This window comes from Hibiscus syriacus, unplaced genomic scaffold (genome assembly GCF_006381635.1).
Source record: "Hibiscus syriacus cultivar Baekdansim isolate YM2019G1 unplaced genomic scaffold, ASM638163v2 tig00112230_pilon, whole genome shotgun sequence".
NCBI classification, from domain to species: domain Eukaryota; kingdom Viridiplantae; phylum Streptophyta; class Magnoliopsida; order Malvales; family Malvaceae; genus Hibiscus; species Hibiscus syriacus.
Window position 1 is genome coordinate 1,808,725 of NW_024063275.1, and position 72,089 is coordinate 1,880,813.

General features: G+C 33.9%; 1 protein-coding gene and 1 pseudogene across 1 annotated transcript; one reads left to right on the forward strand and one right to left on the reverse strand.

The window, feature by feature from the left end:
• Positions 1 to 26,040: 26,040 nt before the first annotated feature.
• LOC120176176 lies at positions 26,041 to 28,665 on the forward strand (annotated as a pseudogene).
• Positions 28,666 to 28,725: 60 nt separating this feature from the next.
• Positions 28,726 to 33,518, reverse strand: LOC120176148 (probable serine/threonine-protein kinase PIX7). Its single transcript, XM_039182641.1, has 6 exons — positions 32,778 to 33,518; positions 30,799 to 31,166; positions 30,568 to 30,703; positions 29,823 to 29,959; positions 29,611 to 29,734; positions 28,726 to 29,438 (listed from the first exon to the last, which is right to left on the reverse strand). The coding sequence occupies exons 1-6, from the start codon at positions 32,959 to 32,961 to the stop codon at positions 28,912 to 28,914; spliced, it is 1,476 nt and encodes a 491-aa protein (XP_039038572.1). The 5' UTR covers positions 32,962 to 33,518; the 3' UTR covers positions 28,726 to 28,911.
• Between the last annotated feature and the right edge of the window lie 38,571 nt (positions 33,519 to 72,089).

Sequence of the window (72,089 nt, forward strand, 5' to 3'; positions counted from 1 at the left end):
AGATCAAGTACTTAAATTAAATAAATTGAAAAAATTGATACATCAAAAGAAGCATATTTTTCTAAAGTTTCATCCCTCATGATCTTAAAAAAAAGTAATATAAATATTTGACGAATTTATTCAACTGGTAATTTGAAAAGATCTATTCATTGATGTATTGTTTACTTGAACATTTGAAGATTGCATTCAAGGTTAAGTTGTAATACTCAAAGATCTTACGTGATATTTTTAATACCCCGAATAATTTTTAGTGACCAAAATATAAATTTTGAAAATTTGGTGGCCAGAGTATAAAGTTTGGAAATATTTAGGGATATAAGAGGTAATTTTCCCAAAAAGAAATTTTATGCCATAAATGGATAGTTTAACCCAAAGAATGTCGGTTTAGTGGTAATAAATATTTTTTATCCAGAATTGGTGTTAAAAGCTATAAAGTGTTAAGGTTTGGTAAAAATCTGGTAAATCAGATCGAATAGAAATTTTGAGAAAATTTGAAGGGAATTAATTTAAGCTTAAAAATATTATTTCCACATTTTAAAATGATGGAAAATAATATGGATCGTTGAATTTGAGGATTTATTTCCATGTTCAGTTTGGACCATTAGATTTTGATGCCAAGAATGAAATTTTGAAAAGTAGCATGGGTAAAAGTGTAAAGGGTGAGTTAATTTGTTCATCTTTGACTTTATAAAGATGATAAGGGTTATGTGGCTTGGTATGGATGTAAATATAAGAATTCATTGATGGCAAAGTCATTTCTCAATTAAATGAATTTTAAATTTATTAAGCTTAAATAAAGGATAAATTAACATGAAATTACTTAGAAATTTCATGAAATTTGGTCTCCTTTATATATTGTGGCCGTGATCTTCCTCCATAGGTAAGATAAATTTTATTTTCATTTTTGAGCAAATTCCTTTAATTTTGGATCGAACCGTGGAATAGAAAATTGTTCTATTCAAAAAGCGTTATCTTTTGTTACCATTATTGCATGCTAATCTTGCTTGAGTTCAAAGATCCCAAATTCTAGGGTTTATGTTCATATTAGGGTTTTATGAATTGATGATGGATTTTGAGGTTAATAAGGTTGTGGAATAATTTCTAAGCTTGTTTGATGATTAAATCATGATCAAACCTCCTAGATATGCTTTCAATCAATTCGGCCTAAACCCTAGGTTGGGAAAACTTTGTGATTTGATGAAATTAAGTTACAGGTTTGATTGTAGAGGTCTTGAAACGATGAACAAAGGTTTATTTCATGCTTGAATTGAGTGAAAACCATGAACTTTCAAACCCTATAAAGTTCAACCTCGAAGAAAATATTGGATTATGAAAAGTTTCCCATGGCTTAGAAATGATGTTTGGAAGGTTCTGAAATCCTTAGAAAAATTTTGGGACCATTTTGTAAATTTTCAAAAGTTAAGGGACTTATTTTACAATTTTGGAAAGTTATGGAGTAAATGTGTAATTACTTAATAGTTGTTTTACCATGCTGGAAATTAATGTTAGAATTTTGAAATTGATGTTAGAGTGTTAAATTAGGCCACTTTGGAAAGTTGGTAAAAATAGAGGATTTAAATCATAAATATGGAAAAGTTAGGAACTTAAGTGAAAATGTTATGTGAAGTTTAGATAAATTGGATACAAATGAATTAGAGTGATTAACTTGAAGTGATAAAGTTAACATTTTTATTGTGACATGTAAATTATATCAAATGAGCATCGAAATGTTTTTAGGAATTTATTTTCTATTGTGTGCCTATGTTAGTGAGATTTAACATGTAGTTTGAAATGTATATGTCTTATAATGATGTTCATTTAAATTATGATTGAAGTCAATATCAAGCAAAATTAGAGTTAAGGATGAATATGAATTTCTAAGGAAGGTTTGCAAGCTAAGGAAACCAGGTTAGTGCATTTATTATGTACCCAAATGATATAAGGAAGACTTGCGATGAGTCAACCTTGAGTGTTTTTATTAAACATGTTTTAACTCATTTTGAAATATTTTCATAAACTTTTATGAAAATAATTTTTAGTGAATGATTTTAGGGTATGAACTGCCCTAAAACAAATGGATGTGTTTCACACTATTTAACGTTATGTAAATACAATATCAGTAGCATTCATCCAGTATCGATACGCAAACCGAGAAAAAATCTATTTCCTATGAAAATACAACCTCAACCCAACCATGAGTCCCTCTAAGGTCATTAAACGTTATGTAAAGCTTATTAAAGTTGTAGGGGGTCATAATAGGCCATTTCGTAAAATTTGTTCCCCTTGAAAACATCTAAAACCATAATAAATGGAAATGAAAATGTATGCTTCATGAACATATAGACGCAAGTAAAACACAAGTAGAGAACTACACATGGTATAAGAGAGTCATAGGTGTGTTACCTTTCACTAAAGCTAAAGAAACAACCATAAAATCACACAAGGATAAGCTTCTCGTTGCCTTTACCTTTGGAACTCTCCCTAACTTCTTTCACTCGTCACAAGCAATGAAATGAGTTAATGATAACTCCCTAAAAATGATACGTTTAAGACCTTTTTTAAACTTAAATTATTGTTTGTTTAAAATCCCATTTAGGTCATTTTAGATGCATATAGTTGCATTAGTGGTGGTTGTGCTATTTTATCTTATAAAGGTGTTGTATGAGGGAAAGGTCTAGATGTTTATGTTATGCATAAAATAGAAAGCAAAAGGCTGAACTGGGAAGGAATGTCGTGACATAACACGTTGCTAAAGTAGATTGAAATACCTTGGCATTTCTGACGCAGAAAAAGACAAACATATATTTTTATAAAATGACAGTTGGCAATGCACGTGTCTAATGGTTATAACCGCCTACTGAGGACCACTACCACCTGGGAGGATAAGACTAACGCCCAAGGAGAGACTCTAGGGGAATGATGGGTAATTGGAGTGTTAAAGCCCATTAATACCCTAATATATTTTTTATTATTTAATACACCTCATATGAAAGAGAAGAGGAGGAGGCATTGACCATCTTCAGCTATATTTTCTTCACCTTCTCCACCGTTTCCTTCCCTCCATTCTCTTAGTCGTGTTCATCTATTAACGATATCCAAGGAGTGGCGAGCTAGTGTCCGAGACGAGCTAGCAAGCTAAGGCGAGTTGTGGTGGTTTATGAGAGGTCCGGCTGTGCGCGTCGAAGGCTTCTTCTCCCTTCCCCTTTGCTGTTATTTTTTATTTAATATTTGGCTGTTGGAATGAATGTTTTTCATGTTTTATTTCATGGATGATTTGAACCCCACCATGAACTAACCTTATTTGGTGGGGTTGATTTTATAGATGTTTGATATTATTTTAATGGTAGATTTAAATTTAACTTTTTGTATTTACTTGTTTTTCTTATGAATTCTTCATCTCCTAAGTTTCTAGGAGGTATGAAAGTATCCATTACTTATATGAAGGCTAGGTGTTCGAGAGAAACTTAGTCATTAATGCTTGTATTATTCAAAAGAAATATAAGTAAGATCCACATAAGAAATAGGGTGTAGTATTTACTTAAGATTAGAACCGATATAGTAGTACTATATCCTAATCCCTTAGTTCTTGAGAGAGACTAAGATAGGATTTCAACGACTAAGAGGGGTAGTTTTTATCAATAGCATAGGCTGCCATAGTTGAGACTGAGAGAAGATGTTGTGGCAATCTATTTTATTAGGTTCCTTTGACTAGAGATAGCGGGAGCACTTTCAGCAAACTCTATCGAGCAAGTGAAGCTTACATAAATCAAATCTGCTTAAGAGATAAGTTTTAGCATCCTTAAATCAATCCCTACCTGTAACACCCATAACCTGTATAATTATACCTATACAGATTATAGATGTTATCCAAATTTATAAAACCATTATGAGATTCAAAAGCGATTTAAAATTTATATTCTTAAAATGGTAAATGATATTATAAATAAAATTTCATATTATATAAATCATGTTTCGTTGTAACCAATTTAATTTTTTCAAATTCGTGGTTATTGTTCATTGCTACAGTAAGCTACAGTAACTGCTACAGTACTTTCGAAAATACATATAAATTCATAAAATTCCATTTTGTTTCCAATTTTGTTTAACAAAACAAATAAAACATAATAATTACATGCCACTTATTAAGTTTACATTACATCTTAAGATGTCTTACTGATATAGAAATATACTTCTTGACGCTTGACATCTCTTTAAACTCCTTATTCCACTACTGGCTTTTTACCTACGCGTGAAAACCATCACACGCTAAGTATATACTTAGTGAGACAATTATAACAATAACAGTGCAATACAACTCATGCATGAATTTCATTGTCAAAAACAAATGCCATTAAATCATGTTACATGCATGTCCAATATTTTACCATGATCAAAATAATATAAATTTTCTTACCATATATCACATAAGCTAATAAGATTAATTTTTTATCAATATATTTGTCATTATTCCATAAGTTCATAAGCTTATTTTCATGCTTACCATTTTTTAATCAATAAACCATAAAACCATAAAACCATAAATAATAGCCCAATATACAACCCCGAGGACCCTGGGTATTCAAGTAATATTTGCACCGTAGTGCTACACATAAGGTCGTGCCCACCATATACACTGAAGTGTATTACACATAAGGTGTTGCCCACCATGTACACTTAGTGTCCTACACACTATAGTGGATTATTAAACCTGCAGCTGCTATACTCTATGGCATGCCAACTATACCCTGTCCCTCAATGACTTACTTGGGCATATAGTCTATTTTATTTGATCCAACCATGGAAAAGTATATAATCAAATTTAACATTGGACAGTTCATACCCGAAAACATTCATGGTAAAATATTATATTTTTTATGATCAATGCATTTTAATTTCATACTCTGACATATCAATGTCAATTTATAAAAATGATATAAAATCATGCTGATATAAACAAGGTCGACTTATCGCAAGTCTTCCTAATGATGTATACAACATCCATGTATAATTTCATGCATGTATTGCACTCACCTAGACACTTTATATAATCCACAATATGATCCTCACTAATTGTCCATAATATCTCTTCTATACTTGATTTGCTTCAATCACACTTAAATCAAAATCTATATAAAATCACAAATTCATAACAATACTTATGTTAGTATTATACTAATATAAACACATCCCATAACAATTCCATAATATACTTGGAACGCATTTTCTACCAAGTATTTAACACTTAATAATTCCTTTTAACATTTCCCCTAACTTTTCCAATTACATAAAATGGTCCTTCACCATTTTATCATATACAATAATTTAAATTCCCAATCAAAAATTTCCATCATAGTACATCAATTATACAATATTTATACAACAACCCCTCAATTTTCAAGAATTTACGAATTAATCTCCAACTCTTCAAAAATTATGAAATAGTCACCAAATTTTTGTAAAGCTTGTAGAATACTTGAATATAAATCTACAACATATAAATCATCAAGATTTATCATCAATTTCATGAATCCTATCATGAAAATAAACCCTTAGATTTGGGATCTTTGAAATTCAACAATATTAGAAAGCAATATTGATACCAAATGATAGCGTTTTTCACTTAGATCACTTTCCTATCTCACAACATAACTCCAATTCCAAAGGAATTAGCTCAAAAACAACAACAACAACAACAACAACAAAACCCTTCTCACGTCCATGGAGAAGAGAAGAACACTTTGGCATGATATGTTTGATTGATATCATGCTTATCATCCTTTAAGAAAAAAATTATTTAATTATTAATTTGGAAAATACCAATTTACCCTTAAAAACTTTATAATCACCATTAAACCAAGATACATATCCTTATCATCTTCAAAATCACATAAATATCAGCCTTGTCATCTTTCAATATTCAAAGATGAACAAATTAGTTTTCCACTTTACCGTTTTGCCCTTGAAATTTCCAAAATTTATAATTCAGTCACTTTAATCAAACAATTCAACTTAAACATGAAATTAAACCATAAAATATTATTTTCCAACATTTTAAAAATGTGAAAATAATATTTTTATTTCTTATTTTCGTGACCCATTTGTAATTTTTCCAAAATTACATTTTGGTCCCTAAACTTTTCAAAGTTTAGTCACGAACTTTACCAAATGTATAATTTGATCACTAAATAAACCCATTTATGGAATAACATTCTTTTTTTAGAAAATTAGCACTTAATTCCTTATATTTTTCCCAAATTTTCTACTTTGACCATCAAACTTTCAAAATTTTCATTTTGGTCATTATCTAAATTTTTGGGGTATTACACTACCATTTATTTCCATTGAAGCTTATTATGTAAGGATTATCAAACTATCATTTATTTATTGTTTTTATTGTTTTTCATTGTCTTGATATTTCTATCATTTTCAACACTATAATCTTCTTTTTGCCACTAGATTTCCTTCTGCTACCCCATCATACTAGCAATCCATATCCATCAACATACACTTTTCATTACCGTGACATTCTCTATTAGTACATATCATCACTAACTATACTTAGAAAGAGTGGGGTTTTACTTTGGTTAAACTTTATAATTTCCACCAATCCCTATGGAGGCGATACTCACTCATCATTTTATTACTTGAGCGATTGTGTATACTTGCACATTATTTGTGTATAATTTTATACTACTCACAACACGCAACAAGTTTTTGATGTCGTTGTAAGGGTTTAGCAACGTGAACTTAATTAGTTTTGCCAACATATTTTATTTTTGCTTCTTTATTCTTGTATATTTAACTTTATATTTAATTTTTTTCTTTTTCAGACTTATTTGGTATATGCCTAGAAGGCATCTGACGAGCCATTGGAACCCATAGAACTTGAGATTTAAATTAGACAAATGAGACGTCCTCAAGAAAATATGTATCAAATTGGAAATCAGGGCATGGGTAAAGATGACAGAAATCAGAATGTCGAGGCATTACAAAATGTTGGACCTGGTGATAGGCCTCGTGTTATTCATGATCATTTAAATAATATGCTAGATGATCTAAATCCTAGAATTGTGGCACCTGAAATTCAAGCTGCACATTTTGAGCTTAAACCAACAATGTTTAATATGTTAAATTCCATAGGGAAGTTTGGGGACATGCCAACTGAAGATGCCAGGCAACATTTTCGTAATTTTTTGAAGGTTTTTGATTCTTTCCGCCAAGAAGGAGTGTATGAGGATATGCCAAAATTAAAGTTGTTTCCATATTCTTTGCGTGACCGAGCAAGGGCTTGGTTGAGTGGTGTTCCATCCGGTTTGATGGAATCATGGGCTGAGCTTTGCAAAAGTTTCTTATTGCGATATAAACCACCGAGCATGAACACTCAGCTAAGGTATGACATAGCATCCTTTCGCTAGGACGGCGATGAATCTATGTATGCATGTTTGGATTGTTAAAAGAGTTTGCTTCAAAAGTGTTCAAATTATGGTTTTCACGATTGGACTCAAGTAGTTATGTTTTATAATGGAATCAATGTACCCACAAGGATGATGCTTGATGCCTCGACAAATGGGACATTACTGGATAAATCACCTACTGAGGCATTTGCTATTTTGGATAGAATTGCCAATAATGATTATCAATTTCCTTACTCAAAGCTTGGGAGTGGGAGGAAAACACCTAGAACATTCGAGTTAGATACCAAGGACTAGGTGTCCGATCAACTCTTAGCTATTACTAATATGTTGAAAATTTTACAACGCCTCACTTAGGTAAAGAAAGTGAAAGCAGCTAGCTAAACATGTCTGTTATGCAAAAGCAATCACCACCGGAGTGAATATCCAACCAACCATGAGTCCATAAACTTTTTAGGTAATTTCAATCGAGGCAATAATAATTCTTATTTTAACACTTATAATGCAGGATGGCGTCAGCATCCCAATTTTTCATGGGGAAATTAAGGAGCCCATAATGCTACTCAATCTACTCGGTAGTAGAATCACACTGAATCTCAAGGCTACCAAAATATTATCCCATGGCATAATACCAAAAATGAAGCTTCATATTCAACGAGCATTAGCTCATTGGAAGCTATAATTTAAGAGTTCATATCTACCACGAAGACAATGCTGCAAGATCATTCTACTTCAACTAAGAATCAAGGTGATTTACTTCATAGTCAAGGCACCTTACTTCAAAGCCATAGTTCTTTTTTAAGAGCTTTGGAAGGACACGTTGGTCAGATTGCTGGGGACATTTTCCAAGTGACACTAAAGTCACTAAAAACATAGAAATGAGCATTGTAACGTGTTAACTCTTAGGAGTGTAATGCAAATTAATCAACATGTCAAGGTTGGTGGGACACAATATGATGATTCTACACTCACTACTGAAGAGGTTGAAGCTGAATTACATGATGATATCATTGTCGAGAAGGACAGGGAGGACGTTCTACTAATGAACCTGTAGAGGAACAAAATTCTGATGCCAAGACGAAAACAATTCCTACTCCTACAGTTAAGGAAGCTAGACCCCACACCCTTTCCGCAAAGATTGAAAAAGCATAATGATGAAGTTCATTTCAAGAAGTTTGTGGACATTCTTGATCATGTTCATATTAATGTATCTATATTGGAAGCTATTGAACAAATGCTGACGTATGCCAAAATTCTTAAGGAATTTTGCACTAAGAAAAAGAAAGTGGAGAAGTATAAGACAGTTGCCATGGTAAAAAATTTTGTTCTTCATTGAGTAAGTTTCCACTAAAGCAAAATGATCTGGGAAGCTTCAGTATTCCCTATTCTATAGGAGCTAATTTTGTTGAAAAAGCACTATATGATATTGGTTCAAGTGTGAACTTAATGTCGAAATTTATATTCTTGAAGCTTGGCATAGGAGATGCGAGACCCACCTCAGTTATTTTAAAACTTGTCGATCGATCCCATGTTAAACCTGAAGGGAGAGTCGAGGATGTCATAGTAAGGGTGGATAAATTTATGTTTATGTTCGACTTCCTAATTCTAGATTATGAAGTTGATGTCAAAGAACTCATCATTCTGGGTAGAAACTTCCTAGCCACTAGTCATATTTTGATAGATTGCAAAAAAGGTGAACTCACAATGAGAGTGGTTGATCAGTGTGTGACTGTTAATGTGTTTTGTACTCTCAAGTATGCTGATGACACTGAAGAATGCTAAGGCATTTCTAAACTGAGCTCATTGATTGAAGAATAAAATGAACAACTTTGCCAAAATAATTTTATTCAGCTAGCAGACAAGGAATATTTGATGGATGATGAAAGCTTAGAGGAGCATGACAACTTCCCAATTTTGGAGTAGCAATCTAGCTTACTACTAGCTAGATCAGGTATGAACTTTGAACCCCTGAATTTTGATGAATTTATTCCTCCTAAGCATCATTATTGCATGCACCTACCCTAGAGCTTAAGCATTTGCCAGGGCATCTTAAATATGTCTACTTAGGTAATGACAACATGCTACCTGTGATTATTTCCTCTAACCTTACTACTAACCAAGTAGATTTTTTAAGTGTTTTAATGCAGCACAAGAAAATACTTGGTTGGACTATGGCTAATTTGAAAGGAATTAGTCCCACAATTTACATGCACAAGATCTTGCTAGAGGAATGCCACGACAACTTGATCGAACCATAAAGAAATTCTGAAATGGCTTGATGCTTGAGTGATTTACCTTATATCGAATAGCTCATGGGTGAGCCCTATCCAATGTGCACCAAAGAAAGGAGGCACGATTGTGATAACAAACAAGGATAATGAGCTATTACCCACTCGCACTATTATTGGATGGAGGATATGTATCGATTACCGTAAGCTCAACAAAGCTACAAAGAATGACCATTTTCCTCTACCTTTAATCGATCAAATATTGGATCGATTGGCAGGAAAAGCATTCTATTATTTTTTATATGGGTATTCAGGGTAAAATCAAATTGCCATCGCACCAGAGGACCAAGAGAATACTGTATTTACTTGTCCCTATGGCACTTTTGCCTTTAGTAGGATATATTTTGGACTCTGTAATGCCCGGCAACTTTCCAGCGATGCATGCTAGCTATAGTTTTTGACATGGTTGAGGACTACCTTGAGATCCTCATGGATTTGTTCTCCATTTCTGGAGACGACTTCGAGCAATGCCTCGACAATTTGACAAAAGTTCTCAAAAGATACAAAGAAGCTGATCTAGTCTTAAATTGGGAGAAATGTCACTTCATGGTGACTGAAGGCATTGTGTTAAGCCACAAGATATCTTACAGGGGCATTAAGGTGGATAAAGGGAAAATTGAAGTGATTAAAAATTCCCACTGCCAATTTCTTTAAGGGTATAAGGAGCTTCCTTGGACACGCTAGATTTTATAGAAGATTTATCAAGGACTTCTCTAAGATTTCTAAGCCCTTATGCATATTGCTTCAACAAAACTAGCCCTTTGTGTTTGATGAGTTATGCCTCGGTGCATTCAATAAGTTGAAACAACGATTGATATCAACACCTATTGTAGTTCCTCCCGATTAGACATCATCATTGAGCTGATATGTGATGTGAGCGATTATGTCGTAGGAGCGGTTTTGGGGCAACGCCGAGGTAAACGTTTTCATATTATATTTTATGTTTTTTGTATCATGAATGAAGCACAATTGAACTACACCACCACTGACAAAGAATTACTTGTCGTGGTATTTTCTTTTTATAAATTTAGACCATACCTAATAGAAAGTTCTTGTTCACACTGATCACTCGGCTATAAAATACTTAGTGAACAAAAAGGATGCAAAGCCTAGACTTATTAGGTGGATCTTACTTTTGCAAGAATTCGACTTAGAGGTTGTAGATAGAAAAGATATTGAAAACAAAGTTGTTGATCATTTATCTAGGCTAGAGAACAATTATGAATACCATGACACTGTAGACATTCAATAGGAATTTACTGATGAGAAAATTTAATATGCCACGGTAATCTCGTGGTACACTGACCTTGTTAATTTTCTTGTTAGTGAAATAATGCCTTTTGATTTGAACAGCCATGGCAAAAAGAAATTCAAGCATGGTGCAAGGTATTATTTTTTGGACAAGCCATATTTGTTCAAGTATTGTGTTCACCAGCTTATTAGATGATGTGTACATGAAGAGGAACAACACGACATTTTATACCATTGTCACATGGGCCCGAGTGGAGGCCATTTTGGAGGAGCAAGGACTACTGCAAAGGTCCTGCAATAAGGCTTTTATTGGCCAACTCTGTTTAGAGATGCTCAAACATTTTACAAATCTTACGATCGATGCCAACGCACTGGAAACATATCCAAGCAACATGAAATGCCACTGCAAGGTATTTTGGAAATAGAGTTGTTTGATGTTTGGGGCATAAATTTCATGGAACCATTCCCATCTTCTGGAGGTGATTTAAAAATCTTGTTTGTTGTGGATTATGTATCCAAGTGGGTCGAAACAATAGCAACATCAAAATATAACTCTACAACTGTACTCAAGTTTTTATACAATAATATCTTCATTCAGTTTGGAGTACCTCGAGCCATCATTAGTGATGAAGAAAACCACTTTGATAAAAAGTTGATTGCCAAGGTTATAAGGAGATATGGAGTTCGTCATGAGATTGGCACGACATATCATCCACAGACAAATGGTCAAGCTAAGATATTCAACCGCGAGATCAAGTAGATTTTAGAAAAAGTGGTGAACCCAAGGCAGAATGATTGGTCACCAAAGTTAGATGAGGCACTTTGGGCATATAGAACATCATTTAAAACTGCTTTGGGCAAGTCACCATTCACGCTGGTGTCTGGGAAGATCTGTTATCTCTCGGTCGAGCTCGAACATAAGACGTACTGGGCCATTAAGCGATTTAATTTTAATGCTCAATTAGCTAGGGAGTAGAGATTACTGGAACTTAATGAAATGGAAGAGTTTAGGACACAAGCATATGAAAATGTGCGGATATACAAGGAAAAAAACTAAGAAGTGGCATGACAAAAAATTGATGCCATGGCATTTTCATGTTGACCAACAAGTGTTGCTTTACAATTCCAGACTTAAATTTTTCCCTGGGAAGCTTAAATATCGATGGTTATGACCATTTGAGGTGCATTATGTTTATCCCCACGGAGCTGTGACATCAAGAACATAAATGATAGGACGATCTTCAAAGTCAACGGCCAGCGTTTGAAAGCTTACAATGGAGTTCCACCTCTACACGACAAGGCAGTGTTATACCTGCACGATGCCTGATTATGCCCACTTGAAAACCAAATTTCGATGCCACGGCATTGAATTCAGTTGAATGTGCATAAATAATAAATTTATTCTTTCCTTTATTTTTATTTTTATTCTTATTTTATTTCGTGCATAATTTTGTTTTGTTTTGTAGGGGACCCACAGTACTGTAGCCATATGTGGAGCAGTTATCAAGGGAGGAAAAGAAAAAACAATTAAAGGGGGAAATATTCTTTTTAATTTATTCATTTCTTTTATTTTATTTCCTTATTTTTACTTCCATCTCTCCATTATCTTTTCACATCATATTTAATTTTATAGTTAACTTTTTCTTTTTCCCACCTACCCATTTACCCCATCCACTCATTTATTTTCAACCATCCACTCACTCCTTCTTTCTCACTATTTCCTCTAACTTTTCCTTACATCTTCTTTTTCCCTCATTTTCCTCCATAGCCGAAAATCTTCAAGCACACAAAGCTCACTCATTTTTCATTTTTCATCCTTAAAAACGCTACAAAAATGGTGTGTACGAGATCTACAGAAACAAAAGCTCCAATTACTCAACAGTTCAAAAACGATGAAGCGAAGGCACGTTTTCAAAATTTTAAAAATTAGAAGCTTTTCTTTGAGTTAGGGTTCATTTTCACATATGAACAGGATGGCGGTTTCACACCAGACGTGATGGATATAGTCACTCCACACAAGTGGAACAAGTTTACGAGGCACTCCAGATATCTGAATGTGACGTTCGTGAAAGAGTTTCATGTCAATATTTCTAAACCGAACTAGCATACTATTTTCATACGAGGTAAGTACATTCGATTTACACCAACTTCCACTAATCGTTACTTTCACTTGCAGGGTGTTGAAGATCAACATGCAAACTTTGAGAGAGATGCCGAGATTATAACTTACGACGGAATTTTGGAGGATTTGTGTTTTTCGAATACCTCTTAGAATGGCCAATAAACCAGTCGTTACTTTGTTAACCGTGAATACCTCAAACTACGTGCCAAGTTATGGAACCATTTTATGAAGACAAGGTAATGCCAACAACCCACAATATGATGAAAAAGAAAATGCTTCCCAACGGGCAAAAAAATTTCCCAAGTTTTCCAGATGAAATTCTGTTGGCATTTAATGTTGAGGCATCTTTAGAACCAGATGAAGTTGATCCCCCTATTGATGAACCGATTCTAGACCCTCCCTGATTCTTGATTCTGGACTCACCTGTGATTCTAGCTGACAAAACCCCTAGTCCCGTTCCTGTACCTGAACCTTCTTATGATCGATGCAGCAGCCGTCGTATAAATTCATCGGCTGGATGCATCAACATCTCCCATTACTATTCTACTTCTTCTGATTCCATCCATGCACCACTTCGCAACCGTACAAGACAAGGATCAGCCAGCAGCTCCACTATAACACCACCATCGAAAATATAAGGTACCTCTATTTGCATTCATTTTGTATTCCATTGCATGGCATGTAGTTTTATTTCTTAGTTAGTTCACTTTAAGCATTGAGGACAATGTTTCCTTGAAGTTTGGGGGAGGTAGTGTTCTTTGTAGAACATGTGAATGATAGTATTATCATAATGTTATGTCATGGCATCAGTAATTGGTAAGATAGTTCAAAAAAAAATGTTTTGGTGATACCCAATGATGATTAACTTTTAGGCTAGAAATTGAATGTAAATGATTGTTGGGAATGATAGAACTGACTCTAGGGTTTTATGCTTTGTGAATTATTCTTATACAATTTGTATATTCTTTATACTTAGGAAATTTAGAAAAAAATTATGAATGAACTCTGGTTAGTTTTGGCATCAAAATTTGGTATTGTGCTTAAATGATAAATCAATGATAACTCCCTTATATATGAGATTGTGAATAAATGTTTCGTCATAGTTGTATAGGGGTACTCCTATTTGTTGTGGCATTGTCAGGAACTTTCTTGAATAAATGGCACTTAAATGCATATGAGTGAATGAAAGTAGTCACGGGATTACTCTACCTAACTAGTTTGGGTGGAAGGTATGATCCCTTTCACTTGGAGTGTAGGAAGGTGGGTGTGATGAGCTGACTCTCCTCGTAGCAACATTAAAAAAAGTAAAAAAGGAGTATAAATGTTCTTAATAAATAAGTAAATGTTGGGGCAAAACTACGGGACTCGATTAGAAACTGTTTAAATTTGTTAAGTATAGATTTGATATAATCACACACACACACTACCACAAAGACTCTTAACCTAGGGAAAAGTACTTGAATTCTTGATATGCCTAGCATGTTGAAGCCTAATTTTTTTGAGGGTTGAAATTTTATTTTTGTCTTAACTATTTTTGTATTGAACATTGCCATGACATTCTGTTTATATTAAGTGGTATCCATTGCTTGAGGACAAGCAATATCTTAAGTTTTGGGGTGTGATAACTCATTGGAAAGGCTACATTTAAGGCCTTTTTCACTTAAGTTATTATTTGTTTAAAAGCCCATATAGGTCATTTTAGATGCATATAATTCAATATAGTTGCATTAGTGGTGGTTGTGCTATTTTATTTTATAAAGGTGTTGTATAAGGGAAATGTGTGGTTGTTTATGTTATGTAGGAAATAGCAAGCAAAAGATTGAACTGGGAAGGAATGTTGTGACATCACACTTTGCTGAAGTATATTGAAAAGCCTTGGCAAGGAGTGACTCTAGGGGTATGATGGTAATTGAAGTGTTAAAGCCCATTAATACCCTTGGATATTTTTTATTATTTAATAAACCTTATATGAAAGAGAAGAGGAGGACGCATTGACCATATTCAGCTAGATTTTATTCACCTTTTCCACCATTTCCTTTCCTACATTCTTTTAGTGGTGTTCCTCCATTAACGAGCTCCAAGGAGTGGAAAGCTAGGCGTCTGAAATGAGCTAGAAAGCTAAGGCGAGTCGTGGTGGTTGAGGAGAGCTTCGGTTGCACGGGTCGAAGGCTCCTTCTCCCTTCCCCTTTGTTGTTATTTTTCATTTGATATTAGGTTTTTGGAACGAGTGCTTTTCATGTTTTATTTCATGGATGATTCGAACCCCACCATGAACTAACCTTATTTGGTGGGGTTGATTTTATGGATGTTTGATATTATTTTAATGGTAGATTTAAATTTATCTTTTTTCATTTACTTTTTTTGTTTATGAATGCTTTATTTTCTAAGTTTGTAGGAGGCATAAGAGTGTCCATTACTTAGATGAAGGTTAGGTGTTTGAGAGAAACTTAGTCATTAATACTTGAAGTATTCAAGAGAAACACAAGTAAGATCCACATAAGCAAGGGGTGTGGTATTTTCTTAAGCTTAGAACTCGCATAGAGGTACTATATCCTAATCCCTTAGTGCTTCAAAGAGACTAAGATAGGATTTCAATGACTAAGAGGGTTAGTTTTTATCAATAGCATAGGTTGCTATAGTTGAGACTGAGATGAGATGTCGTGGCATTCTATTCTATTAGGTTCCTTTAACTAAAGATAGTCGGGCACTTTCAGCAAACCCTGTCGAGCAAGTGAAGCTTAGATAAATCAAATCTACTTGAGAGATAAGTTTTAGCATCCTTAAATTAATCCCTACCATTCATTCCTATGGAAGCTTGTTGTGTGAGAATTTTAAAACTATCATTTATTTACTGTTTTTACTGTTTTCATTTCCATCTGCTTTTTTCCACTATATTTCCATCTTCTACCTTATCATACAATCAATCCATATCCCCCAACATACATTTTTCATTACCGTGACATTTTTCATTGGTACATATCATTTCTAACTATACTTAGAAAGAGTAATACTTTGTTTTGGTTAAACTTTTTAATTTCCACCAATCCCTGTGGAGAAGATACTTACTCGTCACTTTATTTCTTGAGTGATTGTGTATACTTCCACATTATTTTCATATAATTTTATAGTACTTACAACATGCAACAATTACTAACTCAACTAGGTACTTAAAAAGATTAGAAACATGATTCCAAATACCTAAAATTTGATTGGGGACACTAAAAACCCTAAAATCCAAAACTTATCTTAAACCCCTGCCAAAGGTTTGTCATGGACAAATCTTAAAAAAATGAGCTTGAAAGGAAGCTAGAGAGGTGAGGATTCTATTTCTTACTTTAGATTTTCAAAATAAGAGTGAGAGGTGATAAACCCTCCACCTTTGCCTAAACAAAATAAGAATTAAGGAAATAAAGTTTTTGGAAATGGGGAAGAAGAAGAAGAAAATGAGATAACTTATCCTTATGTGACATAATCCTTCAATAAATTGAAATTAGCCTTTAGGTAATTTTAGGGGTAAATTGCCCTTATAGTCATCCTCCTTTCAAGCCCAAATAAAAAACACCTTTTTTAGGTTTTAATGGACTCAAGTCCAAACCAATACAAGCCAAACTTAATCCAATACTTTTAAATGGTCTCTTGGCTTACCTAAAACTCACTCAAGTTTACCCAAAATTATAAACCCATAAATTGGGTTGTTGTATTACCCTTATATTTATTCAATGCTTTAAATAGAATAGAGTATATGTGGACCAATGAACATGTAAAGCTCAATATTTATATTGTTTTTATTCACATACTAATAAATTTGTGTTTATATTAGGAGAACACTATTTATGAAGAATTTTCAACATCTTAAACCATCTTTATGTGAATATATATTCATAGGACCTTACTAATCTTTTAGTCTATAAATTATTTTTATTTTGATTTATACTTTATGTATTATGGAGCTTTGGTTTTTGTATAACTATTTTTAATTCATATATTTATTGTTTGATTCCTATATTATGATTTTTGATACAGTTATAATTAGCATTATAATGATTTTAAATGGTTGGTTACCTCTGATATAATATGATATCTTGAATCCATTTATTCATCTAAATTGGATTTACTCAAGACCTCCTCCTAACTAAAATTTTGTTTTCAACTACTTAACAAGCAAAATACTCCAACGAAAAAGAGAGCCACGGCTACTGGTATGGCTAAATTGGGGAAGGAATTGAAGCTAGGAAAGAAAGGTCAGTTAGATCGTAGGAAAGTGGTAAGGTGGATCTAGATGCCCTGGTTGTTGCTTGTTAATTGTTTTTCATGCAGACTCTTGTGTGGAACATTAGAGGATTGAATTTTCCTCTTAAGCATAAAAGTGTTATTGGTAGGGTCTTGAATCTTAAGGTGAATGTGATATGTTTTTGTGAGACTAAGGTCAAGTAGTGTAATATGTGGCCTATTATTTAGAAGTGTTTATGAATTGTTTAAGAAATGTTGAGGATATGGCCTTGGAGCATCAATTATTTGTTTAGTATAAAGCCTTATTGAAGGTTGAGAAACGTTTCTTGATGTAAAAATCTAGAATTCAATGGATGAAAGAGGGGGGTTAAAAAATCATCAAATGGTCAAAGATAGGAATAGCAGAAATTCGATCATAATTCTTTATCATGATGATGGGGTTCGAATGGATACTAAGAAACAAATATCTAAGGAGGTTGTTTCTTATTTTCAGAAGCAGTTGGGTGTTGAGGATAAATCGATTATTGTTCATTCAATAGGTTTTCTTAAGGAGTTAGTGGGGAATGGTATGGGAGATGAAGCGATGGAGGAGTTGGGTAGGCAGGTCATGAGGGAGAAGATCATTGCTGTGATGTTTGCTCTTAATGGTGATAAGGGGTTGTGTCTGAACGGGTACACTGTTTGGTTCGTCCAAAAGGCATGAATATTGTGAAGGATGAGGTTTGTTGAGGCAATCATTAATTATTTTCAGACTTTTACTCCTTGGGGATTTAATGCCACTACTATTGTTCTTGTGCCTAAAAAGCCTAATCCTAACATTGTGAAAGAGTTCATACCTATTTCAAGTTACCAAGTCCTTTATAAATGTATTACCAACATCATGGTTTCTCGCATGGCTAGGTGGCTCCTGATATTTTTGTTAGCAATCAGTATACTTTCGTGAAAGGTATATGTATTACCTATAATATTCTCCTTGCGCGAGAGCTTGTCAAGGGCTATGGTAGGAAGTGATTGCCCCCGAGATGTGTTGTGAATGTCGATCTTCAAAAAGAGTTCAATTCCTTGAATTGGGTGTTTGTTTTGAGGGTGCTTGAGGCTTATGGTTTCTCGAATGTTTTTATGAAATAGATTAGGGGATGCATTGGCCATTCATGTTTCTTTGTCTCAGTGAATGGGGGCTTGGAAAGATATTTTAAGGGAGCAAGAGGGTGTGACAAGGGGATCCTTTATGCCCCTATCTCTTCATGCTGACAATGAATATTCTCTCTAAGATGTTGGATATGGCGGTTGATGCGGGGATTTTTCTATATCACACTAAGTGTAAGAGAGCTTGTGTTACACATCATAGTTTCGACATTTTCTTGTTGATTTTTCTAAAGAGACTATGGAGTTGGTTTGGGCATCAAATGTGTTTTGGAAGTTTTCTATAAGTGTTCCTGTTTGATGTTAAATCCTAGTAAGACTGAATTTTTTTCCTCGGGTATGAGTGATTGATAGGTGGATGGGATGAAGAGTATTACGAGGTTTAAGGTTGGCATTTTGGTCGTGCGTTACTTAGGAGTCTCTCTGCTTACTAGAAGGTTCACGGAGAGGGATTGTTCGCCTTTGTTGATGAAAAGTGACTGAGTGTGTAAATAGTCAGTCCTTAAAGCTGCTTTCGTATGTAGGTCGGCTGCAGCTGCTGCAGGTGCAAAGTGCATTCTATAATCTGCATGCCTATTGGTGTAGGCATTTTGTGTTGCATAAAGGGGTTATTAAGAGGTTGGCTCAGCTGCGTGCGAGATTCTTTTGGAAAAGAACTGATATGGTTGCTAAGGGTGCTCGAGGGAGTTGGGATAAGGTGTGTAGGAATAAAAATGAAGGGAACTTGGGACTGGGGGACCTTGCTGATTTGAACAAGGCTAACATGTTTCAGCATGCGTGGGCTTTGATGAATAATGCAATGACTCTTTGGGTGAATGTATAAGTGTTGAAAGGAGGTTCTTTTATGAATTTTGAGGCCAACTAGTCCTGTAGCTGGCTTCGAAGAAAGTTATTGGGTTTTAGAACTATTGCTAGCTAGTTTTTAGATCTGACTATGGGCTTTCAGAGGATCCCTAGGCAGTGCAAGGTTAGAGACGTTTGACATGAGAATAGATGGAGGCATGAGAGGGTACAGTGGGTGGGGATGGTTTGGTTTTCAGAGCATATTCCTAGGTTTTCTTTGGTCTTCTGGTTTGCACTTTTGAACATGTTACTATTGGGGAAACCGAGTTTTTTCCCACACGAACGTAGTTTCAAAATTGACCTAAAGTTTTAATATCAAAACCACCAAAGGTTACACAGCGGATAAACCCGTCAAACTATTGATTATAGAAACACAATAGAAAAACTGAATAAAAAACAATAAAGGAGATAACACATCAAATTTACGAGGTTCGACAAGAATATCGTCTACTCCTCGGGCACCACACTGGATGATAACTTCACTATCAACAAATATTACAACAAATGGAATTCTTTAGAATTCCCAAAGTGAGATAATGAAGAAAACAAATGGAAGAGAGAACTTGTTTTGGGATGATTTCTAATGGAAATACTTAGGCCTATTTATAGTTGAGTTTTAAGGACTAAACTTATAAATAACCTAATATTTTAGGGACAAAAGATGAAATTCCCATGTGCAAAGTTGGCTACATTCCAAAGATGAATTTTCTAATAAGTTGGCCACCAACCAAGATGAAATTTCTAATAAGTTGGCCACCAACCAAGATGAATTTTCCAACTTGCCAAATTTGATTTCAAGGCAAACATAACAAATGTGCACCTTGGCTTGAAATTACTAAGCCTACTCAACTTCTCCAACTCCCCAAATTTGATGTTGTGCCTCTAATTACGCTCACAAACGCCACACACCCGAATGTATTGATACTTTTAGGATTTTAATCAAGTTCAAACAATGATTAAACTTGATTACTGTTACTACCTTGGTCATCATATCTGCAGGATTTTCTGCTGTCACAATTTTCTGAAGCGAAATATTTCCTTCATCAAAGATCTCCTGTACAAAGTGATACCTCACGTCGATATGCTTAGTCTTTGAATGGTAGACTTGATTTTTTGCTAAGCGAATAGCGCTCTGACTGTCACAATAGAGACTAATGTGACTTTGAACAACTCTCAAGTCTTCCATCAACCCGTTAAGCCAAATTGCTTCCTTCACAGCCTCTGAAACTGCCATGTATTCTGCCTCTGTAGTAGACAAAGCCATCTTACATTGCAAAGTAGACTTCCAACTTACTGGGGCTTTAGCAAGAGTAAACAAATACCCAATAGTTGATCGACGCTTATCCAAATTACCAGCATAGTCAGAATCAACATATCCAACTACACACTGGCCAAGTGCTTCATCATGTTCAAAAACTAAACCAACATCTACGGTTTGTTGGATATACCGTAGAGTCCATTTCACAGCTTGCCAATTTCCTTTTCTAGGATCATGCATGTACCTGCTCACAACTCCAACTGCTTGTGAAATGTCAGGACGCGTACACACCATTGTATACATCAAGCTCCCAGCTGCATTAGCATATGGAACTTTTTCATATACTCTCGTTCTTCATTAGTTTTAGGATATAACTAAGAACTAAGTTTCAAATGAGAAGCTAGTGGGATACTTACATGTTTGGTATTTTCATTCAAGCCAAAACATTTTAATACCTTTCTCAGATACTGCTTATGAGTTAAACAAAGCTTTCATCTCTGTATATCTCTGCTTATCTCCATACCAAGACTCTTCTTGGCCTCACCTATATCTGTCATCTCAAACACATGATTCAATTGGGCCTTTAATTTGTCTATCTCCTTTTGACTCTTCGAAGTTATCAACATATCGTAAACGTACAAGAGAAGATAAATGAAAGATCTATCTTTGAGCTTTTGCAAATACATATAATGATCATATTTGCTTCTAGTGTACTTTTGCCTCCTCATAAAGCTATCAAATTACTTGTACCACTACCTCAGAGATTGCTTCAATTCATATAGCGATTTGTTCAACTTACAAACCTATTTCTCACAACCACCATCTTTGTATCCTTTTGGCTGAGTCATATATATCTCCTTTTCTAAATCACCGTGCAAGAAAGTCGTCTTTACATCAAGTTGAGCTAGCTCCAAATTCAACTGTGCTACCAAGGCCAACAATATTCTAATGGAGGAATGTTTCACAACAGGGGAAAATACTTCATTATAGTAGATTCTCTCCTTTTGAGCATAGCCTTTAGCTACCAACCTTGCCTTGTAGTGAACATCTTTCTTGCTATGAGATCCATCTTTCTTTTCAAATACCCACTTGCATCCAATTGCTCTTTTACCTTTCGGTAATTGTGTAAGTTTCCAAGTGTTGTTCATTTGGAGAGATTGCATTTCTTCATCCATGGAAATTTTCCACTTATCACTTTCCAAGCTTTGTATTGCTTCTTGGTAAGTGATAGGGATATCATCATCAACAACTGGAAGACCATAGGCCACCATATCAACAAATCAAGCATGTCTACTAATTTTTCTCCTTGGCCTTGTAACTGCAAGTGGTTTTGGTGTCTCCAATGGCTCTTGGGTTTGAACCTCTTCATCTTCTGATTCTTCTATTGGATTTGAAGAATCAACTGCATCAACTTTTGGGATCATCGTCTGCTGAAACTTGACCTGTTTTAGAGTATGCTCCACCTACTGCGGAGTACTACTTGTCTGGACAACTTCATTTGTTACTTTCTTTACTAGGGAAGATTCATCAAAGGTAACATCTCTGCTACAAATTATCTTCTTGGTGTCTAAACACCAAAGGCGGAGTCCCTTCACTCCATGGGTGATTCCCATAAAAAGAGTCTTCTTTGCTCTCGGATCAAGCTTGGATTCCTTCACATGATAATAAGTAGTGGATCCAAATACATATAAGGAATCATAATCAGTAGCAGGTTTTCCAGACCATACCTCCAATGGTGTTTTTCCTCCTATTGCTGATGACAGCAGACGATTGATGAGATGGCCAGCATATATCACAGCCTCAGCCCAAAATGCCTTTCCTAACCCAGCATTAGATAACATACATCGAACTTCCTCCAATATTGTTCGATTCATACGCTCTGCCACCCCATTCTGTTGCGGTGTATTTCTAACAGTGAAGTGTCGAACAATACCATACTCATGGCAGACGTCAAAGAATGGGTCACTTTTATATTCCCCTTCATTGTCCGTCCTAAGACGTTTAATCTTTCTACCAGTCTGGTTCTCGAACATATTTGTCCATTTAAGGAAAATTCGAAGTACTTCATCTTTAGACGTCATCGGATACACCCAAACTCTTTTGGAAAAGTCATCTACAAAAGTTACAAAATAATAGTTTCCTCCCAAAGACGATGTCTTCGAAGGACCCCATACATCTGAGTGAATATAATCCACAATACCTTTTGTATTATATATAGTTGTGCCAAACTTTACTCTCTTCTTCTTTCTTAGAACACAATGCTCGCAAAAGTTCAATTTGCAAGCCTTTTCACCTTTCAACAATCCTTTCTTTGCCAGAATTTTCAAGGATTTCTCTCCAGCATGTCCCAATCACAATGCCACAACTGGGTTGTGTCCAAATCATCATCTTTTGAAGCTGCTGTAACTGCTCCAATAATTGTACGACCTTGGTAGTAATACAAATTATTTTTCCTGATGCCTTTCATCATAACAAGTGCGCCAGATGTGACTTTTAAAACTCCATCTCTTATATTGACTACTGAGCCTTTGGATTCCAAGGCTCCAAACGAGATGAAATTTTTCTTCAAACTAGGCACGTATCGGACATCAGTCAGAACTTTGGTTGATCCATCCTGATTCTTCAATCGAATTGAACATATCCCAACAGTTTTACAGGCATTGTCATTGCCAATATAAATAACTCCTACATTTAGTTCTACTAAATCGGAAAACCACTCCCGATTAGGGGATATATGATATGTACAACCCGAATCTAATATCCACTCATTTGAATGGAATGTTGTTGATGAAGAAACCAATGATATGTCAGAGTCATTTGCATCATGTTCTGTAACACATGCATCTCGAGCAGCTTTTCCTTTCTTCTTCAGCTTCGGACAATCTTTCTTCCAATGGTCTTTCTCATGACAAAAGGCACATTCATCTTTTCCCAGTCTAGACTTCGACTTTGATCTCCCTCTCCTCTTTGGCTTTTGATTTTTCGATCGACCTCTTGCCACTATAGCCGCCGTTGCTTCGTACTTGCTCTCATTCTTGGTTTTCTTTCTGAGCTCATAACTATACAAAGTAGTAGTTACATCTTTAAGGGTAACATTATCCTTACCATGAAGTAACGTTGTCTCAAGGTGCTCAAATTCATCTAGAATAGAAGACAACAACATCAAAGTCAAATATTCATCTTTGAAGGTTTTATCCATGCCTAATAAGTCTGCCATTAGCTCATTGAACGCAGTGATGTGTTCATTCATACTGTGCCTGGTTGATAATCAAATTTGAATAATCTTTTCTTCATGTGGAGACAATTATGAGAGCTTTTCTTTAGGAATTTTTCCTCCAATGCTTTCACATCTTACTTGTAGAAGTCTCGCCTTGTTGGAATAAAGCGTCTAACACCTCGTCTTGCCACATGCCAAAATGACCAGATTCATCGAACAACTCCACCGAGAAATTTGCATTTGATATTATCCTCCTCACCGGTCCATATGAAGAGCTTGATGTCTCAACTGATCTGTATTTTTGCATTTTAATTCTAACGAACAATATTCAATAGCACGAATTGTATCTTTTTAGCAACGGGACTACTAAGATAACCTCAATTGAAGCTCTGATACCAATTGTTGGGGAAACCGGGCTATTTCCCACACAAACGTAGTTTCAAAATTGACCTAAAATGTCAAGATCAAAACCACCAAAGGTTGCACAGTGGATAAACCCGTCAAACTATTGATTATTGAAACACAATGGAAAAACTGAATAAAAAATAATAAAGGAGAGAACACATCAAATTTACGAGGTTCTACGAGAATATCGTCTACTCCTCGAGCACCACACCGAACGATAACTTAACTATCAACAAATATTACAACAAATGGAATTCTTTAGAATTCCCAAAGTGAGAGAATGAAGAAAACAAATGGAATAGAGAACTTATTTTGGGATGATTTCTAATGGAAATACTTAGGCCTATTTAAAGTTGAGTTTTAAGGACTAAACTTATAACTAACCTAATATTTTATTGGACCAAAGATGAAATTCCCATGTGCAAAGTTGGTCACCTACCAAAGATAAATTTTTCAATAAGTTGGTCACCAACCAAGATGAAATTTCTAATAAGTTGGCCATCAACCAAGATGAATTTTCCAACTTGCCAAATTTGATTTCAAGCCAAACATAACAGTTACCTACTAGGGATCATTTGTCGAATTGGGGACTGGATGTTGTGAGCGGTTGTGTCCTCTGCTCGGAGGATATGGAAACAAGGGATCACTTGTTCTTCAGTTGTGAGTTTTCTAAAGAAGTATGGGTTGGCGTTTTGCAAATATGCCATATCTCAAGGTCTGTTGGAAGCTGGAGGCAGGGGGTAGCATGGGCTGTGGCAGAGATTAAGGGTAGGTCTTTCTTTTCTACTTTGCTTAGGCTTGCTTGAAATACTTACATTTACCGGGTGTGGGCGAAAGGAATTGCAGGTTTTTGGTGGGATAGGGAGTAGTGTGGGAAGGTGGTTATCAAGATAAGAATAGCCTAATGGGAGTGACAATAAAGGGAGCAGAGAGTAATTTTGTGGCTTGTAGGAATTGGGGTATTGGGTGATATTGGGTGAACCAGTAGTTGATTGTTACTGCTTGTTGATGTGATTGTTTATTTTGGTCGTTTAGCTTGTTTTCCTCTACTGCTTGTATTCTTGTTTGGGGGATTGGTTGTATAGTATTGTTTGGTTCAGTTTGTAGCTGAACTCTACTTTGATTGGAGATTGGTTGTACAGGGCTGTTTTTGTTTAGTTTCTTTTAGGCTATTGTTTGTTTTGGTTCTATTGTAGCATAACACTGCTTTCTTTGGGTAATGAAATTTTAGTCATTCATAAAAAACGCAAAATACTCCAAGCTTAAAAATAAAAATGCTTTGAATAATCTCCGTTTGACCATCTACGACTTTTATATAATAAAAGAATTTGACCCAAATAAAAATGCGCATTTACAACATCTACTGGCTTCATGCTTGTCATTTCATAACGTCACGTATATTCAGCAGAAACTTAGATAACTACATGCATATAACCCATTGTTCAAAATTATCTGATTCAACTTGGCTTTTAATTAATGATGGTATCCCAGTTTCTTAAATTGCCTGCTCTTTATGCATTTCAAGCTCATTTTCGATTGTCGTTATACTTGAAAAAAGAATCCTACCATTTCAATTCAATATAATGGTGGTATCTATTGGTTACTAACTCACCAAGTCACCATATGTGTAGTTCATTGCTAATTAAGGACCCTAAACCACGATGAAGCAAAAACAAACACTTGGTTTCTCAAGTCCACAATGTGGAAACTTTGATTTTACGTATCCAACTCAGGTGGGGACACCCTGGATGAAAAACTGAGCCTAGCACCAAGCCAAAAGAGGTATGCCAGAGGCAATTGCAGACCATTCTCTGTCTTTATTTGGATAATATATTATAACTCTTGTTTTGTTCTCAATCATCTTGGTCTTATACAAAGACTTCAACTCCCTCCTATTGTTCCTATAAGAATTCATCAGTCCAGTTCCAGTTCCAGTTTCAGAACATGGCTAAGATATGTTTCTTGTTGCTTTCTTTGTTCATGATAGTAGCTTCTGCAATTATCAACGGGTCTGAAGCAAAGGAGAAGGTTGGGGTATATGAGCTGAAGAAAGGTGATTTGTCTGTTAAATTCACCAACTGGGGAGCAACTATTGTTTCTCTCATCCTCCCTGACAAATATGGTTCGTCTCTCTTAAACTTGAGCCCCTTTGGGCTTTGATTTCCTCTCCAATAGTTGACAACTTCAAGCTGTAACCAGTGGAGATCTCTTTTTCAAGTTTTGGTTTTTTATTCATCACTTATTTCAAGAGTATTTTCTCCGTTTTTTGGTGATAAATTTCAGGTAAACTGGGTGATATTGTCTAGGGATATGATTCAGTCAAGGAGTATATGGTAAATATTCTTGTCTCTTTATTTTCACCCATTTTCTGCTTTCCCTTTGTTCTGTCTTACCAGAAATTCTCATCCATGTTTTTGCTTTGCAAAATCTGAGCCGTTTAATCCATTGGACAGACTTTTATTTTTTAATTCTACAGTTTTAGTAAATGTGTTTTTTCTCAGATCTTTTAAAATTATAATTTGTCTTACATAGTTTATATATATATTTTTTTTTCATTTTAGCCTATAGTAGATCTTAAGAAAATAGTTTTAGGGTCTACTTATTTTTTTCAAAGGACTTGATGGGTATTTTTAAAAATTTCAGAGAATTTTTAAATTATTATAAAGTAATATATTTTTTTCTGAAGATTTCGAGGATTTAATAAAAAATTTAAAATTTAAAAGACTTGCACAAATTTACTTAAACTTTTGGGACCATTCCCCTAGAACCTAATACTGTCGGTCTCTGATTTTACATTATTAATATTATTGTATAAACTACACGTGGATCATATAAATACAAATATATGTTTACGAAAGAGCTGGATTTGTCCTATAAATATTGATATTTAACTATTGTCGTAGTTTTGTTTTGAGTTCGGACTATTCTTTCTATATAATATTGTTTTGAATAAACTCAATATTTAGTAATATAACTATTCGTTATTTAAATTTATACGTAACATCACGTTTTAATTTTGTTTTAGTAATCCGTCGTAAAAAAATTAACTATTTGTCATTATAAAATAATATCATGTCATTATCAAAAAATAAAAAATATTGCATTGACAGTTTTATTTAATTCTAACCGTAGGTAAGTGAAATAGATATTAAATATAATTTTAAAATAATAATAATTGAATGATGAAAATAAAATTATAAAAATAAATAGGTGATTAAATACATAATTTGTCTTCTTTGTTTTCTATTTTAATAGTTTGAAAAATCTGTCTATAGAACGCCTACCTGTAATTTTGGTCTTTGATGCATTGAATTATTCATAATTAGATTGCTGCACGATCGAAGTATTTTCTTAATCGAGATTGGAATACAGATATAATTTGTCAAAAAATTAGTATAAAAAAATTCTAAATTAAAGGGAGTTCAGACCACTTCCTGCTATTTTGGATTGACCTGGGGCTCAATTTACTTTGAACGGAGTCCGTTACAAATTGGTCCCTAATGAATGCAAAAACATCCTCCATGGTACATTAATCCTTAATTTCTCATCTTAATTACTCACATTTAGCAATGCTTTGAATTTTCTAACTTTAAAATTATTATCATCATTAGGTGGTCCTGTTGGATTTAGTGATGTTGTATGGAAAGTAAAGGAGTACAAGAAATATGGTTATGCTCCTTCCATTGTGTTTGCCTATCACAGCTACGACGGTGATGAAGGTCGGTCCACTCTTTCTTGATTTTAAGATTACGACATGTTTTGTATTATTTTATAATCATTTCGGACTACTACTTCATTGATTAGGAAAAACTGATATTTGATTTCTTTGTATAATCGACAGGATTTCCTGGTGCAGTCAAAGCAAGTGTAGCCTACACTTTTCACCCAGGCAACACGCTGACTGTGGAGATGAAAGCCAAACCTCTAAACAAGGCTACAACGGTTAACCTAGCCCAACACACGTATTGGAATCTCTGCAACCACAATAGCGGCGACATCTTATCGGAACAACTCCAGCTTTTCGCTTCCCGTTACACTCCAGTCGACAGCCAACTCATTCCCACTGGCGAAATCACCACCGTAAAAGGATCTCTTATGATTTCCTCAAACCCCGTACCGTGGGAAGCCAAATCAACAAACTTGCAAACGGATACGATATCAACTATGCCATGGATGGTGTTCCAGGCAAGCTAAAGAAATCTGGGAGAGTGATGGAGTTGTTTAGCGATCAACCTGGTGTTCAATTTTATACAGCTAATGGCCTGAAAGACGAGAAAGGCAAAGGTGGATATGTTTATCAACCTCATGCAGCTTTGTGTTTGGAGACTCAAGCTTTTCCGGATCCCGTCAATCATCCCAATTTCCCTTAGACTATTGTTTATCCCGGAAAAGATTACAAGCACGTTATAGCGTTGTCTCAAGGGAAAAACCCAGCATCGTGCTTGTGTTCATTCAATCTCGAGAAACTTGAAAAAATTATGTATTGCAGGCTTTAAATGTAACAATTTTATTCTCAAGAACGGATAATGGCATAATGCAAAATGGCAAACTTAATAAGCAAAGAACAGGAAACCAATTTTCTTTTATTCCCAAAACATTGTTTCTTTTTTCCCAGGAGTTTGTTCTATTTGATCACATTCCTGTTGGACAAAGAAAATGTTTGACTTTAACAACGATTTACTTGTATCCCCAGATCAAAAACATGTAAATGAACTAAACCAGAGCCAGGGTTAAGCATAAACTTAATGCTGAGGTTTGCCAGCATTAGGTTTCGGTGACCGGTAAAGATGGTTATTAAACGGGGAGATTTGCGGACCATTTGGAGTTAGGGGGCTCCTTGCATGTTGTCCATTCCTTGTAGACGAGGCGACCGGCACTCTATTTCCGGTTCTAGATTTTGAAGACGATGCCATTCGCTCAATTTGGATGGCTTCGAACTGAGAAGTGGAACAAGCCATATCCTTGAGATTTGGCAGAGGCTTTAAGGCTTCAACAACTTCACTCATCAAAGGTCTGGATTTTGGATCTCGACTAAGGCAATGGTCTGCCATTTGAATAGCTCTCTGAGCACCTTTTATTGAAAACTGTCCTTGAAGATAGGGATCAATAAGTTGATAAAATCTCCGTCTCTCAGCAAGGTACGGACGAGCCCATTCCACCAGGTTATGCTCCCCATTTGGTAGGGTTTTGTCCATGGATCTTCGGCCTGTCAACATCTCAAGGAGAACCACCCCAAAGCTATAGACGTCACTCTTCGAAGTAAGATGCCCTGGAAAAATATGGCGCCATCGTTCCATTCATTTTACAAGGAAAACAAACCTTAGTTGCATACTCACCTCATAGAACCTAATAGTTTTGTTAATGTTTACAAGATCGATAAGTTGTCATAATAGCGTCGATATTTGTCAAATTATATTAAAAAAATGTCCAATCATATTTACCTGTCATAACATACTCAGGTGCCGCATAGCCGTAGGTTCCCATCACTCGAGTAGATACATGAGTCTTGTCTCCCTCCGGACCATCTTTGGCAAGTCCAAAGTCGGAAAGTTTGGCATTGTAATCCTGGAGAAGATTTCAAAAATATTTCAGAAGATGGATGATACAAGTTATAGAACATCAAAATATTATTTATACCATATTAGTCACACACCGCATCTAACAGTATATTCGATGTTTTAAAGTCACGATATATGACTGGCCGTTCAGCCTCCTCATGAAGAAAAGCAAGACCCTTCGCAGCATCGAGTGCAATTTTCATTCGGATAGACCAAGGAAGAGGCATGGACCCTGATAAAATGAATGCCATTAAACTAAATCCGAACAAACCATCACTATTTCACTAGCAGCTCGTAATTGTGAACCAAAACAGAATGTTTAAAATAATGCTTTTATAGATCTCCATGTTATCGATAATTGTGAACCAAAACAGAATGTTTAAAATAATGCTTTTATAGATCTCCATATTATCGATGACTGAAACCGATATTCCTTCCTAGTGTTTGAAAATGAGACCAAAACTTCTATAACACAGTACCATGCTTGGCTAATTTGAGGTTCAACAAACTAAAGATACGAAGAATAAGAATGCCAGTACCAATCCTTACTCCAACTTTTGTATATCTTAATTCAGTTTATGAATTATAATAACAATCAACTATATAACTTAATTCGCGTCCAACATCAAGGGCAAATTCCAGCACAAAAATATCAAAATATCTTAAAAAGATACATTTTTATCTTTATTGCCTGATATCAATAAGCTCGCTTCTTTTGGATGCTCGGGTATTTCCTACTTATAGACTATAGAGTTGGCCATCAGCTTAGAATCTTTACCAATTATAGGCAGACGAGCAAAGCAAGTTGATAAATCTCTATTAATGAGTTTAATTACATACTTCGGAAAAGGTGATTCTCCAAGCTTCCTCGAGGCATAAACTCATAGACAAGTAGCCTTTGATCGTCCTCGATGCAAAAACCAATCAACTTTACCAAATTAGAATGGAGGAGGTCACCGAGAAAATTAACTTCAGCCTGCCACATTCAAAATAGACCAAAGCATAAGTCAAGCTTATGTGTTAATAAAAGATGCCGATAATAAATACTAAATTACAGAAACAGATTCTTACAACCCATTCTCTATGACCCTGAAGTCCATTATGGTTTAGGGTTTTGACTGCAACAGGAAACCCTGTACCTGGTTTTACCGGAGCAGTTCCACTCTCATTGATCCAACCTTTGAATACACAACCGAACCCACCTTCACCAAGAAGACTCTCGGGTCTAAAACTCCTCGTTGATAACTTAAGCTCATTAAAGGAGAATTTTCTAAGCTGAGAAGCAACTTTAAGCTCCTCACTTAAGTTTGGAGTAGACGGAGTACTTCTGGCATTGGTAGTAGTTGAAGATGTCACAACTGGAACAACTGGTTGACCTCTGCTGGTGTCATTTGACTTATTTGTGGCGTCATTTGACGCATTCGTTGATCTACTTTCAGCTGATTTCCAAGGAAACAGTGAAAAAATTAGATCATCCAGGTCATAAAGAAGTGAATTTATAGACATCACACAGATTTTCACACACAAAGAACATGGTTATTCAAAATGTTTATAAACAGATATGACTAATCATAATAGGAAAGAAACAGAGGAACCCTGGTGTCTTATCACATTATACACGTCCGTAACTAGTGGGGAAACCCGAGAGGATGACCACGTGGCTGAAATACCAAAGTCGTCACCAATCAAACTTGCATTTCATTATGCATTAGACGACAAATAATAATCCACAAGGCGATAACTCGGTGATCATGAAGTAGTAGACGGTGAAACTACCTTCAATCAAATATGCACAAATGGAATATAATTACTGCAACAGTAGTACAGCAAGAGATTCAGATCAATATCAACATTGAATCAGGCATAATTACTAATTAAAGCATAGAACCAAATCGATCAACAATATACGATTTATTGAACATCCATGTGGCAGAAAATGCATACTGCAAACATATCAGCGAGTAACTAGGAGGCGAAACGACAGGGAAAAACAACATTACGTTAGAAAACAAACAAGAAACTAGAAGGTGATAAACCTAAAGAATGAAAAGTACAAGCAAAATGCACAACAAGAAAGCAATCATTGTAAAGTAGTAAAGGAAGAGAAACTCACAGATATCAATACCGAAACGGACATAACATCAATCCTAAAGCATAAAACCATATCGATCAACAGTAAATCCTCATCGAACATACATGTGATGAAAAATGCATACAGTTTAGCATATCAGCATACACTTAGGAAGCCAAATGATCGACAAAAGAAAAAACTAATCAGATAAGCCTGAGCAAAGCCAATTACTAGTTAGCAGATTCAATAGATTTCACTTTAGCATACGAATACCCCATTGTCAAATAATCAATCAATCTCTAACAACGAATATAATCAATCGAGATAAACAAAGAAACTACAAAGAAAAATCCATATAATCAATCTACATAAACAAAACAACTAGGAATATAATCAATGGACATAAACAAAGAAACCACACAAAAAGGCCATATAATCAACCTACATAAACAAATCAACTAGGAATATAATCAATGAACATAAACAAAGAAACTACGAAAACAGTGGGGGGGGGCAAGAAATTATTTAAATTTATATACAATATGGAGTGCTGGTTTCACTTGCAGAACCCTCCATTGTTGTCCTTGGAGACAAGCAGTTCCCAATAACCTAAACTTAATCCAACAACCAGGTTCACCATCTCACTATGTTTCTTCTGCAAAGCCAATTACTAGTTAGCAGATTCAATAGATTTCACTTTAGCATACGAATACCCCATTGTCAAATAATCAATCAATCTCTAACAAGAATATAATCAATCGAGATAAACAAAGAAACTACAAAGAAAAATCCATATAATCAATCTACATAAACAAAACAACTAGGAATATAATCAATGGACATAAACAAAGAAACCACACAAAAAGGCCATATAATCAACCTACATAAACAAATCAACTAGGAATATAATCAATGAACATAAACAAAGAAACTACGAAAACAGTGGGGGGGGGGCAAGAAATTATTTAAATTTATATACAATATGGAGTGCTGGTTTCACTTGCAGAACCCTCCATTGTTGTCCTTGGAGACAAGCAGTTCCCAATAAACCTAAACTTAATCCAACAACCAGGTTCACCATCTTCACTATGTTTCTTCTTTTTTCCTTTTGATTTCTCAACATTCAAAGGCCCCGCCTGGATATCACCTGGAACTAATCCCATTTTGCAAGTTATCTTTACAGTAGATTCCCAAGACTAAATATCACTCCCTTCACTATAAAATATCCAAAAGCATCAATTTTCCGCTCTTTTTCAAAAAACAAAATTAATTAAAATCTACCCAAAAAAAAAGAGAAAAACCGTAGAATTTACATGAAAACAAATACCCTTTTGTTTTAAACTGCAAAATACTTAACTCCAAGAAAAAAAAAGCAACACAAAATGACATAAACACAGATTGGAAAATGGGTCTTAAAATAAACGGTACTCAAAGAGAAGGACATGCAATGCGAAGCCAACTGAAAACAGTAATCCATAGCTGATATGGAGAAGAATGTGAGAATTCAAAACGAAGATGAAACACACGAGAAGAAAACCCTGAATTTAAACGGTAAAGAACCAGAATTTAATAACCCCAGATTCTTCAGTTTAACTTTAACAACAAACACAAAACATTCAACTCAAACTTACTGCAAATAGTTACAAACAACACAAAAAAGACTTGAACACACAAAACAAAAGGAAAAGCAAAGAGTTTAAATTTTCAATTTTCCAAAGATGAGAAAGAAATGCAGAGCATTTGAGAAATGGAAAAAACTTTGAAAACTTAAAAGAAAGACAAGAACACCAAAATAAAAAGAAGTGGGGAAAAGAGAAGCGAGCGTTATTTTCGCATGGAAAGGAGTGAGGTTTGTGTGTGTTTTGTAATTTTCTTGAGAAAACTAAGTTTAAATTAGGGTAAACCGCAAGTTTAGTATCTCAACTATGACTTTACTTTTGTTTTGGCTACTCACCTTTTTTCTTTCAAAATCATACATATACATTATGTTTTATTTTGGTTATTCATTGTTAAAAAAATAGAATTATTAACGTAGCATTTTTTTAAAATTTTTTCACTGATGGCATGGTATTACTTTATGATAATATGTCAATGTCGCTATTAATTTTTTAAAGGTGAGTGACCAAAATAAACTCAAACACAATATTAAGTATGATTTTAAAACAAAATAGTTAAGTGACCAAAATGGAACAAAAGTAATAGATTAGTCATTAAACATAGAATTTACCCTTTCAATAACCTAAAAGAGGAATATATAATAAAAATAATAGGTTGGTTGGGTTTGAGCTATCCTGTTCCAATGCCTACAGGCTATTACTACTAACGTTTGCCTTGTTTCGTTTTGTTTTGTCTTATAGATGTAAATACTTAAAAGAGAAATAAATATATTATTTATGATCCTTTTGTTTATATATATCACTTAGAGAAAGAAATTGAATATAAAATTTGTCTTTTAAATCCCAAATTAACAACAACCCAAAAAGAAAATATGAAAACCTCATATTTGACTGTTTTAATAAGTAGTAATAATGGCTCTATTCTATTTTTTGTGAAAAAATTATAAATCAATTTGCAGTATATTTTATAGTTTAAATTTTGTTCAAATATATTATGATTTGTTAGTTTGATTGTATCTTATAATAATTTATTCTCGTAATAATTACTTAGATATGTATTATTTATGTTTATAATTATTTTTAACTTCAAAAAGAAATTAAAATCAAATGTAATGATTAATAAATTAATTTAAATTAAATTTAAGTTTAATCAATCTAGTATATTGATCATTTTAACTTTTAAAAAATATAATATTTGATTTTTTCCAAAAACTTTGGTGATAAAATTTTAAGAAAATGATAATTGATTTGATAATTTAATAGAAAACTGAATTGGTAAATTTTATTAGAATCAAATATAATAAGATTCTATAATAATACGGTTCAAGGAGTTTTTTTTTTATCAAAAAGTGTAGACTGTTTCAATATTTTTCTATTTCAAAATTTTGTTAAAATATTTGGGGAAATAACTTATAACTCTTACTTAGCTTGATAAAATATTAAAGACTTAGGTAGATTACATGGTAAATTTTTGTTTTCCGTACTGAAGTTTTAAAAGTAATAAATTGGTCACTAATATTATTGATTTATAACAAATCAATCACTTAATGTTAACAGTGGTTGTTGTAGGAGACATAAAACTAACGTAGCACGTTAACAGTTGATTTGGTACTATTTGACCACCTTTTTGAACGATATTTCTCTTCCATCCATTTTCTCTCCACACTTCTTTTTACAACTAAAAAAACCACGCTGCAGTTTAGGGCATCCAACATCTTTGTCTCGTGCAAAACTCCCCAGTTGCTCACCTTCCTTCCTTTATTTAAAAATCGCTCTTTATCCATCAAATTCACTCGTCCTTTTTCGGTCCTCCAACAACTATGGTGCTATGCTCAAATTGATAGAATCAGATTGAGGAAACAAAGGAATCTTGGGGTTATTTATGCTTCTAAAAATGAAAGTAATGTCGCGACAAATGTCAGTAACATATGGCTTCTTGAACATGCAAGTGAGGATTTTCAAGCTATAATAGTTAATTCATTTGGTCTTAATCGCCACAGTTGCCTTTGCTGCCATCTTTTAAATCCGCAGCCAGTTTATGGACAATGCAAAAGACGTTCCTCCTGAATTCTTCCTTGGAGAAGCAAATATAAACTGAAAATCCAACTTTTTAATACTCTTCATCTTCTATTTCCCTCTTCATTTCCCTGACAGTTGTGGTAGTTCAAACCTCGATTTTAGTCATTGAAAGCAAGGTGAAGAAGCATATGATGGTTGTTATCAACAAGTTAATGTGGTTAGCTTGTGTCCTTGTCTCAACGGTATACTTAACCTTGTGTTTTTTCGTGATTGGAGATGAAAGATGGCTAGCTATCAGAGTTACCATTATCTGTATAGGTATAATGCCAACGAATTTAGGCACCACGTGTTATTGGGCGATTAGGTATCGAATCAAGACTTCAAAAAACAAAATAATTTAAGACTGTTACTGGAGATGTCGAATTAAGATTTTGATGCAACAATAAATAACAAAATTGATTTTTAGATTTAATCAAATTTGTTAAAAATTTATCAAAAATAATTTAAAGTCCAAATTAACTTGAAAAATATGTTTTAAATGTTTTCCAATTTCGTCGAACCTTATCAAAAAATACTCGATCATTTTGCACTTTAAAGTAGAGTTCCCAAGTATTTTTTGCTCAAAGGATCGATCCCTTTGACCAAATGATCAATTCCCTTGAAAAACGAATGATCCCTTGGATTCCAGTAAGTTTTGGATTGATCCGTCGATGAAAATGATCGATCCCTTTCTTGTAACGATCAAATTTATTTGAAAATGGATCGATCCTTTCATAAAAAGATCGATCTCTTGAGCATTAAATGTTGTTTTTGGTTGTAGGTAACGACTATATTGATCCCCAACGACTCCAAATAGCCATAATTGATGGAGAAGGTATAAATTGAAGGTCAAAGTATCCCAAGGTTAACAAGAACCATATTTAACAAATATACCAAAATTAAAGAAGTCTTTTGTGCTTTATTTTTCAATAATTTCATTGTAACACACTTGTGAGCTACATTGTTTATTTTTCTTAAGTGTGATTTGTGAGTATTTAAATTGTTCCATTATGATGTTTTCTCAATTGCTTGCTTTATTTGTAATTCTTCTTGTAGAGAGAGTGTAAGCAAGGTTCTGGGGTATAAACCTTGTATGTTGTTGTAAGGTTACACCTTGTCATAAAAGGTTATCAAATCTAGTTAAATTGATAAATCCTTAGTGTTAATGCTAAGGTAGTGGATGCAAACTTGGTTTAGAAGTCGAACCACTATAAATTGTTGTGCAAACCTTTCTATTTTTCGGTTGCTTCCACATAATTTTTAAAAGGTCAATTTACATTCTACTTGGCATATTTCAATTATTCGTAAGAGATAACAATTGGTATCAAAAAGAGTCTCTATCGACAGTTTAACAACCTTGAAAAGGTCCTTGGAGAACTCTATCAACTTTTACAACCAACCGATAAAGATGGTTTCAACCTCTAGCTCTTACTACATTGAAGATTGTCAACCAATCAACAAGCTGCCATATTTCAATTAAGTAAATTATGTGTATTGGAAGAATAGGATGATGTTTTTAATTCAAGAAAAAGATCTAAGAGCTTGGATCTCTATCATAAAGGGTCACTCTACTCCACCTAGTGAGATGGAAGATTGGAGTTATAACACCCTAAACCCGATTAGGCATAAAGTTCCACATAGGGATATTGAGGCAACCCTTGATTTCAAAAGCTGTTCATTTTCATTTTAAAACATGTTGAATGGTACCAAATTAGACATACATAATAGTTATAAAATCTCTTATAAATTAGAGCTTTGTGACAGTTTAAAATCAAAATAATGCAACTTAATGTTATAAAACCTTAATACAATAATAAGGGTCATTTGAATACACATACCAACTAAAGCTACAGTATAGTACTCTGGACGTGATGCTGGAAGTCATGTTACGATAGTGATCCATGAATGACTCAAGCTAATAAACTACAAATGAAAACATCTGAATACTGAGCTTACAAAGCCCGACATTATAATCGTTAATGATATGAATTTAGTTGTGATATCCGAATCATATATGAAGTTTTCCCGATCGTGATTCTAGTAAGCGTTGAATTCGTAACTTGTATTCTAAAATGAAACTTGATAAGATAAAAAAATAAAACATAAATATAAATATGATGATAAAGAAATAATGGTAGGATGATTATTGTGATTAGGATAAGTGTGGAAGGTGATGGATAATGTAGCTTTATGAAATAGAAGGAATATAATGAATGATCTATGTGATGTAGGCGTGGGATGTATGGAAAGGGTAGATGATGGATTGTGATCCACTAGCTGTATGAAGCTAGGAACCAACAATATAAAATGATGGATTGAAATGGTAGGGGATGGAATGTGACCCTTTAGGTATAAAGAAGTTAGGAACCAATGTTATAAGCTAATGAAATGAATGAAGACCATAAGTACAAACTTGATGTCGATAAATTTCTTCAAAAGAAGAAAAAAGAAAGCAACTCTCAAAGAGGATTTTTATATCAAAGTTGTGTTTACAATGAAAAAGAAAATGCCTATTTATAGTGTTCGTAGGTTAAATTTGAAGAGTCACACAAAGGAGATGAATGCTTTATCTTAATGATGATGAATTCTCATTAATGTATTATTTCTTCTCTTCTCCTTTAGTGGCTGAATATTCTAGAGTAATTGGGATGAATTTCAACATATTTTAGGCTAAATGCAGACTCATTTTCATCCAAAGGGTGAAAGACTCCTGAACTTCCATGTCTTTCTTTCTTATAAAAGAGCGGGGGATGGATTTAGACACCTTGATGTATGTAGACATCATATGCATCCAAGGGAGAGTGTCATTTGATATTCCTTTACAATATTCATGTAATTATCCTTTTTGAATGTCTTAATTGGTAAGACTAAAAAAGCCTTCAATGCATGTCTCCTTGTAGAATTTGAATGGTATTTTTAAAACAATATAAAATGATGGATTGAAATGGTAGGGGATGGAATGTGACCCTCTAGCTATAAAGGATTTAGGAACCAATGTTATAGGCTAATGAAATTGATGAAGACCATAAGAGCAAACTTGATGTTGGTAAATTTCTTCAAAAGAACTAAAAAGAAAGAAACTCTCAAAGAGGAATTTCATATCAAAGATGTGTTTACAATGAAAAGGAATGTGCCTATTTACAGCGTTCATAGGTTAAATTTGAAGAGTCACACAAAGGAGATGATTGCTTCATCTTAATGGTGGTGAATGTTCATGAATGTATTGTTTCTTCTATTCTCCTTTAGTGACTGAATATTCTAGAGTAATTGGGATGAATTTAGACATATTTTAGACTGAATGTAGACTCATTTTCATCTAAAGGGTGAAAGACTCCTGAACTTCCATGTCCTTTTTTCTTATGAAAGAGTGTGGGGGAAATTTAGACACTTTGATTAAAAAAGAATTGGAAATCTAAGAGATAGAGAAATAATATCCAATTGATTTCAGGACCCAAACAAATATGTATCGTATCTAGAAATGATAGATAATCTAACTGATATTCTTGCATTTGATGTGATTGTTCATCTCCTTTCATGCACCTAGTCACAATTGTGGCAAATGTTCATGCTTAAAGAAAGAAAAATGTTATGCAAACATTAAAAGAGCTAGTTTGATTTATGAACTAGTTTTAATAAATGAACTAGTTTAATCAGTGAACCAGCTTTATTGAATGAAACAACATACTTAAATGAAATAGTTTGTATAAAAGAACTACATGCTTTATTGATCTAACTGCTAAATGAAGAACATGTTTTGAATGAAGTAGCATGCTTATTTATTCATGCAAATTAATGATATGCAAACTATTAATACCCATGAAAATTCATGTAAAAGATGGAATAAGGAAGAACTCCCTTAGAATTAGCCTTAAAGATTTTCGATGATGTGGAGGTTCTTCCTTCATATTGAAAAAGGCTTCCATAAATCTGAACTTAGTCTGAACATTCTAGATTAAGCTTGAATAAGCTTCATAAAGCTTCTCAAATGTAAACAGCTTGCCTCGATCAAATAGACTCGAAAAGGTTGGTAAAAATGATGTACAGTTCATAGCCTTACTCACATTAGCTAATCTAGAACAACATTATGAGTTTCATAAACACAAGCTTGCTAAAGACACGATACTAAGCAATAAGTACATGCATTATCTTAATCAGGTGTTATCTACTCAAGGTTTTATTATTTTATCACTAAAGTAAGAGTCTTATGCTTCCCTTAATCCTCTGCTAAGGGCCTCGCTATGGGTACACTTCTAATGGGTCTCTACCCACCTTGACTCTAACTACTAAGCATACTCTAAATGTGACGCATGACAAACTACTATGCATTATCTGAATGCAATGTTGATACTATTGTGCATTATATAAATGTAATACTGACATTGATGTGCATTATCTAAATACAACATTGCTAGTATCTGGTCTCACATAGCCATCAGACACTAGTTAACTAAGGGAACCTGATGTTATATAGCATCGATAAAATTCCCACTAAGCTGTTGAATGATCTATTGGTCTTACATATCCATCAGATATATCATGAAAGGGGAACTCGGTGTCATATACCATTGGTATAATTTTCGCTCAATTAAAGCATTGGCTCGGCCTCACACAACCGTCAAGCCAAGCTTTAAGGATATTTGTTATACTAGACTGATGTAACTATACATGCATATCTGAGATCCCTATGGCCACACAACACTAATAAGACCTCACTAGGGAAATTAAGGTAGCCTAACTATACACTAGTGTAGCTCGACAACTAAAGTGAGGTCAACTCTACACTAGTTGCTATCTCGCTCGTTCTCATATCTAGAATGTTATGTGAAGGTTTATTAGTTTGTTATTTCTGATAATTTATTAAGTTGCTCTATTATGGTCATTAGCACTTAAAGGGAATTTCGATCATTTTTGTTTTATAAATAGATCTCTATATGTTTCATGATTTTATGACTATTATTGTGTTTGTTGTTCACTGGCTATAATACTTGCTATCCCAGTGCCCGACATCAATTCATTACTGGGTAGTGACTCTTTACTCACTATTATCGCACTTCTCTTCAATACCCATTGAATTGGAGGGATGACTTATACATTCTCGATACACTAACGTTCCTGAAGTGCATGATTTTGTTATTACACAATCTGACTTACTTATCGTATTGTTTATCGGTGCATCTTCTACAACGATCCTCGTTCCTAATTATTTGATATGTGCTCCATTGAATATACTTAGACGTGTTACGCTTGCTATGGTTACTTCGATTGTAACCCACTCCTACAAGTTTTTTAGGCCTCCTTGGTCATTTATGTCCCTCATGAATTAAGTTCCAGCATTACAAATCATCATTAACTCTTACGTGGCTTAATGAGGTCAATGTAACCATCCAAAGTGGGTATATTGATACTCTACTTGCAATATCGATACCCCAGGGTCAAATATCGATAGCCCCATGAGTATCGGTATAAAAATGGCTTCTATTTGCTGAAAATTAACCAATATCGATACTTGTATCTAGAAATACCCATATCTCATCCTAATTCATCCAATATCGATACTCAAACCCCAAAAATACCTTGTTTAAGCTTGAGAAACACCCATAAATCATCCAAAAATATTAGTTTGGTTCCTAATAATGTGCTAAAGCTTTATGAAGTTACTTAGGGTTATAAAGTGTCACAAAAACACATGTTTTAAATTAAAAACGTCATCTAATTGTGAAATCAAACATACACTGTAAAATGATCAAATAGTTAAATCTTAACAAATCATCATGCTGATGAAAGCCTTAACACCACAAAGGATTAGAAATACACTAATTTGATGTTAATACCCGAAATGAAGCTCATTTCTCAAAAAGCTTTACTTTCTCTCACTCTTCTTGGACTGAGATGATTTTCACCCTCTTTCTCTAGCCAAAAAGTAAAGTTATGAGATTCTAAAACATAAAGTATGTTGGTAGAGGGATAGGGACGAATTATAAAGCTCAAAGGATGATACTTTGAGATGAATGTGAGAGGGAAATGAAGAGAAGAAGAAGATAATAAAGATAAAAGCTCTCATCTTTTAAAAATAGGATAATTGCACATTTGGTTCTTTCTCGTCTTTCTATTGTTCAAAACCTCTTTTTTATGGGTAATTAGGCCTAATTCTAGTTCAGTTAAGCCCAACTTGGTTCAACAAATTTAATAAAAAAATCCTCAGGGCTTGCAATCCTCTCAGGTAAACCCGAAAATACTATCCTAAAATTTTGGGTTTTACGACTACCCCCTTGAAAGAAATTTCTTTCACGAAATTTACTTTGATCGAATAACGACATATCCTTATCTCACATACTTTGAAGCCTCAGAGCTTTTAAATTCTTATTAGGTCTGATTATTAGGGGAAAAGTCCTCGAAACATGAAACGTAACTTGAAAACTCACAAACCGATCTATGATTTCCAAAAATGCTACCTGCATTGAACCTTAAACACCCTTCGAGATGTCTAACACTAAAGAAACTCATTCTTATTTCTTACTATTGAGTGCTCAAAAAATTTCATAAGGACAACGCTACTCCATGATTTAACAGCTATCACGAACCCCTTTCATTGGCTAACTCTACGAAGTCGAGTTAACATATTGCACAACTCTAAATCTCTATTACTTGCTAAACTTAGGTAACTCATCACACAACACGTCGAGATATTACAGGAACTTGTCATACACGGTCTTAAAGTCGACTACTGAAGAATGATAACAACTCTTACCTTTCAACATATCAATCTATGTTTTCGTTATGCAACTCTAATTAAATATTAACCCACTACCTAACTATTTCTTATTTTCCTTGTGGTACCGATTGTGCCTTTTAGGTACTCACAACTGAAAATCAGCCACTTATCTAGCGGAACTTGAAATATCTAGCTCTCCTAGAGAGCACGCCTCATAAAGCGGATATCTCTCATAACCACACTTTGACCTAAGGATTCTAAGACCCTATGTCTCGCACTCCCTATCGCTCACAACCATTTAGTTATCTGATGATGACTAGTGCTAGTCAATCCACCTTTAAAGCACCTGATCTCTTTTAGCATCAAGCACTAAAATACATGGTATTACACAAAGTTACATACTTTTATGTGTTGTATATAACTCATGCTCATATACCAATACGAAGACATCATGAATAAGGTTTGGCTCCCATAGCTAAATCACTTACTTTTCATGCACGAATACATCATGGTGAAATCAGAGGAATATATGCACCTCAAGACTCGAACTCACCATCTTACATATATTACACTTAGTACTTATGGTGAGGTTCTGGAACTGTTGCATTGCAACGTACACCCTGCTAACTTACTCTAAATCTCTATTACCCTGCTGAGATATATCCTGATAATTTTGACAACAAAGATGATCATCTTACAGGATGCACTGACTTGGGTATTTTTAACATTCTCATGGAGATCTCTACCTCTAAGGTAGAACTTAAGATTACTAAATTTCTATGGGTCGATCACACATACCTTACTGACCATATAAAGGTCCTTATAGTATTACATCTAACTTGACAGCCCATAAGGATGCTCTGTTAGGGAAAAAACAACGGTGGAAGATTCTACGACTACACATTTCTTATAGTTGATCTTTAACTCAACAAGAAACAACCACCTATTCCTACTAAGGCAATCTCTCACTATATGCACGAAGGATCCAAATCTATAGCACTTCCGTATAGAATTTAGAGCATTTTCCTTGATGATTTTTGCCACAATGCTCAAACTTTGGATACCTTAATACTCTATCAGAGCCTCTAGAGCTTGCCAAAGGCGGTGAAGCTAACAGTCTCCTTCGAGACCATACGTCTAACCTCTGACTCGAATAGAGTGACAAAGTTGATGTCACTCTTCTCTACTCATACGGACATCTTGTCCTCACTATCACCGACTGTGATAAGACTACTAGTACATGTTTCCTCAAACTTAGGGTCCTTACTCAGCCAACAAACTCTTATTTATACTCTACACTCTCTTCATGGCCTTAGCTTACTATGACAACTTTGAAAATATAGTAAGCGAGTCTACCAACAACTATGAATGGATATCAATATGCAGCAAAGAAAATATCTCTCATACACTAAGAGATCCCTTTGAAATAGACTAGAGAATTGTATCTTTAAACCATTCATTTGTATCTCTCTAGTATACTTGCCTCTAAACTCATTTAGGAACTGATCCCATGTAAGCACTTCTTGCATCACCCTCTACCCGATTAGGCCTAAAATGACATATTAGGCCACCGAGGCAACCTCTAATTTTCAAAACCTATTCATTATTCTTTTCAAACATATCAAATAGTATCATGATAAAACATAAACAATGGTTATAAAAACATTTTACAAAATTAGAGCTCATTGACACATAATTTAAACCAAAATAATACAGACACTAGGTTTAATAGACTGAATACATGAGTAAGGTCCTATGAATACATATGCCCACTAAAGCTACAGTACAGTACTTTATTAGAGATACTGGAAGTCATGCTGTAACGATGCTCCATGAACGGCCTAAGCTACTAACCTGCCAACGAAAAACATCCGAAGACTGAGCTTTCAAAGCCCAACAGTATAATCGTTAATCTAAAACATCATAAGAATTTCATAAACAAAAGCATGCTGAAGACATGTTACTAAGTACTAGGTGCATTCATGACCTAAATCAAGTGTTACCTACTTAAGGCTTTACTGCTCTATCACTGAAGTAGAGGTCTCACGATTTCCTTTATCATCAACTAAGGGCCTTATAATGATAACACCTATAAAGGGTCTCTAACCCTAACGACTGAATATTCTATACCTTTTCCAAATGCGATACTAATACTCCTATGTATTATCTGAATAAAAACCTTACATACTGTGCATTATCTAAATACAAATCTGTCATACTATACATGATCTGAATGCAAACATGACATATTGTGGATTATCTGAATACAAACCTTACATACTATGCATTATCTAAATGCAAACCTGACTAGTATTTGGTCTAATATAGCTCTTAGACACTAGTTACTGAGGGAACCCCAGTATCACATAACATTGATGTAATTCCCACAAAACATATTGAATGATCTCTTGGTCCTCACATAGTCATAAGTAGATCACCGAGGAACCTCGGTGTCATATAGCATCAGTGTAATTCCCACACAAACTGAAATATTAGCTCGGTCTCACATAGTCTTTAAGACAAGCTTTTACATATCTGACGTACTAAACTGATGAGACTGAACATGCATAACTAACGTAAACAGACATGAGGTAGATATGGTGGTGTGGTCGCAGGAATTTACATGCATCTCGAAACAACACTTCAACCTACTTTGAATACAGAAAAGCCTAAAGGTAAGAACCATAATTTATATGCATCAGAAGATTACCTGATTGTACTGAACTGACATAAATACCCATCTATATCTAAGGCCCACAGGACACATAACACTGACATCGCTAACCCACTCCTCAAGAGTGTTCAGGCCTCACACCCTAGTTAGCCCCTGAGTGCCTCGAGCACTGACAATTCCCCACTAGAGCAACTAAGGAAACCCATGTATACCTTAACATAGCTAGACTCACTAAAGTAAGGTTAACGTCAAACTAGTTGTTATATCACGCGTTTTCTCATCTAGAACGTTATGCGAAGGCTTACTTATTATCTGAGGAACTGGCCAGCCCGATATATGGCTTGGGTTCTTTCTAAGTAGTGGTACTTTATTCGATCTTATCGTACTTCCTTTCAAAGCCTCTTGAACTTAAAAGGATGGATTACATTTCTTGGGTTCATTGACATTCTTGAAGATCATACTTTTCGGTACCATTGAATCTGACATATTCATCATACTTCTTATTGGATGTTTTCTTTAACGATCCTCGCTCCCAACTATTTGTATATCTCCTCGATTGAAGATAATTTGGTGTATTACACTTAAAATGGTTACACTTGATGAAACCCTCTCTTACGAGTCTTTTTAGGCATGTATCCCTAACGGAATAAGTTTAACTATTACAGTTTATCTTTAGCTCTTACAGACCTTAAAAGGGTCAAAACTAACCATCCAAAGTGAGTATCGATACCCTTATGTGTATCGGTACTAAAAATGAATTCTATTACAAAATTAGGGCCTCATTATCGATACTGTCAGATTGATTATCGATACTACAGGGGAAGTAATGATACTCCCCTTGGCAGTATCAATACTCAAGCCCAAAATGCCTAATTTTTACCCCGATTCATCTAGTATCGATACTTTCATCATAGTATCGATACTCAAACCCTAAATGACATATTTTAGACTCAAAAAACACTTCAAATTCATCTTAAAGGTCATAGTTTGATTCTAAATCATGCAATAATATTATGGGTAGTTATTTAGGGTCTTAAGATGTCATAAAACATATACTAAAAACAAATTTATGATTTATGGCATAAATCAAAAGTAAAACCCTAAATGCTCAAACTACACAAATCTTAGCAATTTCTTGTGATTTATAAAAACTTAATACTCCAAAGGATTCGAAATACATTACCTTGAAGTTTGAATTCTGAATTTGATCTCTTTGTTTAGCCACACTCTTTTCCTTGGTGATTTGGGTGAAAACTCCCACTTTTCCTTAGCTAAAGAAAACCCAATGCTTTGAAACATTAATAAGGGTTTAATGGAGGATTATGAACAAAAATGAAGCTTGAAGGAAGTGAGAAATAGTCGAAATAACTTACTTTTGATTTTGGCTCTTGGAGAAGAAATTAGAGAAATGCAAGAAAATGAAAAGAGAAAAATGAAGAGAAAATGATAAAATATGATATAAAACCCCCTCATCTTTACAAAATGGGAAAATTACACTTTTGGTCATTTTTCATCTTTCCACTATTCAAAAACCATCTTATTAAGGTTAATTGGGCCCAAGCCCAAGCCCAAACCAAATTAAGCTTTGTGACTTTACTTATGAATTCCACGAGGTTCAGTTATCTCTCAGTTAAACTTGAAACTACTAGACCGAAATTTGGGGTGTTACACTTCTGGTTGTAGGACCATCTCTACAGTCTTCTACCAGACTATAGCATAACCATTAAGTAAAGTGGTGACACACTCTAACTTACTCTAACTTATCAACTGAAATTGAATCATTATCGCCTGAACCATAGAAGTCGATTATGTTATACCTCCTCATTCTGTCTACCGAAGACTCTATCAGTACTAACTCACTCCTATTGGTTAGCTAAATAGTTTGTGCTCTAGGAATAGCATCCACTATCTCCGTGAGACTGAAAGTCAAACCTCTGAAAAAGGTTACCTCTACAACTTCCATACCTAACGGAAACCCATGATCCTAAACTCTAGGAAATAACTCATTGTTGAAGCTATCAGAATCAGAGGCACTCTTCTTCATCATATAGTCGTAGCTAGGCTTTAAACTATCAACCATCATAAATTTGTACAAAACAAACAAAAGAATGAAATATCATCAGGATTCTAGACTTATACAAGTACTTTTAGTTCCTAGGCACATGTATTCACTGGCACCATACTAAAACTAACCACTTGGTCCTATTATCGACTCAACCTGATGCTATGATACCACTAAATGTAACATTCTAAACTTGATTGGGCCTAAAGTGACACATTGGGCTATCGAATCAACCCTTTATATAAAAAATGTTCATTTTTATTTTAAAACAAATTGAATGATACCAAATGAGACATATATGACAGTTACAAAAACACTTTTATAAATTAGAGCTCTATGATACAATTTAAAATCAAAATAATACAACTCAAGGTTATAAAATCTTAATACAATAATGTAATACCCCAAATATCAGGTCAGTGACTATATTAAAATAGTTTTTATTGGGGGATTAAAATGAATAAATGGATAAGAAGAGATTTAGAAATTGTATTCAAGACTAATTAGTAAGAACATAAGAATGAAAGGGTATTTTGGCCCTTTAGGGAGAAATGAATTTAAAATTATTTTAATTAGGGTATTTAAGAAGAGGAAAAAGGGGAAAGTTGAAAAATAAGCTAAGTCATCTTTTCTTCTTCTTCTTCCCGTGTGCCCGTTCTCTCCATAGCCAAAAGTGAGTTTCCTCCAAGTTGGTTTTTCCTTTAGTTTAATGGTTGGGTTTGAAACCTTGAGTGTTATAGAGGTTTAAGGAATGTTCAAGGATGATTAACACTAAGTGAGTAGTAAATTATTTGAGATTAAAGAAAATGGGTTTTTGAATGATATATTGAAGTATGAGTTTTATTGAGGTTTACAAGTAAATTTTACTTGTCAAAGAAGTAAAAGAGAGATTAGAAGCCTTGGATGTGATTAAAAACATGTTGGAAAAAGTAGTGTGTTGAAAACATTTTGATATTTTGATATAACAAATAAAGTGTTAAGTAATTTTAAGATTTTATATTTGCTTTAAAACATTATGTTCGATTTAATTATTCGAATATTTCAAATATTACTCAAAGTTTTCAAATACCAATTTTTACTCCTTACTAAATGAAAATTTGTGTTTTATACTTTAAATATATTTGGAACAATTATTACAAAGTATTTCGAACCACAATCGAGTCAAAATTGAGATTTCATAAGGGCAGTACCGATATTGCCTCAACAGTATTGATACCCACAAACATCGAAGCTAAAACAGGTACAAATACCCTACACGGTATCGATACCATAATATATAATAGTACCGATGCCATAGTCAATGGTACTGATATTACCTCTTTATTTTTGACTCGAGAAATAACATAATGCAAATTGGGTACCGATACCATGACCGGTATCGATACAACTTTACATAGTAGTATCGATACCCCCTGGCCAGTATCGATACTGTTGGTTTTGCAATGGTTGAAATATTTGAATTTTAAACAGGTAGTATCAATACCCCTATGAACGAGTACTGATACCCATACGCTCCCAGCAGACGTTTCAAGTGAATTTCACACTACAACGACTCTATTGACTCCATGATCATCCCCAACATCTATAATTGATCTGAGGTGTATTTAAATAAGTCTTGAAGTCATTGATGAATAAAAAGAAAATAAGAATTGAGAAAACAAACAAGAGAGAAAGCCTTAAACATAAAGTTTGAGCAATTTAAGCTAAAATCCATTCAATATTCATTTTGCTTTCAAGAACACAATTTGTGCTCAATTGTATTCATTTTTTAGTGTTCTTTCTTTGTTCTAGAATTGTACAAATATCTTACCTTGTGAGGTTTTTCTGTAAGTTTGCAACATTTGTAATTTTCTCTTTGAGAAGTGAGTGTCTCAAGAATATAGGGTATAATTCTTGAGGGAGTTGTAAGGTTACTCTTTGTCCTCAAAAGAAAAACAAATTAGTGAATTTGTGGAGATTCCTTAGTGTGGATAGCTAAGATAGTGGACGTAGACTTTGGTTGAGAAAGTTGAACCACTCTAAATCGATGTGCAAATCTTTTCAATTTTCTGTCAAAGCTTACACCAAAATTTTAATTGCCAATTCATCCCCTCTTGACTATTTCATCCGATCAATTTACTCAACAATTGGTACCATAGCTTGTCTCATTTGAAGGTTTTATCACCTCTTGAGAAGATCCGGGAAGAGTTAAATTGATATTCAAGTCATCAATAGCCTCTACATCGAACTTCAACTTCGTTCTTGATTCTCAGACCATCAACAAGCCTCATTTCTTCAATGGAGCTAACTATGCCTATTAGAATAATATGATGAAGTTCTTCATTCAAGCTAGTGACATGGGAGCATGAAGAATCATGATGAGAGGATACTCTGAACCATCCACAGATCCAGAAATGTGGAGTGAAGAAGAGACAAGATTATTCCAGCTAAACTCAAAAGCTATCCATATTATTTTCTTTGCACTTGGACCATATGAATACGAGAGAATATCATCTTATTCAACAGTCAAAGAGATATGGGACAAACTTCAAGTCACACATGAAGGAACCGATGAGGTAAAAGAAACCAAAATTAGTCTTCTTAATCATAGATCTAAAAATTTCAGAATGAAACCAGATAAAGATATCAAAGCTATGACGAATAGATTCTCGGTGATTGTCAATGGCCTCAAGGCATTTGGAGAAATAAACCCTAACGAGAAACTTATGAGGAAGATAATTTATTCTCTTCCAAAAGCTTGACAATTGAATAAGATTACAATTATCGAAGCTAAATACCTAAAGTCTTTAACTCTCGATAAGCTCATTGGTTCTCTCCTCACTCATGAAATGATGATTCAAGATGAGGTAGATTATGAGAAGAAGGACGATACAAAGAAGGAGATGGAGAAAAAGAAAAACATTGGTGTTACTCTCAAATCCACCAAAAATGAGAGTAACTCTGACGATGACGAGGATAAAGAAATGACATTGCTTTCCAAAAGACTCAGAGAAAATTAAAGAGGCCAAATAGAGGAAGAAAATTCCAATGAAATCAAGGCTTCAAAAATGAGTCCAAGGAGAAGGGCCCGATCATTTGCTATTAGTGCAAAAGGCATGGGCATGTTAAATATGATTGCCCACAATTGAAGAAGAAGGGTCTTTCAAAGAAAAACATAAAGCACACGTGGCTACTTCGAGTGATGATGAATCATATGATGAAGAGGAACAAGAAGTAGTGAACTTGTTCTTAATGGCCATTGAGGAGGATTCTCAGGTAACCTCTAACTCATCTAATTTAGAAGATTATTCATTTGATGAGTTATTAGAGGAATATAATGGGTTGGCCTCGGATTATGAGAAATTATTTTCAAAATACAAGAAAGATATTTTAAAATTGAAAAATGAAAAAGATCTCATATCCAAGACCAACATTGAACTCGAAAGTAAGATTAAACATTTGCAAGTTAAAACAAAAGATTTTGAAAAGAAAAATTTTAATTTGCAAAACTTACTTTCTAGAGTTTATGATGATCATCAAAAGGAAATTGATGATCTTAAAGCTTCTTTCGATAAATTTGGATCAAAACATTTTGAAAAATGAGAAAGTTCAAAATCCAACTATATTAGAAAGAATTTTAAAACTTACAATCATAGAGGTCCCCCAATGAACCTTAACTGGTAAAATCATTAGGAGTATATGGGTTCCTAAAGGACTCAATTCTACTAAAGATAAGGATATTCTAAGCAAATGGATACCTAAGGGGAATATGCTTTTAGGGACTAATGAATAAGTATCCAAAAGAATTTGGGTACCAAAAATCAAAAATTAATCGATGTTTGCAGGAAAAGGAGCATTGCTTCAAGGCACGAAATGCAAGGTCAAACTCATGGTACCTTGATAGTGGATGCTCAAGACATATGACCGGAGACAAGAGCCGGTTTACAGAGCATAATGAGAAAAATGGAGGAGTAGTAACCTTTGGTGATAACTCGAAAGGTTACATTGAAGGTATATGTACTATAGGTAATACCTCTTCCATACAAATAGAAAATGTATTATATGTGAATGGGTTAAAGCATAATCTATTAAGTATTAGTCAATTGTGTGACAAAGGATACAATGTCTTGTTTGAATCAAACGGTTGTAAAGTTATTGACATTGCATCTAATATGATTAAGTTTATTGGTCATAGAATAGGGAACATTTTCATGGTGCATTTAGATTCTATCAATATGACTAATTTATGCCTAGTTGCCAAGGATGAACATGATAGTTGGTTATGGGATAGAAGACTGGGACATACAAGCGTGAGTGTTTTACAAAGACTTATTCAAGGCAATTTTGTGAGAGGTTTGCCAAAGCTAAAATTTGATAAAGATAAAATCTTTGATGCATGTGCAAAAGGAAAACATAAGAAAGCTTCCTTTAAATCTAGTAATGATGTATCAACTGGTAGAGTATTACAATTGTTCCATATAGATCTTTTTGGGCCAATTAGAACAACTAGATTGAGTGGAAAACTATATGGTTTTGTATTGGTTGATGACTATTCTAGATTTACTTTGGTTCTATTTTTAAGTACTAAAGATGAAGCTTTAGAAAATTTTATCAATTTTTCAAAAGTAATCCAAAATGAAAAAGGTTGCTCCATTTCAAGTGTTAGGAGTGATCATGGAACTGAATTTGAAAATCTTAGATTTACTAATTTTTGTAATTCAAATGGGATTAGCCATAATTTTTCAGCACCTAGAACCCCTCAACAAAATGGAGTTGTTGAAAGGAAAATAGAACTTTAGAGGAAATGGCTAGAACCATTGTTTGTGAAAATAATTTGCCAAAATATTTTTTAGCGTAAGCCACAAATACCGCTTGTTATGTTATTAAACGAGTAATGATTAGGCCTATTTTAAATAAAACTCCATATGAATTTTTTTTTAAAAAAAAGCCTAACAATAGCTATTTTCATCCTTTTGGATGTAAATGTTTTATTTTAAAAACGATAAAGATAATCTTTGCAAATTCGATGCTAAAAGCGATGAAGGAATTTTTTTGAGTTATTCCTTAAATTCTAAAGTTTATCGTGTATTTAATAAAAGAACTTTAGTGGTAGAATAGTCTATTCATGTTGTTTTCGATGATAATCCCCTTCCGAGGAAGGATTCTTGTGTTGATGATGTCGTAGGTATAATAAATGCAAATGATGTGGGAGAATCATCATCAAAGGAAGAAATAAAGGATGAGGAAACTCAATATGCCTTCAAGAATCTAACCATTGAAGAAAGGGAAGTCACATACCCAAGATAACACAACTATGTCAAAGATGGTGAGATTTTAGGTGATCCATCCAAAGGGGTAACTACTCGATATTCTCTTAGGAATATTTGTAACTATGTTGCATTTATATCATGCATAGAGCCTAAAAATGTTAAAGAAGTATTAATCGATGAAAATTGGATTATGGCTATGCAAGAAGAGTTAAATCAATTTGAGGGAAGTAAAGTATGGATAATAGTTGAAAAGCCAAGTAATAAATCTACTATAGGTACTAAATGGGTGTTTAGGAATAAGCTAGATGAAAGTGGTAATATAGTGAGAAACAAGGCTAGACTTGTTGCTCAAGGGTATACTCAAGAAGAAGGAATAGATTTTGATGAAACATATGCTCCCGTAGCTAAGATGGAAGCAATTAGAATGTTGTTAGCATTTGCATGTTTCAATGAATTTAAATTATACCAAATTGATGTTAAAAGTGCATTTTTTAAATGGTTTTATAAAAGAATAAGTGTATGTGGAACAACCTCCTGGTTTTTAAGATTAAAAATTTCCAAATCATGTTTTTAAATTGACAAAAGAACTATATGGTTTAAAACAAGCTCCTAGAGCTTGGTATGAAAGATTGTCAAATTTTTTAATTGAAAAGGGTTTTTCAAAAGGGAAGGTTGACACTATATTGTTTTAAAACGAAAAGGCAAAGATTTATTGGTAGTTCAAATTTATGTTAATGATATAATATTTGGTTCTACTAATGATACTCTTTGCCAAGAATTTTCAAAGCTATTGCAAGGTGAATTTGAGATGAGCATGATGAGGGAGCTTTCATTTTTATTGGGGCTCCAAATCAAGCAAAGTACGTTCAAGACATGCTTAAAAATTTTGGATTGGAGAATGTGAAAGCCCAAGCCACTCCTATGAGTTCATCTACAAAGCTTGACAAATATGAAGGAGGTAAATGTGTTGATGTTAAACTTTATAGGTCAATTATTAGTTCTTTGCTTTATCTAACCGCAAGTAGACTAGACATTATGTTTAGTGTTTGCTTATGTGTTAGATTTCAATCATGCCCTAAGGAATCACATCTACATTCCATTAAGCGAATCTTTATATACCTTAAAGACACTCCTAGTATAGGACTTTAGTATCCTAGAGACTATAGCTTTAGCTTGCATGCCTTATCGGATGTGGTTTATGGATGATGCAAAATAGATAGGAAAAGCACCTCCGATACTTGTCAATTCCTAGGAAATATGTTGATTTCTTGGTTTCCAAAGAAATGAAATAGTGTTGCATTATCTACCACTGAAGTGGAATACATTTCAGCCGGTAGTTATTGCACACAAGTTTTATGGATGCAACAATAACTTTTAGATAATGGAATTAAAGTAGGTATCATTCCAATCAAGTGTGACAATACAAGTGTTATTTGTCTCACTAAAAATCCCATCCAACACTGTAGAACTAAACACATTAAAATTAGACATCATTTAATTAGAGATCATGTCACTAAAGAAGATGTAGTTCTAGAATATGTTGATACTTTGCATCAATTAGCGGATATTTTTACAAAACCTTTGGATAAAGAAAGATTTTGGACACTTAGTAAAGAGAATTAGGTTTAAACAACCTACCTTGATTTAGTGTTTAAAATAAATTCAGCACCTTTAATGATTCAAGAAAAATGCTTGCAAAAATAACATTTTTGAATGCCTTCTATGCTCATAGTTAGAGGGAGTTTATGATCTTTAGTGAAAATTAATAATATGTTCAAATTAGGCTTAAGTTTGATTTTATTGATTGAACATATTCAATATTCGTAATATGAGTTGCAAATACCACTAAAGCTGATTAATTTTGCATGAAAAGTGTTTCAATGTAGATTTTTGACCATTTTCTGCACTTGGTATTGATATTGGTCACCCAGTACCGATACTACTCTTACTAGGTATTGATACTACTAGCATAGTATCGATATTGCTTCAATAGGTATCGATATTTTCTTAACAGTACCAATACTTCTTGAATGTGTATCGATACCCAAGTATCGATACTACTCAAAAATTGTACTGAAGTATCGATACCCCTCGAGAGGTACCTATACCCCCTGTCGGGTTTAGGCTTTAAAATCCCTAAAATATCATATTTTCATAAAACCCCTAAAAAGCTTAAACACTTCATCGTTCTTCCCTTCTCCCTACTCAAATCATCACATTGCTCCATTCCAATGATTTATAATCGGAATTTAATTATTCTTCAACTTATAATCCTGCTAGTATCATTAAAATCGTGAAAAAGAAACACCACATTCCATCTCAATCTCGAATTTTTCAAAGTAATTTTTCTAAACCATTGTTTTATTGATTTTTGAACATAGAACTAGTTCTAGTTCTAGTTCAAATTAGTGATCGGGCATTTTGTATATTATAGTTCCTCACTAGAATCTACAACTAATTTTATCAAAATCACACTTTTTCAGAAATCTTTCATAAATTTCGAAATAAAAAAAAGTGTTTTTGTTTTAATAAGTGTTTTTGATTTAATTATATTATTTTAACGAAAACTATACATATTATAAATTTTCAAACTTAGTTTTCAAAATAGTTTTCAAATTTTCCCATTAGACACTAGTGTTAGAGAACCTTGAATATTAATGACTCATATTGAGTTTTAGGATTAATTGTGTTGCATACATATGTTGTTTAATTGAAGATATTGCATTCCTATTCCGGTTTAAATCATGTCTAAATATGCTAGGTATTCATCTGGTCGATCAAACCAACCATAAAACCCACCTTCTATTCATCCTCTAAATCCAAATCCAAATGAACCCGAAATGACTATTCTCAATTCATGTTTTAACAAACCTAACCGTAGGGGTCTTTACTCTAGGTACATTCAATATTTTGAGTCATACAATATTCGTGAAGAGTGTATCCCGTCTATTCAAGTCATGGTTGAGATGAACTTCAAATACCTTCATACCCTCAAATCTTGGAAATTTGATAACTTTTTTAAGGTAACACCAGTTGTTTATCAGCAACTTGTTCGTATTTTCTATTCCAATGCCGTGTGTGTACAAAATGAGTCCCAAACCGTGATCAAAAGTATTCACTCCTATCTTTTGGGGAAATACATTAATATAGACTCGGATTATATAACTAGTGCATTTGGACTAGATAACCAAGGTTTAGATAATGAGAGAGATTTAGTTCCTTCAAAATATGAAGTCAATTTGAGCGTAAGCGTTATAGACTATCAAGAATGTTTCCTACACTTCATGATCTCTTGGTGGTAAATTCTCTAGGTTTAGAGCTCTTGACTTATGGTGGATGCATTGTATCCAACATAAAAAGAAAATAAATCTCCCTCAAATTATCTTTGGGGAACTTGAAGAAACCGTAAACAACATTCCTTCAAAACATATTGAAACCTTAGTTTATGGTTGTCTACTGAGCAACATGTTTATCAAAGAAGGTCTTAAGGTAGACCTACACCTATCCATCCCTTTGACCACCAAAATTAATCTCAAATCCTTACGAAAATTGGGATGGACTAGAGCTCTTATGGGATGTTGACTATCCCTTAAACCAGACCGACGATGAGCCAGCCAGAAAAGAGAGTCAAATTTCTTCATATTTTTTATCATTCATGGAGACATTCGACTTGCGGTTTGCATCTTTAGAGTCCCAACTCACTGCTCAACATCTAGAACAACAGTGGGAAAATCAAGCCCTGAATGCTAGGATCGATGATCTTGCACGAGATGTGGCTACGATACGAGCACAACTATCTCCTCCTGATCCTCTGATGGATGGATAACCTTATCTTGCTAGTTTTCTTTGGTTAAACCATCTTTGTGAAATGTACATTGTTTAAACATTTTGATGGATTTATGTGTTTTGAATATTAGGTTATTTGGATATTTTTGTGCTTTGGATGTTTGATTTTGAATGATTAAATATTTTGAACTTAATTGAATATTTAATTCATTAGTTCATGCATTTTTTACATATTAAAAATATTATGACCAATACCTATTGCATATTGTTTATGAATATTGATTATGTGGACTAATGGATAATAATTCTCTTGGCTTGATCTTAGTAGCTATATATATAAATATATCAATTGGCTATCTTGTTTAAAAATTATAGTCCTTTTGATTTAACAAAAAGGGGGAGAATATAGTAAGCGAGAGTAAGTTTTCAAAGTGATTTTTCAAAAATCTTAAAATTTCTAAAATGTTTTGTTATATATCAAAAAAGGGGAAATTGTTGAAACATTTTGATATTTCGATATGACAAATAGAGCGTCAAGTAATTTTAAGATTTTATATTTGATTCAAAACATTATATTCAATTTAATTATTTGAATATTTCAAATATTACTGAAAGTTTTCAAATACCAATTTTTACTCCTTACTAAATGAAAATTTGTGATTTATACTTCAAATATATTTAAAACAATTTTTACAAAGTATTTCGAACCACAATTAAGTCAAAATTAACATTTCATAAGGGTAGTATCGATACTGCCTCAACAGTATCGATACCCCCAAACATCGAAGCTAAAACAGGTATCGGTACCCTACACGGTATCAATACCATAATATATAGTAGTACCGATACTACCTCTTTGTTTTTAACTCCGAGAAATAACATAATTCAAATTGGGTACTGATACCATGACCGGTATCGATACCACTTTACATACTAGTATTGATACCCCCTTACTAGTATCGATATTGTTGGTTTTGCAACGGTCGAAATATTTCAATTTTATACAGGTAGTACCGATACCCATACGCTCCAATCAGACTTTTCAAGTGAATTTCACACTACAACGGCTCTATTGACTCCATGATCATCCCTAATGTCTAGAATTGATATGAGGTGTATTTAAACAAGTCTTGAAGCCATTGATGAATAAAAAGAAAATAAGAATTGAGAAAACAAACAAGAGAGAAAGACTTAAACATCAAGTTTGAGCAATTCAAGCCAAAATCCATTCAATATTCATTTTGCTTTCAAGAACACAATTTGTACTCAATTGTATTCATTTTTTAGTATTCTTTCTTTGTTATAGAATTGTGCAAACATTTTACCTTGTGAGGTTTTTTTGTAAGTTTGCAACATTTGTAATTTTCTCTTTGAGAAGAGAGTGTCTCTAGAATTTGGGGTATAATTCTTGAGGGAGTTGTAAGGTTACTCTTTGTCCTCAAAAGAATGAAAAATTAGTGAATTTGTGGAAAATCCTTAGTGTGGATAGCTAAGGTAGTGGACGAAGACTTTGGTTGAGAAAGTCGAACCACTATAAATCACTGTGCAAATCTTTTCAATCTTCTGTCAAAGCTTCCACCAAAATTTTAATTACCAATTCACCCCCTCTTGGCTATTTCATCCGATCGATTAACTCAACATAGTGTGATTCTTGGGTTGGAGTGTTCTTTAGAGAATTTGGATGTTATAAGAAGATTAATGAAGGAAAGTTCGCTTGATTAAGTGATGTTGAGTTTAATAGTATTGTTGGAGGTAAAAGTAAGAGATTTAAATGAAATTTGGGTAAACATTGAGCTAAAGAATGGAAAATTTGGGTAAGAGTATCGGTACTGGAAGAACAGTATCGATACTATAGGTTTAAATTTGATGAATTATGATAAACAGTATCAATACTGATACTATTAGTATCGATACTAATATGGGTATCGATACTAAGAGGAGGGTATCGATACCATGGATTCCAGAATGCAGAAATGGTATCGATACTGAAGAGAGTATCGGTACCATAGTATAGAAGTATACATACCATGGTAAGGGTACCGATACTATTGAGTTTGGAAAATTTAAGATAGGAATTTTTTTTATAGAAATTGAATATAATAGAACTTTTGAGTATTATTAAAAGTATAAATATTAGAGAGTATACTAACATTGGTGTGGTATACGTACTTAATGGATGCTTGTGTAGATCATAACCAAGCTCCTAAGTCAAGCAAGAAAAAGGGCAAAGATAAAGTTGTCGAATAGTTGGACATCATTTCAGTATACTAGTGAGGAGTATCATATGAGTGCATTCATTGTACTTTTATGAAAGGAGGAAGACTCGTAATGAGTCAACCTCGAATGTTTTGTTAAATATATGTTCTACAACATTTTGGTATATTTTCATAATGTGTATAGGAATGATATTATGAATAAGTTTTAGATTATGAACTGCTCTAAAATGAATGGATGAATATTGATGTTGTGTAATGGTTGTTAATATTGCCAAAAATAAATGTCTAAATTTGTGAATTTGATTTAAAAGCCCATTGCATGTGTATTGAGAGTCATAGGTGCATTTCGGCATAAAAGGTGCCCCTAATGAAAGTTATCGATCAATTTTGTTAATGCATAACAGTGCATTTTCGCCATCAAATGTGCCACCTATGGAATTCATAAAAGGTGAATTACCATTTCGACATACCTCATGTATGAAAGTTATCGATCGTTTTTGTTTAATACATAACGGTGCATTATCGACATAAAAGGTGCTACCCATGGTATTCATAAAAGGTGAATTACCATTTTGACATACCTTGTATATGAAAGTTATCGATCGGTTTTGTTTAATGCATAACTATGCATTATTAGCATAAAAGGAGCCACTCATGGTATTCTTAAAAGGTAAATGACTATTTCGGCACTTCGGTGCAATGCATGTACCTTACATTCTCATTTGACATACATTGGGAAAAATAAAAGATAATGTGGAAAAATATACAGAAAATAGGTATGTTGGGCATACTAAGAATAGTTTTGATGACTATGTGAAAGAAACTTGGTTTAACTGATTATTATGAAGTATACGATTTAGTTTGTATTTCAATATCCATGATATATTTGTGTATGAATTTCACTTCTTAATATTTTTATGCCTCATTAAGTAAATACTTAGTGTGTGTTGATTTCACGCGTAGGTAAGAGCCAAGACTAGTTGAGTAAAGAGTGTAACAATGATCATCAATCCAAGGTTGAATTATCAGTAAAAGTAGGACAATTATATATTTTTTGATAATTAGTTGGCATGACTTTGAACTTAAGAAAAATGCTCTCGAATGTATTAAAGTGAAAATTTTGTAACATGTTACAAAGAATGTTTTATTATTATATTAAAATGTTTTGTTTTATTTTCGAAACAAAATTTTATGAGTTTTACAAATAAGTAAATGTTTTTAAAAGTCATGTAACACATATGACTTGTGTATGAAAACATTTACAAGGAATATGTGTTGCATTTATTGGTATCAGACCCATAGATTTAGCCGATTTTCGGTCAAAATTGGGTTTACTTGACTTTAAAAAAAGGGTTACATGCCACTAAAATTGTCAAGGTTACTGATATGGTGTCATTAGAGTGTGATTGATGTCACTCCTTAGTAACTCTAGTGTTATTATTATGTATGTCCTATTAGATGTTGGAATCTTTGAACTTGCGAAGGCGGCCAAACGAGAAAATAGAGAAGGATCGGGTAGCGAAAGCTATGAGGTGAATAACGAGCATTCGATTCCATCCGAGAATGCTAGTGCACCGACACATCAGGGTATGCCCGTTCCAGAGTTTGGAATATTTATGCAAGCTCTCAATGCAATCTTAACATGATTCCAACCTCCTCTACCTCCCTTCTGCTCCTCAAGTATCAAGGATGTTAATCCTAAAAGAGTTGAAGTGTTTAAGAGCTCATGAGTTCCGGGGAGGAGAGGATGAAGGTCCTATGGAGGCTGACTTATGGGTAAATGATGTTATGGTAATGCTTGAAAGTCTTCACTACTCAGATTCTGAAAAGATGGGTTGAGCTATATCTTTACTTCGGGGATCAGCTCGAGTATGGTGGTCAAATACCTTAATGTATACACCGCCAAAACAAGTGACTTGGCAGTTCTTCCTGGAGGAATTTATGAATAAGTATATTGGTGAGCAGTTTAGATGAGCGATGCTGCTAAAGTTCCTTAATTTGAAATAAGGTGATCGAACAGTACATGAGTACGAGGATGAATACAACAATTTGAGCCGTTTTTCTACTGAGGTAGTTCCCAATGAAAAGGCTCGACGTGATTGGTTCATTAAAGGTTTATGGCCAAAGTTGAAAGAGATATTGTTGGCTTTGAAATTGCTTATCTTACAAGAAGTTATAAACCGAGCTAAGGCTATTGAAAGAGCTCAAGAGGAGACTCTATCAGCTGAGCAGAATATGCAGATGGGGAAAAGGGTTGGAATTCCTTCAAATCCCTATCATGCTAAAAGAGGCAAGTCTCGAGTTCCTGATATACTGATAGAGATGGTTCTGCTGCAGCTTCACAGAAAACTAAACAATCTCAGTCTTTTGTTGCTAGCTCAGGTAGAACATTTGGAGAGAGAACTCAATGTCATACATGTGGCAAATTTCACCGTGGAGTATGCAGATTTCTCATTGGAGTTTCTTTCCAATGTGGTGAGACTGGTCACTTTCCCGAAACTGTCCTAAGAAATCTGGGGATAATTCAGCACAATCTGAGATATATATGAAAACTTTTAATAGAAACATATGAAGGGGTAGATCCAGGGGACAATCTGAATCAATGTCACAATAAGAGACTCGAGAAGTCGCCAGAATTTATAATATTTAAACCAATGAGGATCGGGATGACCCATAGATCTTAACAGGTACATTCCATCTTTTTGATGAACCTGTATTTGTTTTAGTTGATTCTAGTTCTACATAGTCATACATAAGTACAAAGTTGGTTAAAGTTAGAGGAATTCCTTTAGAACCAATATTTAGTGAGATGATAGTGACAAACCCTATATGTTATAGTTCAAGAGTAATGCGGGTATGTAGAAAATGCCCTATAAAGATTCAAAGGGTTGTGTCTTAAGCAAACTTGATGGAATTGCCTTTCGATGAGTTTGAAATCATTTTGGGTATAGATTGGTTGTCTCTACATCATGGATGGGTTGATTGTCGCAATAAGCGATTATTTTTTAAGGATGCTGAAGGCTCAATAATTGTAGTGATCGGCGAAAAAGTGAAATCACCATCCAATGTGATATCAGCCATAACTATAAGGAAAATGATGTCAAAAGAGTGTATGGATTTCCTAGCTAATATGATAGACTCTCAAGTACCAGAAGCGAGATTAGATGATATTCCAACGATTAAAGAGTTCTTGGATGTTTTTTGGAAGAATTATCGGGTTTACCTCCAGACTGTGAAGTAGAATTCAAGATTGAGGTTTACCCGGGTATCGAACATGTTTCTATGGCTCCATATCGAATGGCTCCAATGGAGTTAAGAGAATTAAAATCCCAATTGCAAGAGCTACTCGATAAGGGATTTGTCAGACCCAGTGTTTCTCCTTGGGGAATACCTGTGCTTTATGTGAAAAAGAATGATGGGTCTATGCGATTATGCATCGACTACCATTAGTTAAATAAAGTAATGATAAAGAATAAGTATCATCTTCCAAGGATTGAAGATCTGTTCAATCAATTGAAAGTTGCTACAGTGTTCTCTAAGATATACCTGAGGTCGGGATACCACCAATTAAAGATCAAAGAGGATGATATTTCAAAAATATCTTGTCAGACTTGGTATGGACACTACTAATACGCCGTGATGCCATTTGGATTGCCTAATGCTCCTGCAACATTTGGATTTGATGAACCAAGTATTCCTACCTTACTTGGATCAATTCATGGTGGTATTTATAGATGATATTATGGTGTTTTCGAAGTCAAGAGAGGAGCATGATGCTCATCTTCGGGTGGTTCTTCAGACCCTTCAAGAAAATAAGTTGTATACCAAATTATCCAAGTGCGAATTATGGTTAGTTGAGATTGTTTTCCTTATTCATATAGTCTCCGTAGAAGGCATAAGAGTTAATCCCAAAATGATTCAAGCTATAGTGGATTGGAAACACCCAAAGAATGTTCTTGAAGTTAAGAGTTTATTAGGGCTTTCTGTTTATTATAAACGGTTCGTGAAGAACTTCTCAATGCTAGCTTCACCGCTAACTAAGTTGTTATGGAAAGATGTACCTTCTGTTTGGTTGAATAAATGCCAAGAAAGTTTTGAAATGCTAAAAATAATTATAATAGAAGCCACAATGCTTGTACAACCTGAGTCGGGTAAAGACTATGTAGTCTTTAGTGATGCATCTCATAATGGGTTAGGATGTGTGCTTATACAAGATGGAAAAATCGTGGCTTATGCCTCTAGACAGTTGAAAAACTCACAAGAGAAATTACTCGATGCATGACTTGGAATTGGTAGCAGTCGTATTTGCTTTGAAAATTTGGTGTCATTATCTGTACGGGGAGCGGTGCAATATTTATACGAATCACAATATTATAAAGTACTTGCTGACTCAAAAAGAACTAAATTTGAGACAGAGAAGATGGATCGAGCTTTTAAAAGATTATGATTTGATCATCGATTATCATCCCGGAAAGGCTAATGTGGTAGAGGATGCACTTAGCCGAAAGACTTTTGTCACTCTACGGCCTTTGGATACGCGTATATCTTTTAAGGAATATGGTTTCTTAATTGTTGAGCTTAAGCTAAAGAAGATGCTTTTGGATCAGATAAAAGAGCTGCAAGGACAAGATGGAGCATGTTTGACTAGAATTGTTCAAGTAAAAAAAGAAGAGGCCAAAGACTTCGAAATAAGGGATAATGGATGTTTATATTATTGTGGAAGACTTTGCATTCCCAATAATGATGAACTGAAGAAATATATTATTTTTGAGGCACATTATAGTCCTTTGACGCTGCATCCAGGTAGGAATAAGATGTATCAGGATTTAAATAGTCGTTATTGGTGGCCTGACATAAAAAGAGTTGTATCAGAGTTTGTTGTGAGATGTCTGACATGTCAACAAGTGAAAGTTGAACATTAAGTGACATCCGGATTACTACAACCGATATACATTCCTGAGTGGAAGTGGGAATGAGTTACAATGGATTTTTTTCAGGGCTACCTTTGTCACCAAGTAAAAAAGACTCGATATGGGTAATTGTAGACAGATTAACCAATACAGCTCACTTTATTCCTGTTCGGGTATATTACTCGATGGATAAATATGTGAGATTGTGCGTAAAAGAGATAGTTAGGATGTATGGAGTGCCTATGTCAATAGCGTTTGATCGAGACCCAAGGTTTACTTCAAGATTTTTTGAAGTTCTTACCTGAAGCATTGGGTACTCGATTGAATTTCAGCATAGCTTTTGATCCACAGACAGATGGGTAGTCAAAATGAACTATTCAGGTATTGGAAGATATGCTGAGGGCATGTGTGATTGAGTTCAAAGGATCATGAGAAAGGTATTTTCCTTTAGCAAAATTTGTTTATAACAATAGTAACCAAACGAGTATTAAAATGGCCTAGTATGAAGCCTTGTATGGGAGAAAATGCATAACACCCTTAAATTAGTTTGAATTAAAAGATCGAGACCTAGTTGGCCTGGATTTTATGAAAGAAATGGAGGAGAAAGTAAAAGTTGTCCAGGATAATATGAAGATAGCCTCCGATCGACAGAAATCTTTTATTGATTTAAAAAGAAAAGAAATGGAATTTCAAGTAAGAGACAAGGTATTTCTGAAAGTGTCATCTTGGAAGAAACTATTTTGATTTGGACAAAAAGGAAATATGAGTCCGAGATTTATTGGACCTTATGAGATTTTGAAAAGGACTAGACCAGTAGCTTATCAGTTAGTTTTGCCTCCTGATTTGGATAAGATCCATAATGTTTTCCATATGTCAATGCTCAGAAAATACCTATCAGGTCCATCCCATATCATCACACCTAAAGAAATAGAGATTTTACTAGATCTAACGTATGAGGAAGAACTAGTGCGAATCTTACATAGAGAAAACAAGGAACTGTTTAACAAGAAAATTCCTTTAGTTAGAGTGCTTTGGTAAAACCACAAAGTAGAAGAAGCAACTTGGGAAAGAGAGGAGAACATGAACTAGCAGTTTCCACACCTCTTCATATCAGGTACTTCTTTAAATTCGATGATGAATTTTCTTAAGGGAAGAATTTTAATACCCCAAATATCGAGTCAGTGACTATATTGAAAGGATTTTTAATTTGGGGATTAAAATTGAATAAATGATAAAGTATAAGAAAAGATTTAGAAATTGTGTTTATGACCAATTAGTAAGAATGGAAGAATGAAAGAGCATTTTGATCCTTTAGGGTTAAATGACTTTAAAATTATTTTAATTAGGGTATTTAAGAAGAGAAAAAGGGGGAAAGTTGAAAATAAGCTAAGTCATATTCTCTTCTGCTTCTTCCTGTGTTCCCATTCTCACCATAGCCAAATGTGAGTTTCCTCCAAGTTGGTTTTTCCTTTAGTTTAATGGTTGGGTTTGAAACCTTGAGTGTTATAGAGGTTTAAGGAATGTTCAAGGATGATTAAAAATAAGTTAGTAGTAAACTATATGAGATTAAAGAAAATGGGTTTTTGAATGATATGTTAACATATAAGTTTTTATTGAGGTTTACAAGTAAATTTGACTTGTCAAAGAAGTAAAAGAGAGATTAGAAGCCTTGGATGTGATTAAAAACATGTTGAAAAAAGTAGTTTGATTCTTAGGTTAGAGTGATCTTTACAGAATTTGGATGTTATAGGAAGATTAATGAAGGAAGGTTAGTTGGGTTAAGTGATGTTGAGTTCAATAGTATTGTTGGAGGTAAAAGTAAGAGATTTAAACAAAATTTGGATAAAATATTGAGCTGTAAAATGGAAAATATAGGTAAGGGTATCGGTATTAGAAGAACAATACCGATACTATATGTTTAAATTTGATGAATTACGATGAACAGTATCGATATTGATGCAATTAGTATCGATACTGATGTGAGTATCGATACTAAGAGGAATTTATCAATAGCATGGATTCCAGAATGCCGAAATGGCATTGATAATAAATGGAGTATAGGTACCATAGTATAGAAGTATTGATACCATGGTAGTGGTACAATACTATTGAGTCTAGAAAATTTAAGATAGGATGAATTTTGATAGAAATTGAATATAATAGTACTTTTGAGTATTATTAAAAGTATAAATGTTAGAAAGTATACTAACATTGGTATAGTATATTTACTTAATGGATGCTTGTGTAGATAATAACCAAGCTCCTAAGTCAAACAAGAAAAAGGGCAAAGATAAAGTTTCCAAGTAGTTGGACATCATTTCATCATACTAGTAAGGAATATCAGGTGAGTGCATTCATTGTACTTTTATAAAAGGAGGAAGACTCATGATGAGTCAACCTCGAATGTTTTGTTAAATATATGTTCTACAGCATTTTGGTATATTTTCTTAACGTGTATGGGAATGATATTATGAATAAGTTTCAGAGTATGAACTGCTCTAAAATGAATGAATGAATATTGATGTTGTGCAATGGTTGTCGATATTGCCAAAATAAATGTCTAAATATGTGAATTTGATTTAAAAACCCATTATATGTGTATTGAGAGTCATAGGTGCATTTCGGCATAAAAGGTGCCATTAATGAAAGTTATCGATCGATTTTGTTAATGCATAACTATGCATTTTCAGCATAAAAGGTGCCACCCATGGTATTCATAAAAGGTGAATTACCATTTCGACATACCTCGTGTATGAAAGTTATCGATCGATTTTGTTTTATGAATAACGGAGCATTATCGGCATAAAAGGTGACAACCATGGTATTCATAAAAGGTGAATTACCATTTCAACATGCCTCGTGTATGAAAGTTACCGATTGATTTTGTTTAATGCATAAATATGCATTATCGGCATAAAAGGCGCCACTAATTGTATTCATAAAAGGTGAATGACCATTTCGACACTTCGATGCAATGCATGTACCTTACATTCTCATTTGACATACATTGGGAAAAATAAAGGATAATGGGGGGAAATATACAGAAAAATAGGTATGCTGGGCATACTAAGAATAGTTTTGATGACTATGTGAAAGAAACTTGGTTTAACTGATTCTTATGAAGTATACTATTTGGTTTGTATTTCAATATCCATGATATACTTGTGTATGAATTTCACTTCATTAATATTTTTATGCCTCACTAAGTAAATACTTAGCGTGTGTTGATTTCACGCGTAAGTAAGAGCCAAGACTAGCTGAGTAAGGAGTGCAACAATGATCATCAATCTAAGGTTGACTTATCAGTGACAGTAGAAATATTATGTCTATTTTGATAATTAGCTGGCATGTATTTGAACTTAAGAAATATGCTCTGGAATGTATTAAAGTGAAATTTTTTGTGACATGTTACAAAGAAAGTTTTATTATTATATTAAAATGTTTTGTTTTGTTTTTGAAATAAAATTTTATGGCTTTACAAATAAGTAAATGTTTTTCAAAGTCATGTGATTTGTGTACGGAAACGTATATAGGGAAAATGTGTTACAAATAATAAGGGTCGTGTGAATATACATGCCCACTAAAGCTATCGTACAATATTTTGGAAGAGATGATGGAAGTTTTGTTGTGACGGTGCTCCAAGAACGGCTTCAACTGAAAACCTATGAATGAAAAATATCTAAATATTGAGCTTACAAAGCCCAATAGTATTACCTCTAATCTATAGAAGCATTATCAGTTTCATAAACATAAGCATGCTAAAGACATGGTACTAAGCAGTAGGTACATGCATGATCTTAATTAGGTGCGACCTAGTTAAGGTTTTATTATTTTATAATTAAAGTATGAATCTCATGCTTCCCTTAATCCTTTGTTAAGGGCCTCGCTATGAGTACACCTATAATGGGCATCTATTCACCTTGACAGTATCTGCTAAGCATACTCTAAAAGTGACACATGAAAAGTTGTTATTCTTCATCCAAATGTAAAATTGACACTAATGTGCATTATCTTAATGCAATAATGACACTGGTGTGCATTATTTGAATGCAACACTTCTAGTTTCTGATATTACATAGCCATCAGTTACTAGTTAACTGTGGGAACCTGGTGTCACATAGCATCGATAAAATTCCCATAAAGCTAATGAATGATCTTTTGGTCTAACATAACTATTCGGTAGATCATGAAAGGGAACCTAGTGTCACATAGCTTCAATACAATTCTCACTCAACTGAAGCATTGGCTCGGTCTCAGACAGTCGTCAAGCTAAGTTTTAAGGATATTTATTATATTGGACTAATGTAACTATACATGCATATCTGAGGGCCCTAAGGCCACACAACACTAACAATGCCCTACTATAGAAACTAAGGTAGCCTTACTACACACTAGAGCTGGACAACCCCTCACTATCTGTTATCTCGCTCATCTTAGTTCATCCATTATCGATATTGTTCATCCAGTATCGATACTCAAACTAAGAAACGCTTTATTTAAGCTTATGAAACACCCAAAAATCATCCCAAAGGTTTTAGTTTTGTTCCTAATCAAGTGCTAAAGCTTTATGAAGTTACTTAGGGTTATAATGTGTCATAAAAACACATTATTTAATTAAAAAAATACCATCTAATCATGAACTCAAGAATAAACCCTAAAATGCTCAAATACTCAAATCTTAACAAATCATTATGCTTATGAAATCCTTAACACCATAAAGGATTACAATACATTGCCTTGATGTTACAAACTCGAAATGAAGCTCTCTTCTCAACAAGCTTCACTTTCTCTCGATCTTCTTGAAAGATGATTTTCACTCTTTTTCTCTAGCCAAAAATGAAATTTGTGAGATTCTAAACATAAATTAAGTTGCTGGAGGGATTAAGGATAAATTATAAAGCCGAAAGGACTCACCTTTAGTTATGGTACTAGAAGGAAATGAGAAACAAATGAAGGAAATGAAGAGAAGAATGAGATGAAATAAATAAATCTTTCATCTTTTAAAAATGGGATAATTATACATTTGGTCCTTCCTCATCTTTCTTTTATTCAAAAACCTATTTTTATGGCTAATTGGGATCAATTCTAACCCAATTAAGCCCAACTTGGTCTAATAACTTTAATCATGATATCTTCAATGCCCATTACCTCTCGAGTAAACCCGAAACTACTAGCCTAGAATTTGGGTTGCTACAGGAGTGAAAAATAAAAGAAGAAGTTCGAATAAAATGCCAAAGTTATACATATTTTATTTTGTGCATTAGGCCCGAGTGAATATGGAAGAGTCTCCTCTTATTCAAATGCCATGAGATTTGGGACAAGCTCTACGCCACTTATAAAGGAATCGATGAAGTGAGTGAAACAAAAATTAGTCTTCTCAACCATAGCTATGAGAATTTTAAGATGAAACCGGATTAAGATATCAAATTTATGACAGATAAATTTTTTGTGATTGTAAATTGTCTCAAGAGATATGGAGAAATCATCCCTAATGATAGGCTTGTGAGGAAAATAATTTACTCTCTTCCAAAGTCTTACCAATCGAAGAAGATGGTAATCATCAAAGAAAAGAACCTAAAGACTCTCACTCTTGATGAGTTTATTGGTTTCATGCTCATTCATGAGTTGATGGTAAAAAAAGAACAAAAAGAAAAAAAAAGATAAGAAAGAAAGAAAACAAATGGCAAATTGGGTTGCTTTAAGATCATATACACACAAAATGCAATTTTGATGAAAATGATAATGAAGAAAAAGAGATGGCCAAGCTTTTCAAAAAGATTCAAGCAATTCATATCACTCAAAGAAAAAGAGGGAAAGTATGATTCGAGAAAGGAGAAGGATCCCATTATATTTTGTAATTGTCAAAATCGATACATGTCAAATGTGATTATCCACTATTGAAGAATAAATGATCCAGCAACCCAAAGAAGAAGACTTGTGTGACTACATGGAGATATGAGGACATCATTGATGATGAAGTATGCAACCTTTTCCTTATAGTTATCCAAGAAGATTCACAAGAATCTTCTAAATCAAATAAATTAAATTCATATTCTTTTGATGAGTTACAAGATATTTATGATGAACTGATTTTGAAATTTGAGATCATGAATCTCAAATATAAGAAAATAATTTCTAAATTTAAAAATGAAAATGAATGTCTTTTAAAAATTAAATTGTATTTTGAAAGCAAAAATAAAATTAAAAACGATTGAGAGCTTTCAAAATTGAAAAATGAAAATTTTGAAAAAGAAAATTTGATTAAAAATTAAGCTTGATAGATTAATAAAAGAAAAATAAATTATTTCTAACAATTTATCAAAATTAATAATTCCAAAATGTTCGCATTGTCATTATCATGGTCATAATTCTAAAACTTGTCCTATAAAGAAAATAAAATCTTATAAGATAATACAAGTGTGGGTTCCTAAGGGAACAAGAGACATTGAAACTAACAATCATGGACCCAAAGCAATTTAGGTACCAAAAATCAAATTAGTGTCTCTTGTAGGTGTGCTGGAGGAATAATGAGTAATGTCAAGCTATTTTGAGGCTCTAGACACACTAAAGAAAGACACTTGAAGAAAGAGAGACCTAAGAAATTAACATTAATTCAGTGGTAACAAGTTTTAATTTCATGCAATTTTATGCTTTTATATGATTTTATATGTTTATACATGATTGAGTGTCCCCACGTAGTGCTTAATTGTAATTAGTTAGAGGGGTTATTTTTGCATGAGTTGCATTTTTATGGCCTAATACGCTCATGTTGATAATTTTTAGACTTAAATTTGCAATGTTGATTGTTGTTGTGAAATCATGTTCTTCATGCTTTGTATTGATCGCATATGTTGATTTTGAGGATATAATGTCAAAATATAGCAAAATTGAAAATATGCATGTTTAGGATCTTTAGAGCCATTGTATGTTTGTGTGACTTGATTTGAACTTTAGTTGTCTAAATTATGGATTAAATTGATCAATAATATTTTTTTTATAATTGATGTTTCAAGTTGACATTCATGCATATTTAGTATCCTCTAAGTCATTAAAATTAATTTCCTATCAATAATATGACTTAGGTTGCATCAATTTCGAGTCTAGTCTCATCCAATTTGATCATTGAAATAAAAATGAAAATTTCCCATAAAAAAAAGATTAAGTAAAGAATCGATCCCTTGTAGTTTCCAAAAAAAATGATCGATTCCTTTCGGCCAAAATCATCTAAGAAGATTGTTTTAAGCTTATTACGCGCATGTCATCAGTATTCACCCATATTTCGAACCCGAACACCCAAAACACTCCAAAACTTCAAATTTCATCAAAAATCTCCAAACCATCAACTAGGTTTTGAGTGAAAAACAATCTTCTTTCATCCTATCAACGAATTAGTTTACGTTTTTTAAGAAACGTCAAATTTGGGTAAGAATGTTCCAAAACACTAACTTTTCAATTTTTCAAATTTGGTTAAACTGGGTTAAAATAGGTGGTTAGAGAAAAATTATTCACTACAAATACTAATTTTTATTACAAGGAGCACTACCCATAACCAAATTCTTCAAAAATCCCAAACCTTTATCTTACACGCACAAGGTGTTCGATAAAAGCCACAAACCAAAAAACCTTAATCCATTCACCCATAACCCTTTTCAAAGCCTAAAATTTGTTTTCAATTCTTCTTAAATTTTTTGTAGCATCATTTAAACATATTTTTTTTGGTTAAAAACACATTTTTCTTCAAATCTTTCAAAAATGTCAAAAAGAAAAACCATGGCTTCAAAGGGACAACCATAAAAAACCCTCAAGTTGGTTCTTAGATTAACCGATATTTTAGAACCTGCAAAGCTCATGAGTGATTTGAATCATTTTTTTCTTATTATTAAAATTAAGGATACTTTAAAAATTGACTTTGAATTTTTATATTTATTGGGTTTTTCTTACAAACAAAATTTGGAGAACATGATACTCTTTGGTTTCTTAAGCTTTCATGGCCTTACTTACTCCTATTTGGTTCAAGTTTTTTACTCAAATGCTAGTGTGTCTTCCTTTTCTCATGATGGTACCATTTATCAGGCCATTGTTTCTTACCTTAGGAGTAATACCGACACCATCACTATCGGCCTCACCACTCAATCTATTGATCTTTCTCTTTTCGGTGATGACAATGAAAATGCTTTTTTCCTCCTGATATACACCTTAAAAACAATAAAGCCACCTTTTTTCTCCCTTAATGACCACTTGCTTCATTTTATCATCACCCATTGCATCCGTGCTCGTGGCACAAAATTTTCTACCATTCGCGAGAGTGATTACTGGTGGATGTATTGCATTCAACAAAGTCACAAGCTTCACCTAGCTAGCATGATCTTCAACGACATTATGAATGTCATAAAGTCTAAAGCTCGATCGAACATAGTGTATGGGATGTATCTCAGTCATTTGTTTGAGATTCACGATGTCGACACTTCACACGAGGCTAGTACATTCCTTTTCGATGAGAGGGTCATTAGTCGCAGCACTATGACAAAGATCAACTACATGGAGGATCCTGAGGGATCCATGCGTTGGGTTCGTAGTCACCAAGGAGAGAATGAGGATGATAATGATCGAGATGAGCATATGCATTATGCTCACGATGATGATGATGGCGAGGAGCCCAAGAGAGCGGCTTATGTAGACCTGATACCTCCTGCAAATTTCTTTCGAGGCTTCATTGAGAGAATGCTTCAGTCTTTCGGTTCTCTCCTAACTTATTTTGACTCCCGCTTTGATTCGATTTGCATTGTCAAGATGCTATTAAGGCTCTTATGATTAAGGAGGTTTGAGCGATCCAACATCAGCTCGATGAATTTTTTCTTCCTTTGCCTTCGTCTTAGTGTGCATGCATATCATATCATATCATATCATTTTCATATTTTGTTATTTGGTACTTGAATATTTTTTTCATTTGGTTATTTGGATATTTATGACTTTAGTACTTTATATTTTGTATGTATTTATCTATTTAT

Bases quoted from the DNA above. Each gene is read 5' to 3' on its own strand.
- LOC120176148 (XM_039182641.1), bottom strand. From the start codon at position 32,961: ATGGGATTAGTTCCAGGTGATATCCAGGCGGGGCCTTTGAATGTTGAG. The intron at 29,960-30,567 runs GTATGTAATTAA...TCATTTTATCAG, and splicing joins GGAGAATCACCTTTTCCGAA to GGTCCATGCCTCTTCCTTGG. The intron at 29,735-29,822 runs GTGTGTGACTAA...AATCTTCTCCAG, and splicing joins CGAATATACTGTTAGATGCG to GATTACAATGCCAAACTTTC.